The 72,089-nt window shown below is 45.7% G+C and overlaps 1 long non-coding RNA gene across 1 annotated transcript; it reads right to left on the bottom strand.

The window, feature by feature from the left end:
* Window positions 1-48,148: 48,148 nt before the first annotated feature.
* LOC125947322 (uncharacterized) lies at window positions 48,149-66,565 on the bottom strand. Its single transcript, XR_007468183.1, has 3 exons — window positions 66,441-66,565; window positions 57,493-57,534; window positions 48,149-48,529 (listed from the first exon to the last, which is right to left on the bottom strand). It is a non-coding gene; the product is annotated as an uncharacterized LOC125947322 (long non-coding RNA).
* Between the last annotated feature and the right edge of the window lie 5,524 nt (window positions 66,566-72,089).

Here is a 72,089-nt window from a genome sequence, read left to right as displayed (position 1 = left end):
GTAAAGTAAGCACGGCACTGAGCGAAGCCTTTGAAAAACACAAGAAACGTGCGAGTTCCATGAAATGTCGCTGTCTGAACGAAAACCGACGTAATTTACAGATAATGCGTAGTCGACAGAGTCGCAAGAACATTGAATAAATTGCGATTTATGTAATACTATTCCCCCTGTCAGGTGAACTTGCCTTAAGGGGCTTCGAAAGCAGACTAGTTGCTTTATAATACGTTCATGTCGATTAAATTTGTTGCAAAGCAGTCCGTTGCCTTCGCTGCTGATTCTGGCGAAAGAGAAACTGCATGAGAATAATGACTTGCACGATAGAGTAATACTGTATCGTCTGCATACTGAAATATTTTCATGGGGATTGCAAGAGACAGATCGCTAACGTAAATGTTAAATAGGTGGGGGCTTAATTTTGAACTTTGTGGAACACTGGATTCGATTGTCGAAACGCTGCTGTGGAAGTTTTGAACTAAGACATACTGATACCAGTCCCGTAGAAGATTACCGAGGAGTGACAGAAATAAACCATGGAATCCTATCGTCGAAAGTTTCGTTAACAATAAGTCATGACAGACACTATCAAACATTTTGCTTACGTGGAGAAACAATGCGCACACTACCTGGTAACATTCTAAATAGAAATTCAGGAAGTCAGAAAAATAATCCAAAAACACCTGAGTGCCTTTGCCTTTTATAAAATCATATTACTGCGGTGACAATGTGTTGTGAGTGTAACGGAAGCTGTTCATAGTTAGAAGTATAAACAATAAAAAGAAAAATATAAACATAAAATACGAATACATAAATATATATATATATATATATATATATATATATAAACAATAAAAAGAAAAGGACCGGGAACGCTACCTGGGGGAACGCCACTTATTTTATTGCAAACCTATAAATTACCCTCAACAGCGACTGTTAGGTTATATTGATTTATTTACAAGCAAAAATGATCAGTACAAGAGCCACTTATACCATACTTTTTCAACTCATAAATTAAAATGGCGTGATTCAAAGGATTGAGCGCCATTGTAAAATTCATTAATATGAACAGTGTAATTTTTTATTTCATTATTACCTAACATAATTTCTCTTTGTTTTAGCAAGGCAGACTCAGTTGATTTCTTTTTAGGAAACCTGAACTAGGAATTGTTTATGAAAGTGTGTTTATGAAGAACGCTAACTGCTCTGTTCAATATATAACCCCTCTTCAAAATCTCGTGAAAATAGAGGAAGAACAAAAATTGGACGATATTTTCATCAAAAGAAATCTAAATAGATCCCTTATTAAGCTCTTTTTATAGCTAAATTCTAGAACTGGTCAACTTGCTAATTGCTGTAAATGCTTGTACCAGCTTCCATGTAGGCATTAAGCTAGCCTTGCTTTGGGACTTGTTAAAAATTATTGCTGTTCCGCGGACGTGTTTGTGTGTACGAGGTACTCGTCGTCAATTTAAATGATGTTTCAACTTGAAAGAAAGATAGTGGTGAGAACCTACTGTTCATGCATGGGCCTTCCACCCTAAATACACCTAATGCATGGTAACTATTGTACTTGTTTGGTGTCGCCTTCTACACGTGATTCCTTAAACTATATAACTTGCGATATATAAGCAGGCTAACCGCTAAGTACGGAAAGGACGGAGGTTCACCCTCCGCAGCCAAACCATTCACGTTAGGTTGACTATATTAGCAAAACAGTTTACGCTTTATGAAGAGTCTTCATCAGTCTAGAAGTTCAACAATGGTGGGCGAAGGAGCAACAATAACAGTAACACAAAATGGCCGCATATCTGCTTGCTTCGCTGCAGATGACGTCGAAAGACGATAGTCTTCTGCCGCCCCTGATACGTTACATCGTCTCTTCTCTCCTCCCACCCCTCACGCTCTTCCCCTAACCTCTCACTCCCCCCATGATGAATGTAATGGAGGTCTTGCTGAATTCCATTCAAATTTTCCGCATTCGTCCTGCTCTCGTGCCTCCTGTTGGGACAATTTATTACTGTTGGCTTTAAGCCGGCTACAGAGCCGCGACTTCAGTCGGCTTGTTTTTAACGCGTAACGTCTCTTCGACACCATTTCTAACGCGTTGATTTTTCATTTATTAACTTAAATCCAGTACAATGTGTATTCTTGAGTAAATAAACGATGTAGATCACGGTTATGTACATATATTTTGCCTCAAATAGACCTGAGGTTTGCTTTGCGCTGTATAATGTTGACGTTTTGATCACGTGCCCCCAGTGGTTGTAGCTTGGTTGGTTTTGGCCGGGTGCCTGAATCGGTTTTGGCCGCGCGGTTGAATCGAACAGACAGTCAGACTAAGTATTTCGCGTTTACGTAGCCGAAGAAACACTATCGTCTTTAAAAAAAGACTAAACTAAACAAGTAAGTGTAAAATGTCAGGCCTCCTACAACTAGTTTGTGCATTTACCTGTTCTACGTCATCGGGACGGTATGCCCAATCATACTATCCCATTTTCAAATACTGATCCGCGAATACAGCACTGAATCTCTAGCGGTGTACTCTACGTGTCATGTTACTCATTCGAACTCACTTGATGCACATGCCAGGAAAGTTGGCCTCGTTTCGTGCGTTCAGAAATTCTATGACGAAACCGGCAAACGACTGCACCAACGGTGACCGCTCGTCGAGGTCGGCCTGAGTTCCATGGCACTCGCAAAACTGTGCCCTCACAAAGGCGTCGCCGCAGCTCCTTTCGGGAGGTATGCGACCGAGAAGACTGATTCCCCTGTGCGTGGAGAGGGAAGGCTCGAAGGCCACGCCCGGGTATCGAGACAAAGCCAAGAGTGTGGCGTGCAGATCATATGCCGTCACGAGGCGTCGTTGATTCACCTGAAGCCAATGGGACATTGCCATAGAGCCACATTACTTATTTACTCTGTTACCCACGTTCTTCAAGGATTAATGTGAGGGGGGCGGGGGGGGGGGGGAGCATGCCTTCACAGAACAAAGTCAACAAACCTACCATTACATACAAAAGATGGTATACAGAAAAACAATTGAAGTAATACACAGGAATAGTAGCAAACGATTAGACAATCAAGAAATTAACAGAAAGTTAGGAAAGTGCTGCAAACATTCTTAACACCGACAATTGCAACAATACAAGGAAAATACTGAATTACAAAGAGCCGTCTGGTCAAAATACTGGAAGAAAAATATGAGCTGCAGTCAGGACAGACGTTCATTGAAGTTGTAAATTATAATAAACCAACTTGCCCAACCACATGTTTTGTTGATACTTAGACAGTTCTTTGATAACCATTATAGTTACGTTTGAAACGGAGGTCAAGGCAGCTTGTCGGCGTATTACTTACCGTATTGTAAGCCGTGTATACTAAGGTCACACAGCCACTCACCTGTCATCGCTTACGCAACCGTCTTTCAATGTTAGCTGCACTTTGTTAACGAGAATAAATTTGGTGGTATTTACGCAAGATCTCGACGTAGTTGAATCTACACATGCTCTTCACAATAGGGATTCCACCCCTCTTCAGGTGTCACGCGTACGGTTGATGTTGCTCTTGGTTTTAACGCTGCGTCAAAAAATGTTTGGCGAATAATTTTACCTTGTCTATTTTGAAGACGCGAAATATGACATGAATTTGTGCTTCTTCAATTTCACGGTGTTGCGCAGAATGGTAGTTCACATTAGCCTAGTTTGAGTCCTGGTCCGGGTTGTATTGCAATGTCTAAAGAACCAGTTAGCACCTGTAAGGCATGTGTCACTTGTCATTGGTGTAGCCGCATTCAGTTACCCAATTATGCTGACTCTTGAAAGCATACTTTAGACACTTTCCCTGTATATCGAGCATCCTTAAAGACGTATTGCGGCACGACACACTATAATGTGATACTTTTAGGCACTTCCATCGCGTATAACAACTGTGGACTCCACGCAACATCGAGAATTGCTTCAGGCACGAAGGTACAAACCACTCTTTCGCGTCAGAGGTACTTATGCCAAAGGAACAAGCATGTTGACGTCCTCATTCAAGCTATTTATTTTTACTGTATCTCGACCAATTTCGCACACTAAAATGAATGAAACAACTATAATGCATACATTATTAAAATATTTACTCTCACTAAATCAGTTTAACCATAAATGTCCTAAACTATTATGAAATACGTCTAAAACCTTGTGTTTACCATTGTAATTTTCATTTAGAGGCGCAATTTTTGTGCAGCGAGTGAAGTGAGTGGCATGTACTCTGTAGCATATGCGCAGGTGACAAAAGTTGGCGGGAAACAGTTTCACTGAACAGCAGCACACGCCCAGTGTGCCATACCGAGTGACCCAAGTTGCTCCACGGTTGATTTAGAACCAGGGTCTCTCAGCACAGCAGCCGAATGCTCTGCACATAAACGACGGCCCACCCGCTGACCCATGTTGGCAGGAAAACGGTTAGACCCAGACAGACTGGCAGAAAGATAAACACCGGCAAGTGCTTGGTGTATTCTAAGAACGCTAATGAACGCTAATTCTGAGAATGGTAATGAATAGAAAGATCACATAAATTTCGTAAAGCATTCGAAGAATTCTAATCGCACTAAATACGCGCCACCCACCTCGAGGTTCACTGCAACTGCGGGATGCCTCCGCAGAAATCTTTTCGGCAACACAAGAAACCCGAACGGGGTCCTATCCTCGTGCCGGCCAATCTCGGAAACTCGGGACGAGCCGAAGCGGGCACCGTGGTCACTGAGGAGAAGAACCACTGTGTCGTCCAAGGCACCACGCTTCTGCATGTCTTGCAGCAGTGCGTGCACGGGCTTGTCCAATACAAGCAACGCGTGATCATTGCTGTGAGGCACATCCGAGAGCCACACGTAGGAGAACAGCGGATGGCCGTCGAGGGCGTTCAGCTGGAGTACATCGCCGAGGTAGTCTAGAAAAACCTGCGAGCAGTTCTACCTCTGTAACGTGGGAATCTTGGATGCATCAGAGCTTACAAGTGCGCCTTTTGTCGGTTAACTAGACCCCATTGCCTTCTCGCCTATGTCTGAAAATTATTTGATCCGTCTGTCGGCTGGCCTCGCCATCTAACAACGTGCCAGAATAATTTATGTGTGGACACCTTCTACGCGCCGGTAGCATTCGACGTGATCACGACATAATGTTCGCAGTTCAACATTTTAAGCTTTCTTGCTCAGCTGAATACATATGAAGCTTCTTGACAGAGCGCTTCTATTCTACTGGCTTGTCAAACCTTCTGTTCCGGTAACGAGCTCCTCACCCAGAAACGCAAAATCATATAGCATGGACCACTTCCATCATCTGCAATAAAGCATGAGCGCCTCGTTGAAATCACCGCAAAGTCAGGGCAGATACGCTATAGATAAATATGGGTACCCAAGCTTAGGGTAGTCTGTATGCACGGCATATTTCGCAATATTTTGTATGTATCGCCTTGCATGGCCATGCTGGTCACCATTAATAATGCATGTCATGCCTGTGGCAACTTCGAGGACACAGCGAACTGATTCAGGGTTGTTCTAGACGACAAGACGCAGTCACAGCGCTTCATCACAATGCCACAGCTCGTCCAATGTGTGCGCCCTGAACTGTTCTGTTTAAACTATCCAGCATTTACTCATTACACGTACTCTTGCTCACTTTGCTTTTCCATGTGCCAGTCACTACTCCAGCTTTGATGTTCTACAATGTATCGGAGGCACCACAGCCGACCTAAACTTCGTACACATTTGTTACTACTCTCGTTGCCATCTTCGACCTTCTCTAACTTCATCTTCATTTTCCTCTCCACGCATTGTAACCCCCTCTGAAGGCTAACTGTTCCAGTCAGCAAACAGCGTCAATGAAGGCTTGCTGAAACTGTTACCATCAGCCTTGCGTTTCACACTGCTCTTGCTTTTGTGCAGATTTTTCACCTTGATGACTTGCTTCGTAATGTTGTCTTCCTTTAGTACTCGTCTCTTGAGGACCTTTTTTATACAATTAGCCAGTTGTAAGAAATTTCTTCCGGAATCGCCTCCATCGTGAGCCTATAGTTGCGCTACAGCCTGTGCTTTCCAGCGGCTTCGCCCATCTTATCGTCAACAGGCTGGCTAGAGTCGCGGACCTTCAACACCTTCTCGTGCTCTCATAAGTGAAGTGACAGAAAACCTTCTTGCGATTCCGCTGTTCATTGGCTGATGACTGATTTGTTCTCTGGAAGTGGAACTTTGTTAAGTTCCACTGTCTTCCTCTCTGTATTCCTCTCAGCTGGTTTCATGCCCTTTGGCACGAAATTAAAAAAAATATGATGATGACGTCATGTGTGGCTTCTGCTCATGCGGCTTCTCATTCTCTTGACTACACTCAAGCTATTACTGCATATGTGCGCAGCGTGTTAGATTTGAGAGCGGTGGTCTGGAGCAAAAATTACCCTCTGGTAGCCACTGAGGTTGTTCTGCCCCTTGTAGTGCCCCCTCCAGGGCCTTCAACATTTCGTACTTCCGAAGCTCCATCGCGTCCGATTCCACCGCTTACCTCCAAATGGGAACGTATACATCACGCCGACTTGTAGGGCAATTCCGGCGATTTTTAGATAGCCACTGACCTTAATAAAATTGTGAAATAAGCGTTCTCTCTTACACTCTGATTATGTGTGCCGAACAATATGAGTGCAAATAATCTACTTTTCATAAAAATGAAGTTTAATAATTGGTTGCGCGTTCTCGACTCATGCCTAGAACGTATTACTTTTTACTGGCCGCCGTTTGTTTGTGACGTCAACATCTATGTCGCCACTTTGCCCAGAAACGACTAATTTTATTTAGCAGACTCGTGGCATCGTACCGCGTCACTGGGTGGAGCATGTCAGCATTGTGGCGAGGCTTTTTCGAACAAGGCATAGGCACTGCAGGCAACTTTTGTCCTTTGATCGCTCAGAAAAAATGATCGTTGTCATTGTACTAACAATATCGTGTAGGACGCACTTGCGACAACAAGACGTTCGCGAACGTCGCAACCAATACGACTGCGAAACAGGCATGTCTATTTAGATTGTAAGCACAACGTGAATAGTACAGTAACCATTCAGGGTTACGCCAGGACTATTGACTTTGGTATATGTGTGATGACACATGCAGAAATGGCCAACGGATTTGATAAGCGTTAGAATTCCCATTTCAGGATCGCCAACCACTTCCATTCCCATCATCTTTACTAAAATCCGTGCTGGCGAGACACTTCTTGAGTCAATTTAAGGGCAACACCCATTAATCCTTGAAAGAATACTGGAAGGCGACATGTTCCCCTATAAAATTTAATATAATAATTATTTCTACAAGTAATTTTCATCTCGAACAAGCAGCGAGTGAATGCGGCATGAAATTATCACACCTTGGTTTGCTGCGCTCGTGTGACCACTACGGCTGCCATACGAGAACGCAGCCGCAAGAAATGCACGCAATGGTCTCTTTTTTTTTAGTATTTCGCTGAGCCCTCCCAATTTACTACAGCCTAATTGCTACATGACGTGCGAAAATTATGATCCTTGTCATAATGGCCATCTTCCGAGGTCCACCAAGCCAAACTTTAGTATTAACAAAATTCTTATAAGCAGTTTGCTAACCTTGGCATTTGGCTTGCGTCATCCTTTTACCGGAAAAAATCGTCACGCACAGCCTCTACGACACATCGATATTACTTGTCAATATTCCTTTTGCTTTCTGCACACTGCTCATCCGTAAACGTTTCTTATTCGCTTTTTCTAGCAGGGTTTTAGCGTCTTGACTGTCACTATAATGTGACACGAACGTCACTGGTCACCCACCTGCGTCTTAAGGCGCGAGCCGGCGCAGTAGTTGTCGAGTCCTTTTTGAACTCCCATGGCATACACGGCGGGCACTGAGTAGTAGTCGGTAGGCGGATTCCGGAATCCCCGGAAGTCGGGGTACACGAACAAGCCGTAGTCTGGCATTTCTTCCAGAAAGAGCGTAGTGTACCCGTGCTCCCTGTAGACGCTCCAAAGATGCGGCAGCGCGTCAAAAGGTTGGTTGCGAAAGAGCCTCTCCACGTCATCGCCCGCCAGCCCCGTGAGCAGCGGAATCTGGTTGCCGAAAGAACTCTCGCCCACCTGCGACGAGCAGAAGGCATTTACTTTAAATGCGAAAACATTTCGTCGCTGGCATAGATATCGCTGTGCGTTAATAGATGGCTAAGTCGGAGACAGGAGGTCAACGTGCTTGAAGTACGGGAAAAAAATTTAAATCCCACGCACTGTGAACTTCAATGTTATACGAAGCCATTTGTAGATGGTTTTGTGTTAATATAGGTACAAACGTCTTTGTATAATGCAAGAAAATGTATGTGTGTGTGCGACACGAACGCGTGTATAAAGTCAGCAAGGAGGTAACGACGATAGTATGACGAGATACTTCAATTAGTGAGACGAAGGTGACGTGTTCCAGCGAAGAAACGCAACAACGTGTTCAATCACGACGTAGACCGACCCCGAAGTAGTACAATACCGGTAAAAGTGGCGCGCTCTCCCTTTTATGAGCGACTGCCTGCTATGCGACATGATGAACGCAAAAGGCAATGAAAATTGTTGGAAATCATTCGCGCATTCTACTCCTACGTCTCTGCTGCGCGCACTTGCTTTCGTTATTTAAGGAAATAGCTTTCATGTTGCGTAACGCGCTCACCATCAGTTTTAAAGCGTTAATTGACATTGGCACGAAAGCAGTATGCGTATGCATGTGGCGTACGGGTACTGCTACCAAATGCGTATTTATATAAAAAAACACTGCATATCCACGAAGTGAATGATGATGAGTGGGCGAAGCACCAGGGGATCATTCGGGTAACCGTGAATCCCCCGTACATTGTCCACTCGAACATACAAATGAGTGACGACACATGTGCACAGTATATGTATACAATGTTGTTTTATTGGTCGTATATGGTATTGAGGTGCGAACTTCGTTTTCCCTTCATTAAGACTGCCTTGTGATCTGTGCAGCAGCACGGCGACGCCAGCAAGCAGACCCAGAGGCGGCGAGAGTGCGGGAAGCGGCGGCAAAACGCCGGAAGCGTTCTCTACCTGAGGTTGGTGGTATTGCCGCTACCCTTGCGGAGGCTGGAGCATGGCCCCTGTCGCTCCTCTTCCTGCAGCAGGGGCTGAGGCACGTCGACCGCCTCCACCATGCTCCTGATGGCAGAGGCCTGCTGCGTCGCCTCCAGTCCCGGCCTTCCTCAAGGATGGGTCAGCTGTGCCGCCTCTACGAGGAGGTGGTTGGCAACCCACCGCCGAATGCAGTACAGCTGCCCCCACCACAGAGGCCTCCTGTCCCCATCGCCACGGAGCTGCCCGGGATTTCGAAGAGGCGCTCGCCCGCTTGCGCCCTGCAGCAGACGGCCGCCTGCCTCCTGGACGAGACCCTCGGAGACCACCTCCTGGTGTACGTCGACGGTTCGGTGGTACCGGACACCGGCTCTGCCACGGCGGCCTGCACGGCACCAGCCCTGCAGAAGAGCAGGCAGTGTCGACTGCCCAGACACGCCAGCTCGACTGCAGCGGAGGTGGCAGGCCTCCACCTGGCCGTCGACCTACTCTCCGAGGAGCTTCCTGGGGTACCAGCAGCCATCCTCTGCGACTCCAAGGCAGCCCTCCTCGGCCTGCAGAGGCCAGAAAGGGCCAGCCTTGGAGTCGCACTGCTGTCTACCCGGCTGACAGCGCTGCAGGACGCAGGCCACCCGGCGTCCCTGCACTGGATCCCCGCCCACGTAGGGATCCCGGGCAACGAGGCAGCCGACACCCTGGCGAAGGACGCCCACCACACCACTGTGCCCCTCAGTCGGGCCGTGACGGAGGGCGACTTCACAGGACTGAGGCTGAGGCGACACCTGGCGACCCACCACCCAGACAAACGGGTGGCACTGGGATGCCCCCCACGACCACTCCCCCAGCGAGGCCTGGCTCGCAGGGAGACCTCGCTCCTTCTCCGGCTCCGCATCGGCTGCAGCTGGACGGCAGCACACAGCTACCGACTGGGACGAGCGACGTCCCCGGCCTGCAGCTCCTGCGGGGAGACGGAGACGATCGAACATCTCCTGCTGGCCTGCCCGGCGTACCTCCAGCAGCGGGGCCCACTCCTGCAGGAGTTCCGCCGCCTGGGCCTCCCCTCTGGCAAGGAGGAAGATCTCCTCTTCCCCGGCCGACACCACCTTTCTGCACTTCGAGGCGTCGTGGAGTTCCTTGACTCGTCAGGGCTCTCCGCACGCCTCTAAGGACATTTCTACAAGCGGGAAGGCCTCACGGCCTCCCACCCCACCCCGGGCCTGACCGGCCTGGCACAACACCCCTGCAGACTCTGCAGCACACCAAGGCCTTCCATCTCGGCCTGATAAGTGCCGCCTATGCCTGCCGGTTTTGCTTCGCCCAGCCATGGCGACTCCACTCTATCCCTTCTTTCGCTCCCACTTACCCCTCCCCGTAGGCGCTGAGCCGTGCTCCCTCAAGGGCTGCAGAAGATAGCGCCAACCTTTCCCTTTCCCTCAAGAACCACTTATCTTGGTGGTTGTCTGCGACGCCGTGCTGCAGCAGCTTTGCGAGCCCTCGACTCCGCTTGCAGTTGAGCCACCACTCTCGCTTTTTCATCCATAGCGGGCGCACCGTTATCAGAAGCGACCGTTATCATCCATGGCTGAAGAGAGAAAGAGAGCGCGCATCGGGAACGAATGTGATGATGATGATGATGATGATTTATTGGCATCCAGTTTGAAACGGGGCGGCGACAAATAGTCACCTAGCCTGTTTGATTTAATCAGGTATACTATACATGTTCTTTATCTAGCATTTGTGTATACCTCTCATTCTTATTTTTCTTTTTCAAAAATTTACCTTGTACCGCTGCCTATGATTTTAAGAGATCAGGTCGTATCCATCTTTTCCCTACTTTTTTTCCACCAGTACTCCAATCGTCTCTTGCTGATCTCTACGGCTGATCTGTTTATGTTTCCTTCCACTTTGAAACCAAGCGCTTCTGGGAGTTGCATGTTACCTACGGTTCTCGCTGGGTGGATCCCGTCGCATTCCATCAGGATGTGCTGAGTGGTTTCTGGATCTTTACTGCAGCATGCACATGTCTCATCTAGTTCCGAATATTTGTTGCGATTTGTTTTCGTCCTTAGGCAACCGGCTCGAGCCTCAAATAGCAACGCACTGCCTTTTGTGTTACTATACAAATTTTCCCTTCTAATTTCTTTCTTCTCATTCTTGTAAATCTCCATTGTCCTTTTTGTTTCCATTCTTTGCATCCAATTCACGGTCCCTATTTCTCTCACTGTCTTTCTGATGACTCCTGGTTGTCTATTTTCAGTTTCCATTATCCTGTACTTGGTTGCCAACTTCCTTGACCTCTTCCTCCATTCTGTGTCCACGCTTTTCATGTAGAGATACTTGTGCACTTTAGCCGCCCATTTATTTTCATCCATGTTCCTGAGCCTTTCTTCAAAACTAATTTTGCTCTGTGCTTCTGTGACTTCAAAAGAGGCCCAATCCATGTCACCCTGCACTGCCTCATTTGTGGTATCACCGTGGACTCCCAAGGCCAACCGGCCTACTGATCTTTGGTTAACTTCCAAACCAGCCAATATATCTGATTTTAAGCATATAATGGCATTTGCGAATGTTAGCGCTGGCACCATTACTCCTTTCCAGATTCCACGCACCACCTCATACTTATTGTGGCCCCACAGTGCTCTGTGTTTCATTATTTCTGCATTCCGTTTCCCCTTTATTTTCAGATTATCTTGGTGGTTGTTTGAGTAATTCTTTCCTTCGTTTATGTGCACGCCGAGGTACTTGTATTGCTTCACTATGGGTATTACTTGCTGTTGAATTGACACCATGAAGTTACTCGTGTGTTCAGTAAAGATCATAATTCCTGATTTCTCCGTGCTAAACTTAAGGCCTACATTGGTCGCTGCATTCCCACAGACTGTCCTTGTGCACCGCAACGCCCCTAGCGGACTCCATGCAAACCAGAGCTACGGACGACGACGAGGGAGGGACAAGGCTCGGCCCTAAGGTGCTTCGCTCCTAAAACGTTGCGAGGCGAGAAAGTGGTAAACACTTCCGACGCTGCTCGACGAGTGTCCGTTCTGCTCTCGTGGAAAACCTCCGAGTCCCCGCCAGAGGCACCGGCAACAGTCACCAACGCCGCGCGCGTTTGGTGTGAACGCGGGCAAAACGCCGACGGCGTCGACAACAGTTCTGCGCGTCGCTGTGGCTGCTACATGTCCAAGTTTGTACAGCTGATAAAGTTACTATCCTTACTCCGTATAGCTCTCTACTAATTTACTATGGCAATTGATGCTTCGCCTTTCGGGTGACACTGCGACATCTTTTGCGCCACTCTTCAATGAACCTTTTACACATCAACTTGGGTCACTCTTCATATGCCACTGTGATTATGAAAGACTTCTTCAAACTCTTTCATGCCAACTAGTACAACTTAGTATGTCTCAAAGGGTATCTGCCGCCTTCCAAATTATTCATTATTTAAAGCATGTGCACAATTGTGCACCAGTTATAAAATAGATTGCTAAAAGCACTAAAGTCACCAATTATTCCTGTAAATGTTGGATGAACCAAGAATGTTATGTCTCTAAGCGCCTTTCCGCCATTTTGAGTGACTTAGCTTTCCATGTTCTAGTGATTTGAGCATAGGGGTGCTGTTTTCATAAAAAAAAAACATGCTCGAAACCAGCCTTTTAAACAGCCTCAGTTAATGAGCACATGACACTAGGTATGTGACACTCCTCAATTAACCCCTTTGACGCCAACTTGGTTCGCTGGGTATGTGTTGCTCTTCAGTGAAACCGTTTGACGCTGACTTGTGTAAATGGGTAGGTGATGCTCTTGAGTGAACTTTTTTGATGCCAACTTGGCTCACTGGGTACGAGCCGCCGGATATCTGCCACTGATTATGTGACGCTCTTCAACGACAAAAAAGAGTCCTTAAAATTTATCCTGTGGTACGACAATTGAACCAGCATCACATATATTCGGATATCATTGTCGGAAAATATTTTCTGACTCGCGCCACGAGTGGGTTTGCTGGCGGGTACCGTAGATGGCACAGCGTGTACAAAGGGTTGCGCAAGAAAACAGCCTGCATGGCTGCATACATGTCCCATACGTGACACATTTCGGATGTGGCAACATGTGTCGCTTAATTGCTTCAGTGCTAATTGCATTAGCGTCAACATTCATCGTGGGATGGGTTCTGCGGGAATTTCATATCAACATTTTCTGGTTGGGTCGTGCAATCAAACAATAAAGCACTTCAATCGTGTCTGCATCCATTGGTTCTGCTAGAAGATAAGTACTTCTTGAGTGGACCTGCCGTGGTGGCTTGGTTGCTATGGCGCAGCTCCGCTAAGGACGAGGTCGTGGGTTCGATGCCCGGCAGCCGCCGCTGCATTTAAATAGGCGCAAAATGCAAGAACACTTGTGCACTGTGCTTCGGGTGCTCGTTACGGAGCCCCAGCTAGGCGGCCACAATTTATCCACTGTCCCCACCCTACACCATGGCGCATAATAAGATATGACAAGATACATGATAGATACATGATAAGACCTAAAAATGCCTTACATAGTGTTGAATATGTATCGCAATATTTCTTCTCGTTTTGTGAATGAATTTGCATTGGTGCTTCGGGTGGACATTCAGCGCGAACGTCCTTAAGTTGACGTGTTCAGAAAAGCATACTGCCCCGCAAATTGCTTCCTTTAAAACAGTCGGTGGAATTAAATGGCGTACGATAACTTCTTTCTTTTTAATAGCTCAGCCAAGTTATGTATTGAAATACACTTCCTTTTTCGTTCCACTTTTTAAAAAGTCTTTTTCGGTCAGTGTCATTTCTTTGCGAGGAAAACTAGCTTCACATTCTGGTAATTATACGATGAAGTCTAAGAAAAAGTATTTACCTTGCTTTGCCCTTTGGCTATATATGGAAACGTAGCTTATCCCGACAGCAGTCCGCGACGACACGTATGTTCAGCCTAGACTGAAAAAATATACAGAGCTCTATGAGCTGCTCTAGCATTCACAAATAACGCCGAGTCAAGTGATCACATTGCATGTGTCAGACGTGTATGAAAAATATTCTTCACGCAAGGAAAAAGAATGTTAACACAAGGGGACTTCGATTCGCCAGATGAAGGTAAGTCTTTTTGTCTAAACGTTGGCTACATCCTGAGATATCACTTCTTTGACCACGGTTAATCACTTGAAGCACATGCCAATACGGCGGGTCAATATTTTCTCTTTTATGCAGCTACTTTATCACACACAGGCGTAAAGTTTTATTGACGTCATACCTTGTTGTAGCCGAGAAACTCGAATGCAAACAGCTCTTCGGTCAGGAGTTGCCGCGTTCGTTTCATATGGCGGTCGAAGTTCATGCGTGACGTTGAGTCGATTCCAAGAACAAGAACATGCATGGGGCGTTCTCCTCGGATTGTGCGCTTCTTCAGCACCGGACGTTTCCGCTGCGGAAGGAGAAAGTAGTCGGCGAAGAGCGTCGATTTACCCACCGTGCAGGTGACGGCGACAAACTCTTCAGACAATGTCGTCCCGAAAACCAGCGGTCTAATCGGTCCAAACGAGAAGCCCCGGTCATGGCTGACACCAGAGCTCTGGTTTCTCATTACCTCGCGGAAGGTACAGACAACGTTCTTCGCTTTGGTGGCGCCGTAGTAACTGGCCAGGCGAGTGGAATTCATGTAGAGGACGCTGCCTCGGCGATAGATGACCGTGGCTCGGCGGCCTGGACAGCGCCAGTGAAGGCTTGTGTCGGTTTCATTCGCACGCCGAATGGTTCTGTGGAAGGACGGGTAGAGCGGCATTGCGCAGCCAGGCGTTTCCAATAGGCGGCCGATAGGTTGCACCCAGTTCAGGTACGCCCTGATGAATCTTATCTCGAAGAATATGAAGACGCACGTGAAAGCTGGATAGGCTATAAAGAGGATTTTCAAGGTTCGTGTGGACAGGCCTTGAATACAGCGCATGCCGGCTTAGTTTGGTTTGGTGCCTGTAGATATAGCACAACCCACTATGGGGGATTGGCCATGAATCGGGCGGCGGTGGGAAGAAAAATGAAGGATACCTAAGTTGGATTTTCTTACTTAAGAATGAGATAATCAATGAATTATAATCGTTAATATTAATTTTCATGCTATAGCATCTTAAATGCCGGCGCAGTCAAGTATGATGCGCTTATTTGTCTCCAAAAGTGGGTCATACCCACTATGAGGAATGGCCAGGAATCGGGTGAGTTAAGAAAATGATTATGCGATTCCAAAAAGAATCACTATTGAGAAGTTTTGAATAGCTAAAAGAATGAAGTCATAAAGATTTAAGAACTTATCAAGGAAATCGTCCTGATTGAATTATATACCTCACAACTGATGCACGAACATCAATGTGATAATATCCCCAAAAATACGCTGCCAAAGATGGAATATCGTACCACGGAAGTCTTCTTGTTGTCCAACGCTGGCTCATACCCACTACGTCTTTTTAAGAAAGCCCAACACACATAGAGCGACTTTCTTGCAAAAAACTGGCGAACCGCCGCGCGCGGCGTCCGCCCGACGGCCGGCGGCTCTTCGCCGTTGATCAAGATGGGCTAGCCGCCGGTAGCCGCGAATGAAGGCTGTCAGCGCAGACCAATCAGGGCGTCCGAATTCCTGCCGCCGCATTTGACTCGGCTAGCCAGCCAAAGAGCCTAGAGCGAACATGGCGACAAAAGCTGCGCTCCAATATGGTTCAGTGGCAGAATGCTGGTTAAGCTTGAGATGCCAAGCATCTGCAACTGAACTGCTGTTGTAGATGCAGTTTTAGATGATAAGCATCTTATGCTCGGGGCTATGTCATTCCCTCCCTCCGCCGTGCGGCGTCAACTTCCGGTTCCGCTTGCGGTTCTACTTCCGCTTCCACTTCCGTTTCCGTTTCCACTTCCGGTTCCGCTTCCGGTTCCGGAAGCCAGCTACCGGCTCTACTGGCTTCCGGAGAACGCTTCCGGCGTTTTACCCGAATGATCCTCCGGTGCTTCGCCCACTCATCATCATTCACTTCGTCCTCTCCTTCAGCTCCCGCAACGCCGCGATGAGTGCCACAGACAGCGCCAGCGTCAACGCCAGTGTCAGCGCCGTGGTCAGCGCCGCGGAGAAGAGGGCTCGAGCCGCTGCCACGAAATGGCAGCGGCGACAGGCCGATCCCGAACTTCGGGCTCGCGAAGCCGGTAGCTACGTACCTCAACCTAACGGAAACGACGAACTGAAAACTAATGGCAACTTGAGTCGACCCCATGGCTGCTTCGCATACTACTCAGAGTTCCCCTACGAAAAGATGGTGTTTTTTTTAACTGCGTCTTACTGGGAATGGAATCACGCTGTTTCTAGCAACACTGAAATCGTGGCGGCGGCGGCCGCCTGTTTTTCGCCTCATGCGGGTGCAGCACGGCGGCGGCACTCTGGCGTTCCGCCGCGCTGGTGCGGGCCGCGCTAAGTTCGCCGTGAAAGTTGGCGCCATGTGGGCTGGGCTTTAGCTGTCTATGTCGAAGTGCCCTTGGCGGGGACCTTGGCGAAACTGCGCCGTAATGAAAAATGGCTAACGCCGCAAAAACACTCGGATTGACATCACATTTCTCAGTGAGGTTCCTATAAACAAAGTAAACTAGTGGCTTTGAAAAGCAAATTTGGAACATGTGGGTCTGGGTGCGAATCAAACCAGGGCCTGCGAGCTGCGAGACGAGCCTGCTTCCCTGAAGCCACGGCTGCTCCATGGTTCTAGCTTACTAAAGCTGTGTTAAGTGCGTGCGTCATTGCACACATCACGTCGCAGCCATCTCGCTGACTAAAGGTGTGGCCTAGTACTTGCATTAAGCCACTAACATGCTGCACTTTAGGTACTACGTTAAGCGTTCATATGTGGCGTACAGGAGGTCGCCTTAGTGTCACACGTCTATTTCCCATTCGGCTCGTTATGTCTTCCAAGAAGTCTAGCCTCGATTGTATAACTTATTGCACTACCAACATCTCTTTCGAAAAAGTCTAACACCGATTCTATAACGTCATGTATTAATAAATGTGCAGCAGGCTTTCGCCTTGTGTTACAGGACTCGAGTGTAACACCTGCCGAACGTTTCGGTTTACGTAATTGTACTGGTTTCTTTTCCCGGTACTGATGGCGCGTGCCAACTATAGGACGATTGGCCACGTATATTATAGGTTTAGAAAAGGGTTATAAGGATTTATTGTAATATTTATTAATGTCTTTTATTTTACTTTCCCGGTATTATTTGACGCGTATTTCGATGTTTCTCACGTGAAAACAAGTAGCCCACACCGTCCCATTCGAGCCAACACTTTATCGAAACCCTAACGTTGGTTGCCTGCCCATTTCATGAACTTTGAGCATATTTACTAAACCCTCGTTTTCCCCCCGTTTGCATGCAGTTTACGAGCATCGCAGTGCGTTTTTCTGGTGTCATCAGTGAACTAAACGAGGCACCTTGTATATATTTGCGATGTATAGACGAAGCATCAAATTTAGGGATTAACTGTTTGGGGCTTTGCACTTAATTTGGTGTTTAAGCAGGCTTGAGCCCTAAACCCAACCTGAGCTCAACCGAGAACTGAAAAAAACTGGTAGCCCTTCCACTGGGGTGGAGATGGAAGACCAGCGAAGCTGTACCATGGAGAGAATTATGTATTTCCAATTATGACTATTAAGATGTTATGGTGTAATTGGTTATTTTAACCATTAAAGAATGATAAAAAACGCTTAACCTTGCACTCAGCCGCGCAACGCTTAAAACAGCGAAGCTGGGCGATCGTAGCCCAGCATTTTCCGGAAGTGCGCGCGAGCTTTTCATCTTATTACTCATGATGGTGATAATTTCTTTTCGCGCGTCTCGGAGTTACGGCCGTCAGTGCGCGTTGCATAGCGCAGCCTAGTGGTTACGACGCTCGCCTTGGGACTCGCGGACACGCGGGTTTATTTTCTTTTATTTCTTCATAGTTTCTTGATACGAACCACAAATTACGGCTGGCTTAAACAGCTTCGCTGTTAATATATGTGATCCGGTGGTTTTCGTTTATTTAGTGACCACAGGGACCATGGCCTTATGGTCGCTACGGTACACCACCATAGGGTGTACGGCAAAGGTTGCCTCGTTCTTCATAAGCACGTCACCAACGCCCACGCGTTCGGTGCGAACGTGGGCAAAACGCCCCCGCCATCAACAACAGTTCTGCACGTTGCTGGTGCTGCTACACTCTTAGCACGGTAACGTTTATGGTAACCTATAATTGCGAGTAACTTATAACATAAATGTTACTCGGTGACTAAAAAATTTTGATCTTTGTGTTTTCGTGAATTTCCGTCGTGGCTAGAGGTTACATGTGCCGAAGCATATATTTTAAAGGTTACAACAATGCCAAATGTCTTGTAACCTTTAGATTGTAGCCTCTAAACGAGTTGGCATTCGTGGCTTAGGGGACCTACTGTATGGATTGGAAGTTTACTTATTATTGTGTCGTATTGCGATCCTGATGTGGTGTTTTTAGCCGGGATTAACCTATACGATATGTTGTGCGGCCGAGGGAATGAGGCAGCTTGGACAAAATTAATATTTTATTGACACCAGTGGGGATCTTTGGTTTCGCAATGTAAAAAGAAATTTAAATATGGCACGAGCGTATGCTCAAGAGAGATAGCAGCAATTTATTCGTCACTGATCTCTACTGCATACGTGCCATTATATTCTAAAAGGAAGTCAGATAAACAGTGAACATACATCGGAGAATATTGTGGCAAACGATGTTGTGGCATGAATTATCACTACGGTTCAATGTGATGGAAAGCCCCCGCTAACGCTGCGGGCATTTTAGGCTGTGGTATAAAACATAGACTTGTGTACCTGCACAAAAACTAAGAGCGGATGCATTATGGTGATTATTGTATATTTGTACAAAAATTTTTTTATTTACTTGTGTATCAATGCTCCCTATATTCGCGTTTGTTTTATATTCTCCTGAAACGCGACATCCACTAACAGCAGGCGCACACTGAAGGTCGCACGTGGGCGCACGCTAGAGTACTGTAAATTCTCGACGACCGACAGAATGAAAGCGTAGAGCAGGTCGAACAACTAATCTGCAGGGCGAGAAAGGTGCTTCGTAATCAGACTTACTTGTACACTGCAACTGAATGTTTGGCCACCGCGCTTTCTTTTTCTTCTTTTCTTTCTTTTTTGTATTTTTGACGTATTAGAGGGAGTGGTTCCTAAATTACAGCAAATGTTTGGTTCATTAGAGAAGGCCAGACACGCAGCAATTTTGCCCTCTCACTAACACGGGAAAAAGACGCCGTTTCATTGACATGACAGCAGGCGACAGCCGCTCCAGTAAGGTCTCGCAGAGAGATGAACGTGCGCTCACGGTGGGAGGCAACAATGGCGGCCGGCCAAATGAGCAGGGAGAAAACATACAAATACCAACGAACAGCAACATCCTGAAACATTAGAATATTAGCGTCTTGATATATATGGTGCTGTGATACTTTGACGGAACTGTAGTTTGATTATTATCTTTAGTTGCGCTATATGCGGGGCGTAATAAAACGCGCTTCAGCTTCAGCCAAACATGAACGCTGTCATATCTCCTTCGCATTGCGCAGCTCTCGCGATGCATGCCGGGAAGGGTATCTTCGGTGGTGTCGTTTTGAAACGGTCGTGTCGCGCTTTGTGTCATCGCTTTACCCACGTTTTTACGATCTCCGATTTGGTGGCGTGCGCTTACCAAGCGTGTTGTGTGTCTGAGTCACTCGTGACGGGTGGTACAGTTACCAAAAGGACTCCTAAAGGCGCGCGCGCCGCTGCAAAGAAGCCATGAGGCCGGGCGTGGAGCACGGACATGTTGGCGTGCTGCGTGGCCGCTGCGACGAGTGGCATTGTCGATGGCCAATGATAAAAGTTCTTCGCTTACCTGAGAGTGGTGAGCATCGTTTGTGTTGTGACTACTGTAATGAGTGCCGAAGACTGCAATAAATGTGACCTAGGTAAGCAATGCTTTCTGTTCAACTATTTATTTGCTGGTGTCTGTCTGTCGTAAATTTCACCGTCAATGCATGCTCATGCTCGTACTGTTCAGTTTTATTTAGGTGAACTACTTGCTCGCTTCATAAACACTGTTGTTTTAATATTTTTTATCATTATCAGTCACCGTGTTGGTTATTCTTAAATCTCAAGTTTATGTTGCACTTTTGTGCGGACGCACAACATTCACCTCATGCACGCAACTGGTGTATTGTGCTGATATTCAGTTTGTAATCACTTGATATTGCGTTTTGACTGTTGAACTGTCACATTATTGCGGTGTTGTGTTTTGTACTTGTACTGGAGGGGAGCACGAACTGATTTGAGAATTCATTTTTGTTCAGTTTTTTAATCTTTAATTTTTATTGTTACGGACATTTCCTCGACAGACGAGTATATTCACCTTAGGCGTGTTTAATTATTTGTTCTGTGGTAATCTTTCATCTGTTTGTGGTTTATTTATGTCTCTTTCATTACACGTTAATAGCTGTTGTTTGCAGGGCGACGCTAACACGTAACTATGAGATTGTAAGATTACTTTTCTGTGGTTGTAGGCTCCACTACACAGCAAGGAGATCGGATAATTAGCAACTGACATAATAGCACCAAAGAGACATGATTGTGCTTGCAACAGGGATGAGATCGTCCTCCTCGTGGAAGTCTAAAACTTATATGTATTTGTATTTGAACATATTGTACACGAACCTTCAACATTTCTTTTTTTGCCCCATTCCTCGTGATGCTGTAGAAATTTGTGCTGCCAGAGAGTGCTGTACTCAGAGGTTTTTTTTCATTATTGCTTCATGGCCGTGAAGAAGAAAACTGACCAAGGCAAAATAATTTTGCTTGTGAAGGGAAAGCTTTGAGTTACCTTGTCTAGTATATGCAAATAAAGTAATCATGACATTTTCCCTAAATGTTTTGTGTCAGCTTTCCTTATCACAGCTGCTACTCACGTCAGTACCAGAATGTGGGTGCTGCCGTCTCATACCTCTATAAATTTTTTTTCGATACAAGAGATATTGCTTGCAGAAATGCGTATTCATTCTGAAATGTGCCGCCTTTTCAGATGTGCTTTCCACTTGTGCAAAGCATAATTATTAGAAATCTCACTATCCTGTGATGATGACATGGTACTTTTTTGCAAAAAACTTTCAACATGGTCTGCAGCAAATAAATATGTTGTGGGACGAACCTGTATACGATGCATTCACCTATACAAAAGCAACATACTGTGTATTTCATCAATTATTTTGTGTCTTGCACATTTATTCCAAAATTACCAACTATGTGCCAGCTGATTTCAAAATGTACAACTGTCTTGATGCATCGTGCATTCTATACTAATCCCTGCAAGCTGCCTTGTGTAAATGACCTGCGCTATAAAATAGCAAGGTGGCAAAGTTTTACACGTTGTTAGCCAGTCTCTCATTGAATATTAAAAAAGATAATTTGAGACGAAATGTTGATTTCAGCGGAACAAGTTTTATAGTCATCGCAACAAAATTTCAGCAATAATCATTAGTACGAATTGCGCCAATAAACTGGAATAATCATCATTAGTATGAATATTACCAATGTTTGACTGATTAGCATGTAAATAAACAATCGTGGTTAACGGCAGAGCTGGTCAAAAAGCACTCCACATCGGGTTGCTGGAAGCATTATGCCACAGAATAGTCTTTAAAACACATACTGCGAACATGCTATAATATGCATTGCTGTTCCAGTTGAGATATTTACAGAATTTTGCTGCAGGTTGTGCAGAAAGAATAACTGAAGCAGCAACGCTCTTCATTGCAGATTCAATTTCTCTAAATTGGTGCCAGGCACAATTATGCCAAATCGGTATTCTTTCAGTACTGGCTGCCTTCAATATGCAATTACATGTCCCCAAAGAAATGAAAAAAATCTAATTAGTAAAATTTTGTCCCCAAATGTATTGTCTATCGCGCAAATGCTGTCTGTCGCTGCTATGAAGTTTTCACAGCAATAAAATGTCATTTTGTCTTAAGACCTGAATACGTCGTATTTTTTAGTTTTCGACAATGAGCCATGTCCAAGAAATTAGTGCATAACCCCTGCGGCCATTTTTAGGAAACTTTTTTTTTGTAATCTTTCGTATAGGCATCCAGTCTTGCACATTGCCACCTGCACGTCATTCTGCGCATGCAGATGAATTTTGCACATTGCTCTTTCAGCCACCCATTGAACTTCACTGCAGGGCACTAGCGGAACTCACTGAGCAGCGTTTTCAGAAAAATTGTATTTCGGAAGATCAGCCGAAGTTCAACAACTTTCCGTGAGCTACGTCGAAAGGATACCTTTTTTCCATAAACATAAGCTTTTATGAGACTTAGTCGTAATTTCCATGCTGCGTTATAGCAGTGCTTTAACCTTGACCAAAGCGCTAATATAACGCCGCAGAGAAGTTATGACTAAGTGCCAAATGCCTATATTTTCAGAAGCGTGTATCCTCCTGACGTTGGCAACCGAAAGTTGTAGAAATTCGGCCGATCATTTGAAGTAGAATTTTTATGAAGTTCTGCTCAGGTGAGTTACATTAGTGCATTGCGGTGAAGTTTGGTGGTTGGCCGAAGAATCAATGTCCTAAATTCATGGACATGCGCAGAAGAACGCACGTGTGAAGCCTTGCAAGACTGTATGTCTACACGAAAGGTTACATACATAAAGGCTACGTCTACCTATACTAAAGGTTACTATAGAGTAACCTTTAGTATAGGTACAGGTAGTCTTTTATTTTATAGGTGCACAAAATTGTGAGAATATGCCCCTTTATTAAAGGTTACTTAAATAAAGGTTACTATGTAACTTTTCTTTATAGGTGCACAAATTTGTGAGAATATACCCCTTTAGTAAACGTTACCATGCTAAGAGTGCACATGTGCAATTTTATACAGCTCCTCATAATTTTGAGAATGACAGCCCACAAACAAATGTCATGAAACAAGACACCGGCAGCGCATGCCTCTTAGGTTAAGTTTTCTCACACTGAAATACTAAAGTGCGAAACAAGAAATGTTCAAGACAATGAGAGTTTTTATTTTATTTTTTTACACGGGGACAAGACCATCGGAGACTGATCCCTTAACAGCTTAGCTGTAAAAAAGTTACATTTGCTCGAACCGGAACTAAACCAGAACGTTTTTTTCACGGCGGAGTGAAACCAAGGGAAGAAAATAGTTACTTTCGGTGCAGGCTGACCGTATTTTATTGAACTTTTCATCAATACATTGCCTCTACTTGTGGTTCAACCATGCTACCTCATTTGTAAATGCACACCATCTTCCCCGGTTCTTAGAAGTGGCAGGACCATTAGTAGGCTTTCAACGTATCGCGTTGGCGGGGCATACATGTTAGTAATACGCTAGTAACCGTTTGAAACTAGTGACCATGAAATAGTTTTCCCGTTAGTCAGAGACCTATACATGCTTCTGAGACATACGCTACCACAATGTGATTGTTAAATCGAAAATTTTTTGCCTATGTTGCCAAGGTTTTGTTCCGAATTATCTGGCATTACCTGCCCTCGTGCTGGTTAAATTCTGTGGAGAAATTGGAGAAAGAGGAACTAGCCTAGGGCACGTCAAAGTAATATTATTTTATTTATTTATTTATAAATATTGAGATATTAAGCAAGATCTTAGCAGCGTGGTACACGAATAATTTTACATACAAAAGAAATTAAGTACAAAAATTGGGAACTGCACTCAAAAGTTTCTTCACACAAGCGCTTCACATAAGCGCAAAAACAAGCGCAAAAACAAGCGCTTTACACAAGCGAACAGATAAAGGGGGGGGGGGGGGGGGGGAAAGACGGAAAAAAGAAACGTTACTTAAGCGATTTTCTAATCATACAGTGAAACAGTGCTATCACTAACAATTTCAGCAACTGCAAAATGATTTTTATTAAAGATATCTCTCGAAAAGTGATAATGAGTCCTGTGTTACAGTTTTATCGGCCGGCTTATTCCAATCTACTATTGTTCTAGGAAAAAATGAATACTTGAAGCAGTTTACACGTGTTGTAAATGGAGTTACAGATAGTGAGTGTCGCTTTCTTGTAGCATAACCTGTTGTATAGGCGATAATGTGAGACGTGTCGATGTTGTAATGACCATTTATATTTGGAAAAAGAATGTTAAACGACATACACGATTTCTAGCACTTATGGAAGGCAAGCCGCTCCGAGATAAAAGGTTAGTAATAGAACTACGCCCATATGTATTGTAGATGAATCGGACTGCTTTTTTTCTGGAAGCTTTCTAGCTTTCCAATATCGCTTTTAGTGAACGGGTCCCATATAACTACAGCATATTCTAAAACGGGGCGGACGAGTGTTTTGTATGCCAATAGACGTACTGTTGGTGTGGTGGATTTTAATACGCGTCTTAGAAAAAATAACTTGCGGCGACAGTTTGCTATTACTGTGTCAAGGTGCTTTGACCAGGAAAGATCCTTTGTTATGTACAAGCCAAGATACTTATATTGCGTTACCTCTGACAAAAAAGCGTTTTCTGTGCCATAGCGATATAGCAGTGGCTTCTTTTTTAAAGTTGTCCGCATATATACTGTTTTTTCGAAATTAATGCACATTTGCCATTGTTTACACCACTGAACTACCTTATTAAAGTCCCTGTTTAACCTCAGTTTGTCTTCTTCCGTTGTTATTTCATTGTACAGAACACAGTCGTCAGCGTAAAGCCTGATTTTAACAGAGAGGTTAGTGACAATATCATTTATATATAACAAAAAGAAAAGGGGGCCAAGAACGGATCCCTGTGGGACGCCGGAATTGACAGCAGCAATATCAGAGGTTGTTTTATTTACAGTAACAAACTGATGGCGGTTTGTAAGGTAGGCTTTAATCCATGCTAATATTTTATCATTTTTAAACACAGCTCCTAGCTTATGAAGCAATTTAACATGAGACACCCTATAAAACGCCTTGCTGAAATCCATGAATATCGCGTCTGTTTGTTTCCCTTTGTTTACAGTGCTAGCAAAGTCACGTATGATTTCAACTAGTTGAGTAGTCGTCGAAAGGCCACTTCTAAAACCATGCTGCATGTTTGTAAAAACGTTATGTTCGTCTAGAAAACCAGTTATATGTTTATGAATTATATGTTCTAAGAGCTTACAAGATGTTGAAGTCAATGAAATCGGTCTGTAATTTTTGATGCAAGATTTATCCCCTGACTTATGTAAAGGTTTTATTCTAGCAATTTTCCAGTCTTCCGGTAATGATCCTTCGTTGATTGACCTCGCAAATATAATGTACAGGTATTTTGCGCATCATTCAGCATAACGCTTTAGAAAACAGTTCGGAACATCATCTGGCCCTGCAGATTTTTTAATGTCAAGCTTGAACAATAAATTTAGAATGCCCTGTTCCGAAACAACAATTTCGGGAAGGGAAGGCAGCTCAGCAGAAAGGCATGGCAAACAGCCGTCATCACTTGTGAAAGCACTCTTAAAATGGTTATTGAAAGCAGAGCACACTGTTTTCTCATCCTGCACACTTTCGCCGTTTATAAAAAAGGTGTCGGAAGATGAAGAGGCCGGCGTCACAACCCTCCAGAATTTCTCGGGAGATGATCTGATAAAGTCTGGTAGTAATGTACTGTGATAATACTCTTTATTGTTGACAATCTTTTCGTGGAGTTTTTCGGACAAGTTATCAATATCGGCTTTCAGTTCTTCGCCGTCCTTTATTTTGGCGCGTTTCTTTTTTAATCGCTTAAGTTTCCGCCTCATCTGTAACGTCTCCCGCGTAATCCATGGGTTACGGCGCTCGTACTTCTTTTTCAAAGGCCTCATTCTTGATTGTGTGGAACGAAACGTTCCACACAATCAAGAATGAGGCCTTTGAAAAAAAGCCAGAGGTCGTTTACGCCACAAGCAAGGCCCTGAAAGTGATCGTAGTTAAAAGCTAGCACATCTATTATACATTCATCCTGTGCTCTTGAAAAATTTGGAAAATATTGAACCTTATTGGTTCGATTGACTAAAGCACTTTTCAACGTCCGGACAACTGCTTTGTGGTCAGAAATACCGGATGTTACTTTACATGAGATGCAGTCTTTTATGGCGCCACTTACAAAAAACAAATCAAGAATGGACCTTGAATCATTTTGAATTCTTGCGAACTCCTTCACAATTTGTAGTAAATCAAAGGTAAAAGCTATATCAGTCATAACACTTTCCGCACTCTGAATTGGATACGAAGAAAAAGCTTCCCAATTGATATTTGGCAGGTTGAAATCTCCGGTTAGTATTAATTTATCTTCTCGCGTTACATATGAATGCATATAAGTTGACAAGCGCTCCAAGTTATCAACAGTGGAGTTGGGAGGTCTGTACAAAGCTGCAATGATATATCTAAAGTTATTCACGTATAATTTACAAAATATGTTTTCTACATCGGGAACATCAGGCATTGTCTGCAGCATAATGGAAGATTTATACAGTACAGCAATACCTCCCCCTCTTCTATCCCGGTCCCTACGTAACACTTTATAATTCTTTGGTACGAATTCACTGTCAAATATATCATCGCTTAACCAAGTTTCGGTTAGTACGGCCACGTCGGGGTCTAGCGAAAAAAGCATGCTCTCGAGCTGGACAGTCTTATTCACGACACTGCGACAATTCATGTTAAGAATTGTGAAGGGCCTACTGCTTATCTTGTGAATTCATTTCTTTTTAGTAAGTTTAAAGCGCTTATCTTTGGCTTCGTCCCATCCAAACATTACTCCGTCCACGCTTAACTTATCAAAGAACAACTTCACCTTAGCATTATTTTCTTTTTCCTGTTTCGCACTTAGCCATAATTTCTTTCTTATTTGACGCACTCTGAATGAAAAGTCTTCTGTTATGGAAAGCTTTGTTCCTTTTAACTTTGAACAAGATCTGAGAATGGTTAGTTTCTCACGATAATCCAAGAATTTGATTATCACTGGCCTGCTTTTTCCGCTCTTTTTGCCTAGTCTGTGACACCTCTCCATGCCACTAACACTGAGTCCCAGCTTATCCTTGAAAATATCGTTTTCTAGCATATTCGTTAGGCTATCCGATGTTTCGTTGTCATCTTCCTGTATCCCGTAAACGATCACGTTGTTTCGTCTACCTCTATTTTCTTGGTCATCTAACTTATTCTGTAAATATGACACCTGCGTCTGCAAAGTAGCAACCGATGACTTCATATTTTTAAATTCTTCTTCCAAAGATTGCAGAACAGACGAGTTAGCCTCTAAACCGCTTAGTCTTTCCTTCATATCTGTGATATCTAATTCCATTCTATTTTGATTCGATAATAGGCTATTCATAGTGGCCATCATGTTATTCTGCCCATCAAGTAGCTTCATCAAAAGCTCCTTCTCAGTTGGACCTGGGTTTGCCTCAATATCGCCACATGATAAAAGATTCAACACAAAAGGAAGCGTATCAGACAACAGCAGTGGGCACGGCAGCAGCATCAGGAAACGGTTGTCACTACGATAGCACTTCGTAGGTAAGTAAGAACTAACCTGCACCGAGAAGCAGAACGGGTTTTGAAGCATCGTTCCCGAAGCACTGCTGCCAAGCCGACAGGAGGTAATTTGCAGTGCGACTCGTTTTAAAGCCGCTGGAAGTCCCATGTGATGAGACGTCACAGAAGAAGGCGCAAGCGCAGATGTCAGGATGAAAGGCATGATGTTCTCGCTGATCTCGCGAGAACATCACGCACAAAACATCACAAAAATTACATCACAAAATGAAATCCTGGGGTTTTACGTGCCAAAAGAGCCATATGATCATGAGGCACGCTGCTATGGAAGACTCCGGATTTCCCGACCCCATCGTGTTCTTTCTTTTTAATCGCGCGCACAAGAACCTCTCGAAAATGTTGATACGACAGTCCAGAATCCCCTTTCAGTGCTGTGGCTACCGTCTTGACCTCCTCCATTGCAGAGCACTTGCGGGACGGAGAGCTCCTGCTCGTCTGCTTATAACCTTGCATTGGTGCTGGGTAAAAGCTGCGCACTCGTGTACGAGGTGGAAGACGTTGGCTCGCTTTCCGACGCTGCATCTCCAACCGCATACGTAAATGTACCTGGTCTGTCATGACAAGATGCCTGTCCTTTGCAAAGAGTGCTAGCCTCCCAATGTTCAGAGCCGTGCCCGTCATTATTCTCCTGAAGTAAACTTTGGCCGCTCCTCCGTGTCCCTGCCGAATAGAATCCGATGTCCAAATTCACAAAGTATTTTGTTCTTAACTTCTCTTTGCCATAGACAGGCCACCTTCGATAGTAATATGTACACCGTTAGCATTGGCTGCAATTATCTCGTACCTACCATTGTAGCGTGAGTGATTCCTGTGAATGCCATTATTAAGAAGCAGTTTAGCCAAAAAAATAATACTGGGCCCTTGGCCGGACATAATATGAACGAAGAGAAGCATCAAGGCTCTCTCACAAATTTTAGTAGGGCCGCATTCGATTCAAGGCTCCGAATGAGCGATTTAGACAAGAACGCGTGTAAAGTCGTCCTAAGGGCTATCCTCGTCATCCTTCCTGATAACCCTCTTTTTCTCCCTTTTCCCTTCCCTCTGCAGAGAAGAGTAGAACGCTAGAGGACTTCTCAGTGTTTCCGTAAGAAATTTTCCCTTTTCTCTCTCGCTGATGTTACGCTTCAAATAAATTCCAGCATTGTTGTTGGATCTGTTTAATCATTCTGTGCGGCCAGAAGAACAACACGCGCAATTTGATCGCGCAATTTAGCAGCAGCCTCCATCGAGCTATGTCACAAAATAAATTTTCCTCAAGTTATTCTGTAGTTTGCGAGTGAACTTAACAGGTTCGTATCAGTTTGAAACGTTATTTTTTTCGCTCCGGAGTTGAACCGCAACGTAACTGTTTTCGCTGAACCAAACCGAAGAAAATGTTCCCGCTCAACACTAAGTTCTAGAGGGTTGTCTGTATTACAAGCTAACCAGAATTTAGCCAACTGTCCTGAGAGCACTGGAGACATTAAAAATTTACGTTGGGTAAGAATAGGAGGAACAGCATGACCAATAAGCGTGCCAACATAAATTCGTCCGAACAAAGTACAGCCTTTCTTAAATAGTTATGCAGCAAGTTCCTGAAAGCGTCAGTCAACTGTCATTGGCTTAGTTTCCGAATCTCCTAGGTTAGGTGTACGGGACTACTAGTTTCCATTCAAAGGAAATGGGGCCGATTTGAGAGATAAAGCTCGGGAAAAAGATGAGGTGATGACAGTGTTCGCACTGTAACCAGGAAACTCACAAAAGAAGGAAAATTTCGTCAGCCATAACAAACCCGGTTGAGCATATGAGATAACCATCCTACTTCTATTTTACTCTATTTTGGCAAAGAAGTCTTATTGCGAAGAAAACTTTGTTTTCGGCCGCTCTTATGGGTATAAATACCAGGTGTCCCTGTGAAGATATTAAGCTATCTTTAAATATCACTTGTGACAGATAGCACAATTCCAGTAGTTGAGATGGTCTACTCAAAGAAGCGGACATTACTTGCATGAGAAACGAAAGGGTTGGTTAAGTGCCAACACTTCGAGGCAACGAAGACTCAAACAGAAGTAGCAAACGCGTTCAGCTTGGTGAATTCTCACCACTATTAGTATTCAGATCACCTCCAAGGAAAACAGTGTCTTGGCACTCGCATGCAAATTCGAAGATACTGTAGTTATAAGGGGAAAATTCTCCCATACAACCACACGGAGGGTGATAAACAACAAAAACTTGGAGGATGCTAATGCTTCGCCTTTAAGAGGAACGGGATAGCACTCGAAGATCCTTGCCTGCTTCTAACGCTTCCCGGCAACTGCAGCTTATGTAACCGTAATGGTTGCCTGAAAACGCTAGCGGTGAACGCTGCGCACGCAGGTGAGCTTTCTGGGTTTTCCTTTTCTTTTACTCACATGGCTGGATCCCCCGCTGCCGCGGATGTGCGGAGGCGAGCGCCATCTGGATGGTGTTGCAAGGAACCGAGCGGGGCGCGCCGCTCCCACAAAGACAGACCTCAAACGGCAGCTGAAAAATGCTTTGTGTTCGAGTTTCCTCGTAACAGAATTATCTTTTCTCGTATAGTGACATTACATTCCGACGCTATCATGTGTGTAGGTTGTATGTAAGTCGTACTTTACAAAGTTTCTGACGCAATTTACTTTGAGGAATTCAATTAGTTCTGTAACGCCTATGCTCCACGCGGAGGGACTGCATGGTTCAGGGTGCGTGGTTCGGGGTGATTTTTCTCTAACGGACAACGCGTCCGACACCGCATTTACTGTGACAAGAGACGCTTACCGCTCTCGCGGTAACAAAGATTTTCGCATTACGCACAGCTAGAATTGCATAATCATAGCGCTGATACACGCAGTAAGCTGGTGGTACACATTCATCGTCACGTATGGCACTGTGTACCCAGGTTTCAGTAACCGCACAAACATGCCGATGTCATTAAAGCAATAGCCATTCCGATGCACTTGTTTTATGTTCTGTGCTCCTAGCAATAAAATAGAGTGGGCGCAGCTGCCGCGTCTTCAACCGATAGCTCTGAAACGATGGGAGTTCATTTTTTGGCAGAGCTCTGTGCACCACCTTACTTTCGTCTGACAAGTAAAGATAGTCGCTTACACCGAGTGTATCATGCAGTAGGCTGAACCATTTTTTTTTTTGGGGGGGGGGGGGGTAAGGGAGGGAGAGAGAAAAAAAAATAACCACAAAGCTCACCTTCGTGCATAGCATTCGCCGCCAGCATTCCTAGGTAAACATTACGGATACATAAGCTGCAGTGGCCGGGAAGCGTGAGTAGCAGTCAGGGACCATTGAATGCTGTCGCGTTCATCTCTTAAAGACGAAGCTTAAGTGTCCTCCATGTTTTTTACCCATCTTTGTCAATCAATGCAATATATTTGTGTAATGCCAGCAGGAGGTTGCGGGGGTATGCTGATGATAATGATGATGAACCTCCATCATGGCTCATACCCACTAAGGGTGATAGGCCAAGAATCGGGCGAAGCGTGATCACCAGAACACTGATGGTGATGATGATGATGATGCACCTCTATCATGGCTCCTACCCACTGAGGGGGCTTTTATTCTTGGCCTTCCTTCACGTCACCTTTGCGACATAGATCTATGTCTGGGGCATTACATGCTCCCCGCCCTCTGAGAAAAAGTGATGTCGTTTGGAGCGCAGGGTGTCGGAACAAAATGTTTTTCGTTCTGGCTTTAGTTTCGTTTCACTGAAAAAAGTCCTGTTCCGGTTCTGCTCCGGAACGAAAAAAAATGGTCCGTAATGGTTCGTGGCGGTTTTGGTTCACATGAAAAAAATTTCGAAGTCAAGTAACAATAAAAGCATAGTACTAAATTTTTTCTATAAGTGAATTCTGGCATCATGCTCAATGCCTTGAGTCAAGACACTGAGCATGATCCCGGAAGCAGCACTTCATATAGTGTACTCGCCGTGATTCGAGACCGCTGTTCCGATAAAACGAACTTAAACGAACACACGGAAAGGATAAAACTTCAGTAACAAAGCGTTGTAGCCGTAGAAAACGAAACGATAAGCTCTTAGTGCGCAAGGCCTAGGTTTTGCAGCGATGCCGATCTGCTAGTGCACTGAGCGGCAGGCTTAGATTATTGCAGCGCTCGACCGGCTATCGCTCGCACTATCACTGCCTGAGATACGCCCTCATGCGGACCCCTAAAATAAGCGCAAATTCTTATGTTGCCTGACGTTGATTGTTTAGAATTGCTGACTTTTCTCTTGCAACCAAAACCGATCAAGAAACTGTGCGTAAGCTTTGCACTCGGTCGTGCAAAGCTTAGGCACAGCGAAACTGTCAATCCTCAAGTCTTACTGGCTGCTGCTGCTAGGTATTAACTTGGTTGCTGCTAGGTCTTAACTTGGTTTAACTTAACTGTGCATGTAGGAAGGTATTCTCGAGCGATCATTTTCGGAGGTACCTTCCGTTTCGCGACATTTCGCGTGACTGGCGCTGGACGCGTCGGCGCCTACGAGCGACAGCGTTCCTGGCATGCCACAAACGCAGGCAGGCTAACGAAGGTTGCCACAGTGCCAAGAACGCTGGTGCTTGCCGACGCCGAACGCGTTGGAGGTTAGCCGCTCGATATCAATCGGCCAGCTTCGCTGTATCTTGAGCTTTGCGCGGCCTAGTGCATGCTTCTGCTTTTTTTTTTCTCCTGGCCCAGCGCGCCGCGTAGAGAAGAGAGGCGGAGGTCGGGAAGGGAGGGAGCTGGCGAGGTGGAGACCACGTGCGCATGCGATCCGCCACCCTCCTCCACCCTCCTGGTTGCCATGGCTACGGCGCGGCTGTTTCTTTATACGAACCACGAACCACAAATTACGGCTGGCTTAAACAGCTTCGCTGTTAAAACATTTTGGTTTCACTCTGAAACAAAATAATATACAACGTTTCATTTACGTTTTCGTTCCGGTCAAAAATGTCGTTTTGTTTTGTTTTTCGTTTTTGTTTTCGTTCCGTTCCGACACACTGGGAGCGATATAGCGTCGCACTTTGCTCACATGGACGATGCTGGTCACCCTGCCTAAGGAAGCACACAGCGATCAATCTCGTCGTTAACGGAGTCACCTTGCACAGGAAGCAATGGGCACCTTCCATAAAAGAGCTAAATTTGCTGTTCTTTGGGTGTCATGGAGTTTCACACTATGCTGACTTTCTGATTTCAAAGACGACGAGAATACTCTTGGGTAGAAGATGATTCTGTTTTTATTGGGGTAAATTTATCATTTTTTGACTGCCGTCTTCTTTGCTTCTCTAGCGCTTTCGTTGCTTCTTTGAAGGAGTTGGCGATATGGCCGAATTCCGCACAAAAAAAAAACATTGAAGGTAGTCTTTTACCGGGTGTGTAGATTTTTTGTATTCTTCCATTACGTCAAAAAATGTTGTGGCCATTGTTTTGAGGCTGTTCGTTTGTCTTACACTTAAGGCGGGGGGCTATTGTTTGGTTAGCGCGATCATTTATGCTATTGCCACTGTCGATGTTGGAAAGATATAGAAAGCTGGTGAATCTCATTGTGTTTTTGGAACTGCTTGAACTTCCCGTCTGAGAAGCCTATGCCACAGTCTGAAATAAATCTTCGGCTTCCTGCAGTGAAAATGATTTTCACGCCGGAAATGTACCCGTCGCTGGTGTCATTTTTCTGAGGAGAAGATAACACATCAGTTGCATGATCAATGACCAAATAAATGTTGTTGCTCTGTATCCCGGGAGTCCACCAATTGTATCCATGGCAATTTGGTCAAAAGCTTGCTCAGCGAGCGGTAATGCTTCAGGAGGGCCATACTTCCTTGTTTTAGTTTTCTTGCCCTTTTGACATATGTCGCAATGTCGGATGAAGTTAGCGACCTCAATTATTAGGCCAGGCCAGTAGTGTTGTGGAGAGAGTAAACTCAATGTCATCTTTATTTCGACGTGACCAAAGTGTCTATGCTCTTTCTTGGAAATTGTGAGCAGGAGAGCTTCAGGAATGTACACTTTCCTTATTCCCTTCCTCATAGCAAAGGTCATGCCGTTTTCAGTTGTAATTTTTTCTTGGGAACGATCATGAAGGTATTGCGGAAAATTTTTATTCTGAAGAAGTTTAACCATTAAAGCTCTTGAAAGTCCATCAGCTTCAGTGTTTCTCCGGCCCTTTTGGTGCTTGATAACGATTGCGTACATCTGAAATCGGCCTTGTGGGTTTTAAACACGAAAGCATTTATATGCCTGCTGTCACAACAAAGCGCTAAATCAAAGCGCGCGCCGCGCATCACCGCCCCGGGGCAGCTTCTACAGAGGAAGAGAGCCCATACTCCACAGACAGCCAACGCGATCAACGGAGACTAGAAGCTTCGACAAGATTAGAGATGTAAAATTCCATAAAGTTTGGCGGGGCGTGAAAAAAACTGCTTTCTTTCATGTTTTTTTTTCAGAAAAATACGAAAATTTTAAAAAGGACAATTGCGCACAGAGCTATAACAACCAACACAATGGCTTATTTAATACTGAAAAGAATTTAATTGTTACATTATTGCACCACAAAATCCCAGCAGAGCTTCCAGGTTCAAACTCTAGGCACGATTCCACGTCAAACCATTGATTTTACATCAAAGCTTAAAGACCAACACTTGTATCAATCTGTGTCCGATTCATTGCCACTTGAAGCGTCAACACTTCGCTGTGCAGCGGACGAAACCTTGCGGACATTGAGGTTAGAGTGCACGTGCACACGTTTTTGCACGCGATCCGCTGCGAACCTATTGCGTAGCTTGGTGTGCACAATTCCAAACACGGACGAGTTTCTTTCACATGCCGCAGAAGAAGGGGGAAGCTGCAGCACGCCACAGGCGAAGAGGCTCAAGGGTTGGTTGAAGCAAAGTCTTTGCCACCACGTGGATGGATCCAGGTGCTTCGCAGACTCCTAAACTCCTTCTTTTGACCAAATGCCCTTGCAAAATCCTTTTAAAAAGAAACTTCAGAGGAGATGCTTTGTTCTTTCTTTTTTTTTCAATTTTATCCTCGTTGAAACTAAAAACGAAAAAAAGTTTTTTTTCACAATTTTCAATGTTTTTGTTCAACCGCTTACATCTCTAGACAAAATACGCGAAGGCTACGGTATCGATAGAGAGGAGACAGAGGGCGCGCGCGGAAACACCCTCTCAGACCCAGACAAACGGTGAGCAGCGAAAGAGGGGGGGGGAGGGTACGACAGCCCGAGCGTGCGCCAACGGATGAGTCGCCATCCTCCTCAAAGACTTCAGTGGCCGCGTCCGAAAACGCGAGAAATTTCTAGACGATTCCCAGGCGTTGTTCATGCTATGGGAGCAGGACTCCGTCAGAAGGTTCGAGAAACGCAGGCGAAGGCAATAAAAGCGCTGTGCGGGAATCAGTAGGGGATCAGACCACGCAGGTGAAGAGAAGTGATGTGAAGACTGACCGTCTGCGGATGAAGGGGATTTCCCGGCAAGCTCACCAACAAGTTGCTCGAGCGTTTGCATTTCCGGAAGAAGTTCCTTTTTCGAGATTTGCCTCGAGCTACGCCGAGATTGTCCTGCTCAAGGCCAAAGCAATTGCCCTTTCTTTCTAAGGGTTATTTTCGGAAGCTGATAAGTCAGCTTTGCAATTTGGCCCGGCGTTGGCGCCTCGTTCACGGGATGTTTGACAATATTCCTGGCGCCTGCGACAGGACCTTTTGGGTGCAAATTGTGTATCCATAGTAGACAGAAAGACCCTAGGGTCATTTACATTACCCTCTCAAACGATTTTGAGCGTTGCACCACGTTTCGCTATCTTGTGTGCGGAGAGCAGTTCGATAATTGAAATCAAGGCAGATATCATTTTTTGCACGCGGCTAGATTTTTGAAGGTCATGATAGATCTCGAGAAATTAGTTGCCCTCGGTGAGAAGATGGGTCTTTCCGTAGCTGAAATACGGAAGTGGGCTAGCCAGACGAAAAAAGGAGCTGTAGAAAGAGAGAGAGAGAAGCTAGCGGCCGAAATGGCAAAAGATGACAGTGAAGCAAAGGAGCGACATATAAAGGAAGAAAGAGAAGCGAAGGAGCGACATAGGGAAGCTGAAATAGCTGAGAAAGAAAGACAAGGATAGCACGAGTTATAAGCCTAACGAATTCGTTTGCAGCAGCGCAGAGACGTTCCCGCTCAGACAAAAAGTCGATAGCACTGAAAGGGAAGAAACTAGCTTCCGTCTGAACCCAAGCAAGCTGCTTGTGGCATTCGATGAAAGAAAAGGTAACCTGGATCCTTACTTGCACATGTTTGAGACATTTGCTAAAAGCCAGAGTTGGCCAGAGGATCAATGGCTCACTGCGTTGAGCACGTGTTTGACTGGCGAAGCACCTAGTGTGTACGGTAGGATGACGCCAACCGATACCCCTAATTACGGAAGGGTGAAAGCCGCTCTACTAAAGAGATTTAGGTTCACCGTAGAAGCATTCCGAGATAAGTTTAGGACCGAAAAGCCCGCCGTTGGTGAGACTGCTACGCAATTTGCCGCACGGCTAAGGTCACTATATTATTAGGTAGACCGAACTTTCAGAGACTACACAGGAGTACGGTGCGCTTAGACAGTTTCTTATCAAGGAGTAATTTCTCATCAGTTGCCACCCGAGCCTGTCGCTCTGTCTGAAAGAAGGAAAGGTAAGCCGCTTTAAGATATGCTGGAATTGGCAGACCATTTTTGAAAGCAGGGGAGGTACCAATCGCTCCAAGACCACAAAAGAGGGGCCAGGGGACGCAATGAAACTGGCATCTGATGAAAGGAGAAGCCTAAGAAGCCTATCCCGAGATGTTATCTTTGTAATCGAGTGGGCCACCTTGCTAGCAATTGTCGGAGTAATTTTACGTGCCTCAATGATGGTGCTGGGCGAACGGGGAACAAAGCTTATATATACCGCAACGGAGTGAAGGAAACTCCCCAAGCATCCTGTGTGTATGCCACCGTCAAGACATCAAGAAGAAGACGTAAACGCCAACTTTGTAGAACTCCGAGATGGAAAAAGAATTCCTGTCGTTAATGTTGTGGTGACACAACGCCCAGAATTTCTCGTTAAAGGAACTCCTGTACTTTGCGGGAAAAATGGCAGCAAAACCAATCACGGTGTTAAGAGATACCGGCAGCAGCCCAGTGATCGTGCGAAGGGACTTGGTCAACGACGATGAGCTCACAGGCGGAACCAGTTTAGTTTACCTGGCCGATGGTACGGCTAAGAACCTTCCCGAAGCCAAGATTGAGGTCGAGATCTCCCTATTACAGTGGGAGTGTCACAGCTTTTTGTATCAGCCGCCCACTGTATGACCTAATCCGAGGAAACATCAAGGGAGTTCGAGCCCCAGACGATCCGAAGCACTACCATCGGAAAACCAAGGACAGGAATTTCAAGTTTCTATGTGTTGACGATTAATGTTTGGTGCAAAGTGTTTTTACGAGTGAACCGAGTGTTTATTTGTGCATCATGAACAGAGTGTGGTTTCTTTGTGCTATGCAAACTACCCTGCCACAGTTTTGTATACTTGTTGCACATGCTGTTTCATATTTCTGCCTTGTTAAGCGAGAGATGTTTTGGATGTGTAGTACAAGTGTACTTGTGTGACTTATGTTTGTACCCGATATATCGCGAGTGATGTGCGACTTGTCGTGGATTCATTTAGGGACCTACGGACTCGTGCTTAGTCGACTTTAGTGTGTGCTACTACTGTGTTTTCTTGCAATGTTATTGCACAATATTCTTAAAGTGGTAGGCAGTGTCACAAATATGCACATAATAAAAGCGCATGCCACGCATCACCCAAGGATCAAGTCGGCCCCGCGGCAGCTTCGACAGAGGGAGAGAGCGCATACGCCACAGTCAGCCGACGTGATCGACTGAGACTAGAAGCTTCGACAAAATACGAGAATGTTACGGTATCGAGAGACGAGAGAGAGAGCACCGAAACACGCTCTCAGACCCCGACACACGGCGAACAGAGCGAGAGAGTGAGGACGACAGCCCGAGTGCGCGCCAACGGATGAGTTCCCACCCTCCTCGAAGACTTCGGTGGCCGCGGGCAAAACGCAAGAAATGTCTAGAAGATTCCCAGGTTTTGTTCATGTCATTGGAGCATGACTCCGTCAGAAGGTTCGAGAAACGCTGGTGAAAGCGATAAAAGCGCCGAGCGAGAATCAGGAGAGGGACCATACCGCGCTGGTGAAGAGATGTGATGTCAAGACCGACCGTCTACGGAAGAAGGCGATTCCCTGGTAAGCTAGTTGACGAGATCTTCGAGCGTCTGCATTTCCGGAAGAAGTTCCTTTGTCACTAGCGATTTTCCAGAGTTTCTGTTACCACCCATCGGAATTGCATTGTGATGTGCCTAGCCGAAGTGTACTTGTGTGTATGTAACTGCCTTGTTGAAGAATATATATTCTTGTGTTTTGATAACTCTGGGCTCTGACTCGGTCTTTGGACTACAACTGGCGTTCGCTGGCGCACCAGAGGGTCCCTTATTTATTGTCCTTGCTTTCGTGGGGTTATTTTCGGAATGTGATAAGTCGGCTTTGGAATTTGGCTCGGCGTTGGCGCCTTGTTCACGGGGTGTTTGACAGTGTGTGTGTGTGTGTGTGTGCGTGTGTGTGTGTGTGTGTGTGTGTGTGTGTGCGTGCGTGTGTGTGCGTGCGCGCGCGTGTGCGTGCGTGCGTGCGTGCGTGCGTGTGTGCGTGTGTGTGTGTGTGTGTGTGTGGTGTGTGTGCGTGCGTGCGTGCGTGCGTGCGTGCGTGCGTGCGTGTGTGTGTGTGTGTGTGTGTGTGTGTGTGTGTGTGTGTGTGTGTGTGTGTGTGTGTGTGTGTGTGTGTGTGTGTGTGTGTGTGTGTGTGTGGTGTGTGTGTGTGTGCTGCTTTATGTTCCGAGATGAATGAATCATGACGTTATTACGTATTACATAGGAAAAACAAATTTGGTGAATAATTTTCGTCAAGGTCAACTACGAAGTACCGTTGTCTCATTTTCTTGAGCACTAAAAGAAAGATGTGTGCTATAAAGGAACACAAGTAAACCTCGGAACTGCATTGGAGCCTTTATGATTGGTTGACTCGCCATCGCTGTGACGCGTCTATTTTTTTTATTACCAGCTTATACCTACACAGCAATTTCACATACCACATTATGTGCGCACAAGGCTTCGCACATTTCGTTCGTACCTTTTCTGAATCAGCTCCGTAAGGTACGGTTCCATTTTCTTCAAGACATGATTAGAGAATAGCGTCCAAAGTTTTTCAATGATTTCCCGGTATTTACTAAAGTCTGTGAAATATTCTGGCTCTGGATGAGTTCTTAATTTTAGCACAAAGCTTTTGACAAACACTGCAATATGATCTGAAAAAAAAAGATGAACAGCAATAATTGATGTCTGTACAATAAAAACAAAACATTTCAGTTGCTAAATGAAAATAAATGTAACTAAGCGTATCAATTGTTTTGCTTGATCCCGTGCTCTATTTTGGCGACGGTTGAAACATGCAGCACTGTTTATCTCGACGCGCTTCAAGATATACGAGAATTTCGGAAACTTACACATCTTCCAGAAAGTTTTGATAACGACACTGCTATGATAGACTTTTTCACTTATGCACCAGATCAAAGTTGTTCCTGTGTTGTGCTGACTGACGACATCGATGTACACAACGGGGCAAATGACGTAGGCGCAAAGAATGTGGATGACAGGGCGGGCGCCGTCGTAGTGTGGACAGGTAGCTTGTGGCTTGCCGTGATGTACAATGGAACGGAAGGTGGAACGGGGCTGGAGCAAAGATTCCGCTGTTGCTTCGCATTAGTTGATTAGTGGTTAATCTGCCGAACCACACCACGAGGAAATGTCGAATTGAGGAAAGAATGTAACCCATCGCGAAACCGGGTGGTCGACACCGAGCGAGATCTAAATACGGTTCAAACAGTGCACATTGCGTGAAGGAGAAACTTTACCTGTGTGTAAATCGTACCGAGGCGATCACCACTGGGAGGCCTTGGTCGTGGTTGAAGTCCTCAATCTAGGACGCCATCAGCCGCACCGGCCCAGCACGTTCTCCTGACCAAATTGAGCTAGTCTCCGGAGTCGACGCTGGAGAGCAATGCTTCCCGATGTTGTGAATCGGAGAGCGAGTTTCGCGGAATTTTATTGCGATAGCAATTATATGGACACTCAAAAGCAGATTTCTGCCGTCGCCGTCGCCGTCGCCGTGAGGTTCCGTATGACGTCATTTGGAGAAGAAATCGTCGCCGGTGGTAAGTGGTTCTTGAGGGAAAGGGAAAGGTTGGCGCTATCTTCTGCAGCCCTTGAGAATCGTCGCCGCGCGCCGAACGCTGTATGTGCGAGTGAAAGGGCGCGAGGGGCGCGTCTTTCACGGGGAGTGAACGCACGGCGGAGAACAAACGCGCGTTCTGCGCCGTGCTCGCTTAAGGGCTGCAGAAGTAGGCGTCTCTGTTCTCCTTCACAATCACCATGTATGTAGAGCAAACGCGCCTTCTTCCGACGAGCGAGAGGCCGTGGGGGAGGGGGAGGGAAGGGAGGCGACGTTTAGCTGCGCACGCAGTGCCTATTTATATCAGAGGCTCCGGCAACAGTCACCAACGCCGCACGCATTTTGAGCGAACGCGGGCAAACGCCGATGGCGTCGACAACAGTTCTGCGTGTTGCCGATGCTGCTGCATGTCCAAGTTTATACAGCTGATAAAGCTAATATCATTACTCCGTATAGCACTCTACAAGTTTGCTATCGCAATTGATGCTTCGCCTTTCAGGTGAAACTGCGACAACTTTTTATAGCTGGCTTGCCCATGTGGCGTGGTGAAGCGAGGCCGGTGTGGTGTAATCAGGAGTAGTGTACGGGTATAGAGCGAGATTCATCGCATGATGTAGCGCGTGATGTGGGAATGTGTTCTAAACTGCATCCACGACACCGCCCTGTTGCACGTGAGTGATGCGGGGCGCACGGGATTTCTGTCTTTGAATTCTGAAGTGCTGAAGGATGACGTCAAACTGTTTGGTGGGTTTGGGTTCTGTTCTCTCCTCTTCACCGTGGTCTAGAAGTGTGCGTTTGGGTAGTGATTGACGCAGTTCGCTGAAACACAAATGTTGCGGCAGATGGAGATGTGTAGCTTACTAGCTTCACCCTATAGCCTCACCGCATCAAGCATGTGATATGGCACTACCATTATAGGCAGAGCTAGCACAAAGGTGAGCAGCGCATCAAAAAAAGTCGCAATTTCACCCGAAGGGCAAAGCATCGATTGCGACACCAAATTAGGGGACAGCTATACGAAGTAAGGACAGTAGCTTTATCGGCCGCACAAATTTGTAAACATAGGCATAGTTACTATATTAACAACATGAACGCATCTCACTCGATGACCGCCGAAGCTCGCTGTCAAAATGCTGGCGTGAGTAAGCCCGGCAGCAGCAGCCAGCAAATTGACCTTGTGCTGCCGCTCGCATCAACGCTAACTAAGCCGCGAAAACACAGCGCAGGGCGGACTCTGTCGCGGCCGCAGAAGGTTTTCAATATGCAGCGGCCCGGACGGGCGCGCCCAGCGTAAAACGCCCCCTCTCCTCCCTACCCTGTTCCAGGAGCCTCGTGGCCCGGCGGCGACGTGACTAGAGGACAGCGCACTTCCTTGGCTTCGTTCCCGCTTCCCTCATTTGCGTGCGGGAGATTGAGCCGCGATCGCCGGCTCAGCCTTGCACATACAGCATACGGCAAACTCGCATATACATCATACGGCACGCGGCGACGCTTTTATCGGCCTTGGACTTCATACGGAACCTCATGGCCACGATGACAGCGAGGGCAGAAATGCTCCTGGAGTGTCCATATAATTGCTATCGCAATAAAACTGCTGCTTATGTGACGAGACATAAAGCCACAAAACAGGCGGAAGCATGGCTGTGATATCGATCCAGCGGCGATTTGATGCCACAGAGGTAATACCTGCCTGCTACTTGAGGAGATAGGTAGTCAGACGTGCAGGCCAGAACTGTGGGAACAGTGGTAGCTCAGATACACAGTGCATGGCTTTTCTGTATGCTACAGTGATGTCTGCAGGAGAAAGCACAATGCTGCCGACGTCTGAAATCACCAATGTGGAGACGACCAAGTCAGCTGGATCATCACCATTTATTCAAGGGTTTGCTGGCAGTGCATTTGATTTAAGAAGACCAAGAAGGGGGGGGGGCGGTTCCAGGGTCGAATCCGCGCTGTTTTTGAGCCGGCCTAGTTCCACCACACAGACCGTTCGTTCTTCTAGAGCTCAACAAAGGCTGCAACACGCTAGTTCTCGCGGCTAACAGCCATGCCTGGCAACTTAAAGGCTAAGTTTTTTTAACTCGTTACTCTCCCTACGGCGTGATTGGCAATGTCCGTAGCAACAAAATGCATTTTGTTTACGCTGACCATTGCAGCAAGCCTGAAGGTGCTTTCATTTTTGGAAGCACGCTCAATGATGTTCGTGCCTGCATTAAAGATACAGAACAATTGGATCACGGGCATGATTGATTTATTGAAATTTTTTTAGTACAAACGGTGGCCTGTGGCTTAACAGAGCGGTAAGAAATCAGGGGAAAGGAAGGATACCTGCCTCCTTAGCGAAGGCAAGCATAGCATTAGTTCTAGTGGTGTCTGTCCCCTTGCGGTGCAACGTACTACGCCACCCTTACAGGTCGGATATGCTCGTCCCTGAGGCTGGCTATGGCATCAAATGTTTGAGATTTATGTTGATCGCATCGCCGTGGGCCGTCCCACTTGTGTTCCTCTTCACCTGCTCAGAGGATCCAGTGCAATGGATTCCTTAGCTCTTGCCTTGTGGATGACGGGGACCCATAGGTACTGTCCAGTATTGGTGGGCTCACTTCAAGGCTTCGGTAGTGGTCCTATCGCGTTTTCTCGCCCGCATCATCATGGGTCATCCTGTTACGTGCTCCGCTGACACTGTGGCCTAGTGTCTCAAGTATGAGAATGCGTACACGTCCATTATCATGCTCGTGGTGGCAGCTTGTTTTATGTGGTGCGCTATGGTCGTCATGTGCCATCGGGAGTTAAGTTGCTTGAGGGCCTCTTTACTGTCAGTGTAGATGGGAATCGTGGCTTCTGTGTGCACATCACACAGTTGAATGGTCTCTTCGGTGGCTTGTAGTTCAAGCTATGTGATTGTGGAGTGATCATAGCCACCGTGACTCACGGCGTGTGCTTGCCCGTTTTCTGTGTAGCAAGCGGGAACTCCGCACATTTTGCCCGAGTCTTCATAGTAATGTAGGGCAGCGTCAGTGTATGTTTGTGTTCATTGAAACTTTTCTTGCGTGCCTACTACTCTTTGTTGTCGGGAGCTCCTCTCTTTGCATTTGGTGTTCGTGGGGATTATTCTGGGTTCCGAAACTCTTAATTCATCCCAGGATGGAAGCAGGTGGTGCAGCTCAGGCAAATGCGTGCTCGTGCTGTACAATCGGGTTAGGAGTCACTGACCGTTCCAGGTGTTCCTCAGCTTCGATTCGTCGTTTTTCATGTGGGTATTTAAGACCAGTGCCTCCACCGGTGGAAGGCAAGAATATACGTACAGCTATTGTCACGGTTATGCAAATATTGGTTCGCTGGTTCCCTAGAACATCCCCAGGTGATGTTGCCCTCAGCACACCAAAAACAGCAAAACCCACTAATTGCGCACCGTCTCCGTTCGACATTGACCATTCTTCGTCATTCCATCGTAATTATTCTGTCATCATTAAAGCTTGATAGTGACTAAAAGTGGCTAAGCACCGGGAAACACGAGTCATGTACTCGTAAAAAATATGGGGTTTCACGGGCCAAAACCACGATCTGATTACGAGGCACGCCGCAGTGGGAGACTCCGGAATAATTTCGACCACCTTGGGTTCTTTAACGTGCACCTTAATCTAAGTACACGGGTGTTTTTGCATTTCACCCTCATGAAAATGCCGTCACCGTAGCCAGGATTCGTCCCGCAACTTCGTGTTCAGCAGCACAACACCATCGCCAAAGCAACCACGGCGGCTATGCATTCTTTGTCATACTGTAGTCGTAATGTGGTTGAGGTCCTTCCATCGTCGTCATTCCAGCTTCATCATCCTATTCTCATCATACCTTCATAGTTACGCCGCTTTTGTCATACAGCCGCTGTTGACGCCACTGTTGTCACGGCACTGTCAACATGCCTAATCACGCCATCGTCATTATATTGTCGCAGTCATACAGTGATTGTCACACCATCGTCTTCATACACTCGTTATCATGTCATAGCCTTCACGACATTGCCATCATTCTGTAGCCATTATATCATTGTAAATATTTCATAATTGTCACTGCCATCGTCACATAGTCCCTGTGATGCATTTGCTGCAATACCGTCGTCGTGGTGCCCTCGTAGCTCTCCTATGCCGTAATTTCAGCTTCGCCATCCGATTCTTGTACGCCATTACCGTTACGCCATCGTCGTCATCGAATAGTTGTCACGACATTGTCATCATACACTCGCCATCATTGCATCGTCGTCATGCCGTCATTGTCACAACTACTGCGAGAGATGCCTCTTCCTTTCCCGAACTTGTTGTGAAGGTAACTCTTCCCCTCTCATAACTAAGCCTTGTGTCCCCATCTTGCCCCTCTCCGCCTTGCCAGCAGGAATGACGCACGTGAATTTTTTCTATTTGTTATATGTCTATCATATTTTCTGTAAAATAACCTACTTGTTCAGAATCACAGTGCTTTTAGCAAATTCCGAAACGATATCACAACTTCACAACCTGTGATTCAATGCTTCATAGCTTAGGTTCATCACAAAGGCGATCATTTGCAGAGAATAAAAGAAATGCGTTTTGTCGAGCTGTCAATGTTATCACAGGTAACATTTCATTTGCAATTTCAAGAAAAATATTTTTGAGCTTTGCAATGGAGGCATCTTGTGTCCCCGCTGAAGAACGACATGCCCTGGTAAACCAGGCTACGAACGCGCAGAGATAAAAAAATGATCGCAATTTCACCCGAAAGGCGAAGCATCAATTGCGATAGCAAATTAGTAGAGAGCTATACGGAGTAAGGATAGTAGTTTTATCAGCTGTATAAACTTGGACATGCAGCAGCACCGGCAACGCGCAGAACTGTTGTCGACGCCGTCGGCGTCTTGACCGCGTTCGCACCGCACGCGCGCGGCGTTGGTGACTGTTGCCAGTGCCTCTGGGGGCGGCTCGCCTCGCGACGTATTTATATCAATACGCATTTAGTGCCGCACCTCAACGTCGCCTCCCCTCCCTCCCTTCCCGTCCCCCCACGGCCTTTCGCGCCACGGAAGAAGTCGCGTTTGCTCTCTGTATATGGTGATTGTAAAGGAGGAAAGAGACGCTTAATTCTGCAGCCCTTCAGGGAGCACGGCGCAGAACGCGCGTTTGCTCTCCGACGTGCGTTCGCTCCCCGTGAAAGCGCATGTCCCTCACGCCCTTTCACTCGCACATACAGCGTCCGGAGCGCGGCGACGATTTCATCGTCGTTGACGTCATACGGAACCTCACGGCGACGGCGACGGCCGAAATCCGCTTTGGAGTGTCCATATAGTTGCTATTGCAATTCTATTCGGTGGGAAAACTATTTTTAAAAATTTCTTATAGTGGTTTTCTTGACACTCCGTAGATATATTTTGGCGCTGAGCCGTGCTCCCTCAAGGGCTGCAGAAGATAGCGCCAAAATTTCCCTTTCCCTCAAGAACCACTTATCATGTAGAAAGCCGATACAAAACAAAATACACAGCGCAAAATACTTCCTACATAACTCTCCACAAACTTCTACTAAGAATTTAGAACATTGGAGTAAACACTAGGCTGCCTAGAACATCGACTAATTTACCATGTATGATTGATCGTAGTGTTGGACGTGGAATATAAAGGGAAAGAAAGAAAGGACAAACTATTCATCGCACATGGACATCCACTATACCAAGTCTGCCAGCCCATATCCGCTAAAGGTTCTATCTCGCCTCATATATTTTAAGGTATAGAATCACGCCACAGTAGCAAACATTCTGTGAAATCGCCAGATGTAAGTCCTGGCACAATGAAAGATCTGCCGTGGGCAAAATATTTTTATAGCCACAGTAGCCTAAGAAATCTTAATGCCAGCCGAATTAGAGACACATATTTCACATCTCGCGCCTATTAAACGTTAAAAACAAGCTTTTCTAAGAAGTTACACTCATTTGCATCTTGTAAAATGTTTAGACTAAGACTTCGAGGCATACAAAACGCAATAAGCGTTTGCCTCGCATAGTCGCTGAGTGGCGATTAGCCGGCATGCTTACAAAGAGAACCAGTGGCTCTGGCTTCGGGCGTTTCGGTGATGGCTGAAAAATCCTCAAGCTAAGGACCATTGAGCTCGGCGCTTGGTGCCTTCTTTACCACGTGCCCAGCCTGCTTCATCCTCCATCACCGCTTGAGTGGTGGTGCTGTAGGGGCCCCTGTCTAGCGCAAACAAGTTCGTCCAAATATAAAAACGTGTTTAAAGAATAAGTACCTGGGAGAGTCAAACTAATGTACAAATGGAGAAAGGCGTGACGAAAATGTGCGCAACGATAACCATTTCGAACAGAAACTTCGAATCCAGGCCTCAATGGGTATGATCTAGGTCAAAATGGCAGAAGCTTGGGGTGCACGCGATTCTCTCGGGCGGTCTGGTTGGGAAATAGCGTAGTGGAGGGGCCGGTGCAGTTCACAAACGTTTTCCGTTGGTTGCTATACGGTGAGATGAGCAAGGGCGATCACAGGCACCCTCTGGGCTGCAGTAAGCGCATTCTTCTCGCCTTTGAGCCCCGGTAGAGTCGGCAAGAATATACATTCGGTTTCTACGTTGTGTTTGGCGACAGGGACGGAAGGCTGGTACAGAGTGATGTGGGGGAACTAACCACTCATGATGCCGTAACCTCAATTTGAGCTGGCCAGTGGATGAGGGCCGCGGTGGCATACCTCGGCCCTTGTGAGGCACATGCAAGGAGCGTGTAACCTGGCGTCTGCTAATGTTGCGGCCGGATTGGCGAGCTCAATTGACGTAGGCGTGCCTCGGTCATCTGAAATAAGTAAGAATGGCATGGCATCGCTATAAGGCGCTGGTAAATGAGGGCGTTGTATGGAGTTCCTCGATGAGAATTAGTGGGCCCCCCATTGTGTACTTCGTGAGGCCGACTGCGAAGCCTCAGGGGTGCCTAGTTGTTGTCAGCGAGTAATTCCTTAGCCCTTTATTGGCGAGTGCTGCGTACAGGCAACATACCAGACAATTTTTTTTTCTTGCCTAGTTTCCGCACTGAGTACGAATTTTCTGGCTAAATGTCTTCGGCCAACACACAGCGACAGGCAACAAGCGTCGTTTGTTGGTTTAGAGCAGAAAGACTGGACGAGGATGAGGAAGTTTGGCACGCGAGTCACTGTCCTTGAAAGCAAGGCCAACGGACACAGGCAAGATATCTAGCTGCAGTGCTGTCACACATGGAATGTAAAGCAACTGAAATGCACACCTATCGTCCACATATGATGAGAGCTGTCTATACAAATTGAAAATGACGCCTTCCGTGGCTTGGGGTGAAGCCCACTTCCAGTTTCCTTGCTGCGGTTTTCCCCCTATTGCTGAAAACATTTGCGGAAAATATTTTTTCTTTTGGTTGATTATGCTTATTCTTGATGTGTTTCACACGTTTAGATAGAAAATAAACATCGTTTTTCTGGGTATTTATATGTCTCATCGGTAAAGGGTCAGCTCTCGGTGTGGCTGGAAATCCGGTGTTAATAACGGAACGCTCACGACAGGCCGATGGTGAAGAGGACCATGTAGATTGAAAAGCTAAACGGTTGTTTCAGTTGACAACAATGGCTGAGTTTCGATAGATAAAAGGAGGAAGAAAAGCCGAATATTTGCACTTCACCATCGGTAGCCGCAACTTCCAGAAACGAATACGAGTCAAACTTGTTTTATTTCTGGAAAAAAAAGATTGCTCCTTCGTATCTGCGAGCGCTCACTTCAACAGTCTGTGGCTTACTGCGTAATATATTTATCTAACTATCGTGCCTCTGTTTCGCGTTACGGGACCACCTTGGAATGAAAACGTAAAAATACAATATCCTGTTAAGCGCTCCTCACGCTCTCATTAAATATGATAACGAAAAGGAACATGTCTATTTATGAACAGTAAGGGTAGCTCAATGTAGACGTCAGCACTATTCTGGATACACAAATGATTCCCTGTGGTTTGAAAGGGCTAAGCGCTTAAAGCTCAATTTTCAATAAGCTATGCTGGAACATTTGCAGATTACATGGTTTTGTCTATTGTTTTCATTTATTTATTGCGCAAATTATTTAGGTAAAGACGAATACAGCTTACCGAAAATGGCTTTGTTTGAAATATACACGCTTAAATAAGCAGGTTTCTTCACGTTGTAGTCAGCAAAGAAAAAATATATTTTGAAACTCTGGCTGGTATTGAATTCGTCATGAAGATCAACGTGGTACCTGGCGTATGAACCTGACATATTAAGGTAGCAGATCTGGGCATAAAATTGGCTCTCGCATTTGAAATTGCAGCATACAGTGCTTGCTCCTGTACCATTGGGACATTTTAGAGTCAGTATTCCTTCGGTCATATTAAACTGGAAAAGAATTTTGCTGCTGTTTACGCTAAGGCGCACGTTTACAACAAAGTCTTTAAGCTTCACTTCTTGAGCAGCTGGTACGTAGTCGGCCAACATTTCATGGTAATGACAGTCCGGATTCCCTGCAGATTAAACAAAGATAATATGAAGACGTCAACACCTCGCTGCAGCGCACAAATACAACTGTGCATGTATAATCATCATCATCATCATCATTGTATTTATTTGCCCACTGCAGGACGAAGGCCTCTCCCAGCGATCTCCAATTACCCCGGTCTTTCGCTAGCTGATTCCAATTTCCACCTGCAAATATCCTAATCACCCCACCTAGTTTTTCGCCGTCCTAGATTGCGTTTATCTTCTCTTCTGCAACTCTCATGGTCCACTTGTAATTTCTATACTCTACGCATTACATGACCTGCCCAGCTCCATTTCTCCCTCTTAATGTCAATTATAATATCGGCTATCCCCGTTTGCTCTCTGATCCACACCGCTCTCTTCCTGTCTGTTAACGCTACACCTTACATCATTCGTTCCATAGATCTTTGCGCGGTCCTTAGCTTCTTTTCGAGCTTCTTTGTTAACATCCAAGTTTCTGCTCCGTATGTTAGCACAGACAGAATGCAATTATTGTACCATATTTTGCAACGACGGTGGTAAGCTCCCAGTCTGGATTTGGCAATGCCGTATGCACTCCAACCTATTAGTATTTTTCTGTAAAGTCTCATGATCAGGATCTCCTTTCAGTAATTGACCTGTAGTATGTATCATAATGGTCACCAAACCAAGCGTAAGGTACCAGGAGACAAACTTCGCTCGTTGTGGGTACTTCACAACTAATTTGAGCGCATTTTTGAGACAATCAGCAGAACACCCCGACTAAGTTTTTCAAAGTCTAGAAAAGACACGACTGCCCACCAAACTGCTGAAAAACAACGTCAAATGCCGGAAGAATCACTTCTACATTTGAACCGAACTGTGTAACTGTTTATCTACAATTTTAAGTTTGTACAATTGTGTATAATTTGTGCACAAATTTAAGTTTGATAAATTTATAGATGATAGCGCATATGTGCACTCTCGAGCAAAGATGAGACCACGGCATGAGCAAAATAATTTATTTTCTTCAAGAACAGCCGTGCAACGTGGCACTGTCTCGATGCTTTGCATTGCTCGAATAAATTCCCGTGATCGGTGTTGCTTGATATCAGTTTGCATGGCTTACACGCATCGAAAATACCCTGCCTCTGCGGTCTCCAAATTTTCGCTCGTAACTATATATATAAATGTTGTGTAAAAACAACGAATTTCTACACTAACATCAAGGCCTCTGAATTTATTCATTCCTGTAGTTTTACCGTTGCCGGGGAGGTGAGAGCAATATCAAGCCTCAGTAGTGCAGCTTTTAAATGCGAAAGTCTTCAGTGGTTCATGTCCCCGATGGACTTGAAAAAAAAACGCGTCGTCCGGTCCACTGGTACAAAACTTGTCATTATCAGCAATGGCTCATACCCCCCTAAGCAAGCAAAAATACAATGACTCATCTCTCCCGTAATGCTGATGCTACAAGCACTCAGCAAATAGAAGCTAACAGTGCTTACATTCATTGAAATCACGCATACACCGTACAGAAACATGGCGTGCAGACGAGTGGTACAAAAAACACCTGATCTTCTCAATGGCTCATACCCCCGTAAGGCTGTGGCTACAAGCACTCAGCAAAGTGAAGTGAACAGTGCATACTTTCATTGAAATTACCCATACAAACACAGAACAGCATATGCTTCTATTCTCTGCTGAGAGGATGCGATTCCGTATTGCAGATGCTACAAGCACTCAGCAAATAGAAGCTAACAGTGCTTACATTCATTGAAATCACGCATACACCGTACAGAAACATGGCGTCCAGACGAGTGGTACAAAAAACACCTGATCTTCTCAATAGCCCATACCCCCGTAAGGCTAGGGCTACAAGCACTCAGCAAAGTGAAGTGAACAGTGCATATTTTCATTCAAATTACCCATACAAACACACAAAACAGCATATGTTTCTATTCTCTGCTGAGAGGATGCGATTTCGTATTGCAGATGCTACAAGCACTCAGCAAATAGAAGCTAACAGTGCTTACATTCATTGAAATCACGCATACACCGTACAGAAACATGGCGTGCAGACGAGTGGTACAAAAAACACCTGATCTTCTCAATGGCTCATACCCCCGTAAGGCTGGGGCTACAAGCACTCAGCAAAGTGAAGTGAACAGTGCATACTTTCATTGAAATTACCCTTACAAACACAGAACAGCATATGTTTCTATTCTCTGCTGAGAGGATGCGACTTAAAAAAAAAAAAAAAAAAAAAAAACATCAGCCCTTCCCCTACCAGAAAATGTGGGTAAGCGAAGCTTGTCCTCGGTGCACATTGTGCTTGACGGTTATGATCCTTGTGAGTAACGTTAAAGTGACCAAGGGAAGGTCATGTTATCTGCTCGGCGTTGGTGGAGTGCCGCAGCTTAGCGGTTCGCATCGTAGGACCGGTCCGTCGACGACGCTCCCTTACACGGGCAATCTCCCGTCGGCTGTCGGCGAGAGCTGCCGGTTGTTCGGGAGTGCGCACAATGCGTGACCGTCTTATGGCCTTTCCGAGACTGAACTGAACGGAAACGAAGTGGGCGCAGCGCGCGCGAAACCTTGCCTGTTGCGTTTGGCGTTGGCTGGAGGTTCCATTTCACCGCAGTCAACCATCAGTTGTTTCGATTCGTGTCCGAGCGGTCATAATGAGTTTACGTAGCTGGTGATGTGCCATGGTGCCGGGTCCAAGAGGTCCAAGAGGAGCAAAAAATGGTTTATATACAGCATTTACATTTTGAGAGATTCAAAGTACGAGCACGAAGGAGCACTCTCACAGCACTGAAGGTCCGCTTTTTTAGCGCTTCCTTTTCCCCCTTTCTCTCGTAGGGGAATTCACTGCTGTTGTTCTCATACAATCACAATTGCCGAAACTTTCGCAAATTCCCGCCCCTGTCGTTGCACCATTTCGCCGGTTTACGCCTCGAAGATGGCGCAACCACCCCCACGTTCGGGCAACCGCTTGGTGACTTGGGAACCTTAACTTTGATCTGCTCCCACGGAAAGTCTTGCTGTTCGGCCCTTGCAAGAATGATGGGGCTTTTCATGAAGATTAGCTTGACAGAGAGATGGGCCTACACGCTAAATAGCGCTTCCACGAAGGGTGGAGTTGTCGTCATCTCAAGTCATACCCGTGCCACACGGGCAAAGTAAAGTGCACTTTGAGCGAGTGCACTTCGCGGCTAGTGTCATTCGCAGGCACTACACGGGAACGCTTAGTGACACTCACTGCAGAGTGCACTCGCCGGCGAGTGTGTTCGGCGAACGCACTTCGCGGCGGCGAAGTGTGTAGCCTCGTTACCAATGAGGAAAAAATAAGTAAAGTATTACTGAAAGAAGAGTCAGGAGTAATTTTAATAACCGTGTTTTAAATTGCTAACGTTACAAGATAATAAAATGTGCCACGCCGCAAAAAGAAAATCAAGAACAGCAAGAAACTACTCTCGCTCTTGGGCTGTTCACGACCATGCCGGGTAATGACTACGCAGTTTTTTGGCGGATTGAGTCGTTTTGACTGTGGCTGGTCAAGTTGCCGTCGTTGCCGGCGCTTGTAAAGGTGGATTGTAAATGTCGTTTCTAACAATAATAAACTGTTTTCGTGCACACATTTTTATATTAACAAATATATGCTTTGTTGTCTGACTCCCGATGGCCATGGTCATCAATTTTTAAGAACACTTTTCCTTCTCGTGTAGCAGCGCGCTGCCAAAGTGACACACAGCGCGCTGAAGTACACTCGTTCAAAGTGCACTTTACTTTGCCCGTGTGGCACGGGTATCACTTTGGCGGTGCGCCGCTACACGAGAAAGTGTTCTTTCAAATTGATGGCCATGGCAACCGGGAGTCAGACGGGAAAGCATATATTTACTCACATAAAAATGTGTGCACAAAAACAGTTTATTATTCTTAGAAACAACATTTACAACCCACATTTATAAGCGCCGGCAACGACGGCAACTTGACCAGCAACAGTCAAAACTACTCGATCCGCCAAACAACTGCCCATTGATTATCCGGCGTGGTCGTGAACAGCCCGAGAGCGAGTTTCTTTTTCTTTTTTTTTTTTTTGCTGTTCTTGTTTTTTGCGGTGTGGCACATTTTATTATCTTGTAACGTTAGAAATTTAAAACAATGTCATTAAAATTGCTCCTGACTCTTCTTCCAGTATCACTTTATGTATCTTCTAAGCATTGCCAACGAGGCAACACACTTCGCCGCCGCGAAGTGAGTTCCCCGAACACACTCGCCGGCGAGTGCACTCTGCAGTGAGTGTCACTAAGCGTTCCCGTGTGGCAGCCTGCGAATGACACTAGCCGCGAAGTGCACTCGCTCAAAGTGCACTTTACTTTGCCCGTGTGGCATGGGCATTAGCTCTTTTGTTTGACTCTCACAGTCCCTACCGTGACGGAAAAGAGCGACGATGTCGTTAAACGATGCACGGGACCGATAACCACCGAATTCGTCTCGCCTATCAGCTCTGAGCTGCCGGGCAGCCGGAGATACGAAGCATAATGGCATGTCCATTAGTCTCAGGTGACGCTGGTCTAGTCTCCAGCTTCCCGGCCTTGCAAGGCACCGAAGGGCATAAATGACATTTCATCCCTGCAGGTCTATCGGTGCAGCATTCTTTGTCGAAAGCAGCCGCCGGGGACAACTGTGCTATATGCCAGTCGTAACACTGCTCTTTCCCTCCCCAGGGGTAGCGAAACGGCTCTTATTGGCTGTGCACGTGGCGTGAGCGCGCGCATACGCAGCAAGCACGGTACCTAATGCACCACGCTCCGGCACCGGCGAGCCACCGCTGGAGACGGAGTTTTAGCGTTACATCGCCGGCGCACGCTAGGGTACACAAGCTTCGCTTGAAAAACGTCGTTGGCGCGAGTGTAAGGGCACGGCCACGCTAGCGGCCAAAACGCGCGTTTTTGCCGCTAGCGTGGCCGTACCTTAACGCCCATATACGAGCGCGCGAAGCCGCAGCTAAGCGTCAAAAAAGAGCCGAACAAGCTGAACCAACCCCCTAAAAGCAAGTACTAGTTTTGGTTTCAAGGAACATGCGCACTCCCAACCGTTGCCAGGCATGCCAAGGTATTTTTTTTTAATTTTTGTTTTTGCGAAAGCACGGGAAGTGGTTGTTTTCGTGCGTCCGTCGAGCTTGCCTCCGCTCACCCTTGCCACTCGCTCAGCAATATCACAAGTCGGATCGCGCTCGTCCACCTCCTTCGGTTGACGTGCCAAGTATGAAGATGAGAAAGATAAGACAGATAAGCTTGATCAGGCGTGTAAAGAACGGAAGACGCAGGAAACCATGCCAACCAAGCATTGGACGAAGATGGTTAAATCGGGGCATCGCCTGTTTTGTCCCGCTGTGTGGTGTTTTAACACCGGGATTTTCATTTCTGGGAAGCCTTGCAGGTTTCCTAATGACAGCAGGCAAGCACAAGTATTTCACTCTATTTTCTGAGCAGGTATTCATTTTGTATGGGTAAACCAGTTCTGTGCAGGCCTGGGCCGGTATTTTGTAGCGATGACTTTAAAGTAATAATGCCTTTTCGCGCTTATCGCGCTTTGTCAGTGGTCAGAGCGACGGTCCACTCGCATTATCAACGGGATCAGCCGGCCGTGAACGGTGGATGATAAGACTATTCTAAAATAAGTCATAAGGCATCGCTACAAAATCGCGGCCCTGAGTGGACTGACATAAGAACGGTGTCGCTCGACTGATTGGTCGTGACGGCAACCCATCTACTGCCGGTGAAATACTTGCAATGAAGGGATTGAGTGCGTGTTTATTGGGCTATACATTTTGTTCACACTTTACTTTGTCGACATGCACAGCCAAGGTTAAAGTAAAAAATGAAAAATAAAGAAAGTCACAGCCATGGTGGTTCATAATTTTCGCATTGGTTTGGATCTTCTGGAATCCATGTTCGCTTATTATGTACAAATTCCCGTTGTAAATGAAAATTGCTTGTGTTGATTGACACTCTCGCTTTGGGTGGAGGTCAGTCTTTTTCCAGTGCGAAATGTGTGAATAAAATAAACGTTCGAGTTTTACTTGTCGTGAGTTTTGGCTGACTGCTAAATAGGCCAGCTTTAGTTTATCCACTTCACGACACACAAATAAAATTAACGAATGAAGGTGCCCCGAATTTTTTTATGCTAGCCACCACTGTACCTGCGGACTAGTTGAACCGTAGCCCTAAGCTAAACCGCAAGTTATGAATTTCAAAGCGACTACTTTCACGAAATCACGAAATGTTACGTCTTAACAGCAAATATTGATAGTTAACGACGGCTTGCTATATAAATATTTCTCATTATATTCGCTTGGCGCTGGTGTGTACGAGCGATTTGAAAAAAATATAGAAGCTTGCAAGGTAAACGCGAAAGAAAGAAAGTGCTTCCTAAACACGGTACACATCAGCGCGTTCTGCTCCGCGATTTGGCCATTGTCACCGCACGACCAGCGGATCTGCAAGAGAGCACGATACTTCCCGTTTCCATGCGAAATGCGAAAGGAGGGCTTCCGCGGCAAGCCTCCTCCTCCCGGCTGCGCGCACCCTCCCTCTACCCTTTGACCTCATCAGTGAGGTCATGGAGGCATTGTTCTGTTTGTTAAATATTTCCAGCAGGGTATCCGGCAACAACCAGTGTTTGAAGTGGCGCTACCGCCACGTATCGACATGGGACCGAGTGCCTCAAGGGAGGTAACTGCGAAAGCAGCAAAGGGTCGATGCGAAATGGCGCATTACCATGTGTGCAGCAGGCTTTCTTTCGCCTTCACGTGCTACAGGAGTGTAACATGCTGCCAAACTTTGCTTGCATACGGGGGTATGAGACATTGCTTACGGGGGTATAAGCCATAGAGAAGGTAACGTGTTTTACACCGAATCTGTTAAGGGCTCAGTCTTCTCATTGGCCATATGCTGTATGTACGAGTGACAGCGCCAACGTCACAACAACAACCTGCAACGGCGAATAGCGAAGCTCGAACGGGAGATAGAGACTCACACCTCTACACTGGAACGTCAGCAGTGGGGCCAGATCTGCAACAGCTTCAACGGCCAGCTGGGCTGAAGAAAACATGGAACCTGATGCGACACCTGCTGGATCCCGGCAACACCAAGTCGGCGGCATGCAAGCAACTGACGCAAATAATACACCGATACCCAGGCACCGACGCGTAGCTGCTTGCGGAGCTCACCAGCGGGTACATTAACACCTCGAGAAAGAGCGACACGCACCTGCCTCACAACGTCGGAGCTCCCAACGAACAGCTGGATGCTGACATTTCAGAGGCAGAGGTCTGCGCTGCGCTGCACAACATCCGCACGACGTCAGCGCCCGGCCCCGACGGGGTTACGAACAAAGCGCTGCGCAACCTCTACCCGAAGTCCGTGGGAGCAATAACCGAATACATGAACAAGTGCTGGCATTCCGGCCGTTTACCTCCTGAGTGGAAACACACACGGGTGGCGTTCCTACCAAACCGGGCAAACCTTGCAAAACATTTGTTGTCGTCAGGAAGTACAAAAGAAACGTCCTTGCACGACGCTCCTTCGTTTCACGCGGACATTGTCTATAAAGTCAGGTCACCGGGACTGACAATTCACAACTGCGAGCCGTCCACTGACGCGGCGCTGATGAAAGCCGCCGATCGAGCCCGTAGGCATACTCGCTGGCTGCTGCAGCGGAGGACGCTTACCTATCAAGCCGCGCAGCTCGTCAGTTGAGCGCTTATTTTTTCCAACAACGTTTATGTGTGTACAATGGTGTCGTCAATTAACAACCTTAGCTGTTATTATCGACACCATGGCTGCAAAGAGCAAACGTGCAATCCGGGGGGCCACCTCTCTGAGTCGGTTGGCTTGTGGTGTCTGTCCGCGAGGTGAAATGCCCTCGCATCGCAGCATCCGACCATGCGAGTGTTTTACTACCGCGTGCTGCTTTATAAAACACGTGCACTTTCAACATCGCTTTATTATTCTTTAACGCAGCAGTTATCACGACGTTTATTACGCGTCGGGGAGGCGGTGAACCGACCACGCCCAAAGCACAGATCACCCTCAAGAGAAAACCCCACAAGCGATAATGAAGTAGAACCCCATGTGAACCCCACGTGATGAGGATCGTGTACAAATGACAAAGAATAGCTTAATAAATGTCCACAATAGTATTTACTTCTTCTGTGTCAGAATCAAAGTGTAGTCTATTTTTATGCCTCCTTGAGTGGCGATAGACGCGCTCGCGTGACATGTGTTGTTTGCAAGCTGTACTCGATTTTAATGCATCCGGGAGCGGACGTCAGACGCCTCGAGTGTGGTGATAGACAGGTGAATAACCACCTTGTCACCGGCGCCGGCTCTGGCTGTTCGAGCGAGCTGGTTGTTCGTGCGACGTCTGATCAAACGCCACATCTTATCACAACTTGGAAATCGGTTGGGTGTGGTGATTGGTGCAAGTCGGCGACCGGATCGGTCACCAAAACCTACTATGTATCTCTTGCGAGCAGGCGACCAGCTAGACATAGAAGAAACCCAGCAGCGTCCAGTCATATTCCATACCGTACCTATATGCGACGTGGACCTTATTGTAGCCGAAAAAAATCTTATCATGATCCCGAGCGGCTACTAAGGGCGTCATATTGATGAAAATGTGAGGAAGTGCTTCGAACTCAGATCAATAGCTGCGCTGACCCTAAAACAACATTAATATTTTGTCAAGACAAGTTTCGCCATTAATACTTGGTCTGGTGTACCTGTCTATGCAGCAAAATCTAACAACACAAACATGCAGAGTTGAAATTTAGGTCTCAGTGGTCCTTTAATGTTATCGATAACAAGGGACAATCGACGAAGGCTTGTATTCCTAGTACGTTTCATGCTGTACCGCATAAAACCCAAACGAACAATCGGTGTCGGATGCGGTATATGGTAGAAGGAGCATACAGCCTTACCTGAAACGACCATTAGTATGGCACCAATCAGCAAGTGCATATCTGAAAGCATTGTGTGTTGTTATTGGTACAGGGCAAAAAGCATCGATTAGTTCTAAAACGTTTTTCACAATAGAAACAAGAAGTGCATAACTACACCATTCTAAAACAGCTCGCAGAGCTAACATCGCTAAGATATCAACAGAACATCAAAATAATAATGCCCAGCTGATATTTTAAATCAGCATGTATATGGCATGAACTGTATTCTTCAGGCGGAGACAATTGATTCTTATGATGTAAGGGAGAGGCACACCGCTAAAATTTCTTTATTTATGACAATAGCTGAAATATTGCTCATAAATAAATTTCCTTACGAAAGCTGTTCATAACGACAAGACCTGCTGTGCTTGACTGTGGATAAAAAGAAGTAGGAAAGAAATTCGTATAATACTGTGCTAAGATGTTGGAATGCGACGCAGACAAAGAGCACTTCACATCAATCCAGACATGCAGAAGCAGAGCAATAGTATGCGAAGGGAGTAGGAAGTCGTCTAAACAATTTTACCGGGTTATATATCTCATGGAAAACATTCTTTTAACAATATCTTACTGCCATTATTTCAATTCTCTTGCGCCAGCTGCAATACTCAAATCGACGAAGACTTGTAAGAAAAATTGCGGTGTGGTATTCGCTCAGTGGTATTATGCTCAACTAATAAGTGTTAACCAAGATATCAACACATTTTTTTAGATATATGTGAGACGCATTTCTCAAAACTAATCTTAAACACGAAATGTCTGCTAAACGGACGTTACTTGGTTTCTGCTTGCCTTCGATTTCGCGATGGAGACACGTGCTCTAATATGAACATATACAGGTACTTAGTCAAATATTTAAAAGTTCGCAGGTGTTACACTCTTGCAACACAAGAAGGCGAAGAAATCCTGCTGCACATTTGGTAATGCATAAAGTTAAACATTCGGAACTAGAATTCTTGCAAGACATAACGAGCCGCAATGGGAAGTGCACGTGTGGCACTAAGGCGAGCTCCTGAACGGTCACATATGAACACTTAACGCAGTACGTAAATTACAGCATGTTAGTGCACGCACTAGTCCACACCTTTACTCAGCGAGATGGCTGCGCCGTGACGTGTGCAGTCACGCACGCACTACACGCACCTTTAGTAAGCCGGGGCGCAGCCGGGGCTTCAGCGTCGCGTGCTTGTCTCGCGCATCGGAAATCCGGGTTCGATTCCCACCCCCACCCAAAATGCACCAAATTTCCTTTCAAAGCCACTAATTTACATTGTTTACAGGAAGCTAACTGAGATGTGTGACGTCAATCCGAGCGTTTATTGCGGCCACTTTTTCGCCAAGGTCACTGCCAAGAGCACGCCGAAGGTATCGACAAAATAGAAGGTTTTCTCCTTAAATTTGACTGACAACATTCTTCTATGTCTTACAACTGGTGTGTAGTGCCTCAGATAATCGAACTGATGGGATAGGACAGCGAGATCAACTAAATTTTATATTTAATAAATCTTTATTCATCAAAATCAGTAACCCGGGAAATTTCCAAGCAATGAAATAAAACGTAAACGTTTGACAGTGGTTCAAAGCACTGCGCCCCACTGTTCACAATGAGATCCCTGTGGCTAGCGACGCGATATTGTTGAAAATTTTCATAGTAAAGACAGAAATAAGAAAAAGCGTAATTGATTTCGGACATATTTCGTGGTAATGCTGCTTAAGTCGAGTTCGTAGAAGATCAAAAATGTGGAGCGGAAAAAAAAAAACTTCCCGTAGTCTCTTATATGATACCCCTAAGACGACTTGAAGGCGAAAGCCCAATAGCCGGTGCATTGAAGACGGACAAATGACGTACAGATCTTCCTTGAATCGCTTAGTCTACTTCACTTAGTTATACCCTTTAATTCGCTTAGTGTACTTGACTTATGCATCGCTCTTAATTCCAAAGGTCGCAAGTGCGACTCCCACCTTGGGTTCGAGTGCCTGAATTATCGATCTTAATTAACTATGTCTTAATTAACGTCACCTTCATTATCACCAAAGGTCGTTGGGTTCAACTCACCACTATGGCCGTATGTTTGACTCCCACCCAAAGTCCTGGGTTGGAGTGCCTTAATTAGCTCTACCTTAATTACCTGTGCTTTAATTAACTTCGTCTTAATTAGCACCAAAGGTGGTGGGTTTGACTCCCACCAAAGGTCATTGGTTCAGTTGCCTTAATTCACTCTATCTTAATTATTTGTGCCTTAATTAACTTCGCCTTAATTACTACCAAAGGTCGAGGCTTCGTAGCCTTTTTCTACTTTTCGTGTCGTCAACGCGTTTGCGCTCAAGGGCGACAAACTAATGAGACATATAAGGCTTTCATATTTAAGAGAAACAAGAAGATTAAAGTAGTTTGTAGATGGTATGAGGAAATGTTTCTAAAACCACTGAGTATGCTCTGGTAGCCTATTACGGTATGAGTGCTCATGCAGCGATAAATTTGGATGCGAGTAGCCCACACGAGGTCTTGGATTCTAAAGGCGATGCAGATACACTAGCACGCGATGGCTCAAGGTTTGGTGGCACAAAGCAAGCGCTAGTAATGGGACCAATTGGTTGTTTGTGCATCATTTCCTTTCTCGGAAAGCTCCCGTCGTCATCAACAGTATATTTTATGCTGACTTTAGGATGACGGCCTCTCCAAGACATGCGGTTACCTGGGTCTAGCGCCTGCTAACTTAACCCTATGCCTTGAAACTTTGCATTCTCGTCCCTCAACCTGTTCCTCAGCAGCGGTAATTTAATTTCCCTTGCCTTCCTGCTTACTTTGTTCCTCCAACAAACCACATGTTATCTGCTCTACGCATTGTATGACCTTCCTTCCTCTTAATCTCCACTCGCATATGATCCATACTAGTTTCCTCTCTAATCCCCACAATTTTCCTGTTTCTTAACGTTATGCCTAGTTGTCTTTTTCTTTTTAATAGCAATTTCCACGATGCTTGGTTCTCTAGCTACATTATTACCTTTGAAGTTATAGTAAAATGCATTGTGTATTGACTGTGTATTGTTCCGCACCACAATTTGGCAATGCGTTCCTCATATGCCATCTTACCGATTTTACTGTAAATGCGTAAGGATTTCTATGGTTACCAAACGAGAAAGCTGTCACTGCGTCCGCCCGTCCGTCCATCCTTCGCGTTAGACGATCGCTTTCAATATAGAGCCAGCAGCATTGTTTTCACCAGCTATGGAGGCAGACGACGACGAACGCGCGAGCAGTGGCACGAGCGCGAGGGGCAGTATGGGAACGTTGACGTGATGAGCGGCATCGGCACCTTGCAGCTCTCGAAGAAGAAGACGACAACAAACTAGAGAGCAGTCGCTCAAGCCTGTGTCTATGACCACGTGAAGTGCGCAACCAGGCACGCACTAGGCCCACCTTTAGTAAAGAAGAACCGTGGAGCAGCCGTGGCTTCGGATCGGAACGTCATCAGCGCACCTGGCACCGTCACCTGCAGTAGTTTTCTTGCCTAATAAGTTCACGTTGGGCCGCCTTCCGCAGCAGGTCATGTCGCCGCAGTGCTGTCGAATTTACAGTAATAGAGCCAAGATTACCGAAGCCGCATAGCAGTGCTAGGATTAGCAGCATTGTTGAGTCTGAGCACTCAACACCACATTGTTACTAAGAAATTCTTACGCATCATGCAGATAACTCCCTGAGGAGATTCCACGTAATTTTTTGGTACGTTTTTAACACGATAGTGGGTTATGCTGGGGCCCACCATCAACTTCCTGTAACAGATATGACGATGACGTGAACGCGATAAATATGCTCTCTGTTAATAGGGATGTCGCCGCTATCTAAGAGCGGTGAAGCGAAGTGCTGCATCATGACACTAACCAGCGCCCACAGTGAGCGCTTCGGTAGTCTCAGCGCAGCGGAGCTCCAACGCGGTGCAGACTGGTGAAGGTGGTGTAGGCCTTTTGTTGAGATGACGACGCAGTTTCCGTACATGGTTCGTCTTTCGCGTCCATAAGCCTGTGACGCCTCGTCGCCTACAGAGTGCAGCTTCAACATGCATCAGCGTTGCTGACGCGCCACCTACATCTTCGCTTACGTTGGCACCAACTAAGAAAACTGCGGCGCTCAGCGGCGCAGGAAGGCAACGACGTCGACGGGCGAATCTCGCTTTGGTCCAGCGAGAGACATGCCTGCGTGAAGCAGAACGCCTTCGCGCGTACGCGGCGCACGCTGCGGTCTCTGCCACTCGCATTACTGAAGCTGAGTGCGTCGCAACTTAACCCGCTGCTCAAGACACTACGAAGCTGGATAAAATGCTCGTACCTCCGCCGTAGCGACTCGGCAGCAGGACGCCACGCGCCAAGCAAGCCTGCAACACAGTCGCCGACCCGCAATTCGTGCGCCTGTCGCTGTAGCGGACCCCGAGTTGCGAAGCAAACGTGCAACAACTTCTATGAAGACATGATTCACTTTCGGGATCAACCTATTTCTATGAAAGAGGGATCAACCATTTTTATATCATACACACTCGCTGTAACTACGCCACCTAACTAAACTAACTCGTCCGCTGCTTGAAGAAACTGAATACCAATACAGCCATATAGATGACGAACGAACTTTCGAAGTTATAGAGTGTTATTTTCCTTTTCTGGGATAACTTCACCCGTGCCCGATAAGGTCCTCAATTCCACTATTAAATGAAGGGTTGCTGAACAGCATAATAGTGTTAGCCGCTAGTTCCGGATATATTCTCCACTACTACCTACATATAAACCTCCTTGATGTATAGCATCTCGACGCCATCAAAGCAAGAGGTGAATAATTTTGTGAAGATTCACTGCTTGGCTAGATCCCCTCCCCCCCCCCCCCTCCTTCTTTCTAGACCAATATTTTTTGCATTCATGCCAAGCATTCTGGTAGCTGTAAAACCTTTGCTGATATTTACATGAACGCGTGCCTGATGAAAGCATTCCCTCACGTCTCTATTAAACCTAACACCCCATAATCTATGTAAGCCTTTCACACTGCTTCATTAAAATTTATCCTTTCTCGATAAGAGCACTTATAACAGGTGTGTCACTCATTGACGACCCCTATTTTCAATGCTATCTTGTACTCGGGGATGATTGAAATCAAGCGTTGCCCTGGGTATATAAGAAATTTCCTTTATAAATACTTTCTACAGTGGAGAATAATTAACGCATAAAGTTTCAATTCTTCTTTCGTACAAAATCCTATAATGCAAGCGTAGATGCACTGGGCTAATGCAATGCCACTGTATCGCACACACAAGTACTGTATTTGCGATTGGCAGACATATCTGAGCGCACCGAAAATGTGGCAGCAAGCAGTGTCAAATACTGTCCACATTAATTTTAAGGCACCTCCACCTATTTGCCAGTATATAAATGTTAAATAAAGTATGGCATATGCTATACAAACGTCAGTTAGAGGCTTTCACTTAGCGTTAGATGAAAGATACCACTAATTTCCCTCCTAATGCAACCTACTTACAGTGCCTATTTACAGTTTTAACTGTATAAACCTATTTTTGCATTTATTGTTAGTACTTCGAAACTGATATTTTTTCCTTATGACTAACGTCCAGCGACTTAACCGTTCACAGTACGTTCTAACTTGACGAAGAACATTTTACCTCACACCTTTACTCGTGTTACTTATTGGTTATGCTTTTGATATAAACTTTTTTAACTGAGTCCCAGGCATACGCCGGTTCTTGTCAGTTTTGGTGACGCATGCTTCTGAACAATAATTTTCATTCCATGAATTCAGCGCTGGGGAAAGCTTAGAGATTAGGAAGAAATATTTATGAAAAGAGAGCGTGTCATTTCCTTTAGTGGTGGGGGCTTCAGATTGAATTGTCATTCTCGGGATCTCGGTATCTGGCAACTATCGCCTCATCAAACTAGTACGTTTGAGACCATTAGTACACGTAGAAAAACAATAAAGGGCGTTTCCTCTAAACTCAAGCTTTAAACGAAGAAGACGCACCAAGTGAGCCTAGAGCTACGTACAGCGCAGTAATAATGCGTAATTAGGGCGAAACAGCCAAAATTAAACTCACATTGGTTCGTTCAAACCGCGCACGCCTAAAACCGGAAACGCAAGTGCGGCTTTACTCAGTGAAATATATGGGCATATCGCATATCCTGTAGGAAGTCCAGTCAAGACAACAGACCTCATGGCACGCTAATGCGGCCAATAATGCCTTGTCTTTCTTGTATACCAACCGCTCTTAACTCATGTTTTTATTTTCTCCTTCTAAGGCTTCAGCTTGCGCGCTGATGCCGTGGTAATACGTTAGCGACGGGTTAGTCAATTGGGCGACATGTTAAATCCGCAGGCTTCGTCGTCCATTGTTTTGCATCATGTCGGACATGTTGTCATGTAATCTGTGCGACGTAGCATTACAATACTTTCTTATGCCGCGCATTACAACTAGGCGTCAGTGTTGTGACGCAGAAAACTAAAGGCCCTACATAACAATACGTTTTTACTGACTTACGCCAGTTTTAAAAGGTCTCACATAGCTCACAAACTAATAACCCTGAGCAGTCCTCGAGCCGAACAAGCGAAATTCCAATAGAGCGGAGTTCTTCAAAGCAAACTAAAGAGGCAGCAGCTCCCAACCTGTTTTTTATATATATATATATATATATATATATATATATATATATATATAATCTGAGCCTCAACGCGATTCAGGTTTATGTGGTAATGTTGTTGTTGTTCCGCTGCACACATGGCACATACCCGCCATGGGGGGTCGGTCAAGAATTGTACCATTTGCAGAAAATAGATGATTGATGTTTAGGAAAGAAAAAAATACTAGGGAAACACGTATTCTGCACGGTCTTCAATGTAGAACAGTCCTCATGTTAATGTGAATCTGACTATAGGATAATATGACGTAACTTACTCTTTTAGTAAGGCAGCCGCCTGGTGTCAAGAATGTTTAAACAGAAGCTTCAGCTGCCTCTTATCCAGGGTTTGGCATTTATCATCGTTGACTCAGAAGATGTATTTATCAATATGTTTAGGCCATTTTCACCACTAGGTTTGTGATGACTGTCGCTTTGTCGAGTAGACAAGTAGGGCCACCGCATAGGTGCCGGAAGGCAAAATTAGCTGCTAGCTACTGGCTGGCGCAGTAAACAACGTGGGTCAATTAGCGTGAGCCATATCTGGGCCAACACTTCAGAAATAATGTGCCAATGTGACATAAAGGGCCTCAAGCATTAAAGACGTGTCGTCCATCTCTGTGCACACTACTGTCACCAGCATACTTCTCCTGACGCGCATAAAACATCGCATTTGCCCTCGTAAAGCAGAAAGCTGGCAGGTACAGCTGCACGATGCTCTATTGATACCATCCGCTACTGTTGCTTCTTCACTAACTCGAACGTGATTCACCTCATCTATATTGGAACAGCGCGTTAGATTTGCTTGTCTTTTCGCCAACGTTCGCCTTCATCTTGTGGAAATGGGTTTGCACAAGGGTCACCCTACGAGCGACTGTCAGGAAAGGGCACGACTCTCCTCCACTCCGCAACGCACAAAGTCGCTACGGCAGGGTTCGTCGACTCTCCAACACGGCGCAAAGAAGGGTCTGGAGTCGCTTCGCCAACAGACATGGGTTTATTCACCCAAGATACAGCACAGTGCGACAGTCACAGCGCTTACGGGCAAAGGCTCACCGCAAGACCGATCGAGTACGCGCGCCTGTCACGCTAGGGCTAACCGTGCACCAAGCGTGAGAAGAAGCAGTCGGGAGAGCAAAGGTCCCACGCAACCAACTCGTTGCGGGCCTGCGAGCATCTGCCGTGGCAACCAGGCGCTCAGCCGAAGAGAGCTCGGGTGGAAAGGCCGCCCGGGGGCCGCCACTCGGGAGGCCAATCAGGGCGCGTCCCGGTGACGTATGCTCGCGCGGTAACTCAAATCAGGGAGGGAGAAGCACGGTTTGCGCGGAAAATTAGCTCCGGCGCGCTAGCCGTGTCCGCCATGTTGCCATTACGGCGGCGGCTCCCGGAGACCGAGCTAAGCACAGCGCGCGAGCTGGGGGACGAGGTGCAGAAAGGCAACTCGATACCCACACTCTCGGCTCGAGTGCTCCATACAGAATCACAAATATTCCGCCATCTACGCCCGGCTTGATCCGGCGACCGTTAACAAATCAATATTTACATGAAAGACTTAGCATAGTAAATTTTCGGAATACGCAAGGACATTTTTAAGTAAAGTACTTTAGTTGGTTGCTTACAGCAACAAATCTTCTCGTGCAGGTGTTGCTGATACCCCGATGGCATTTTCAATATGCGGTACTTTCGCTGAATGAAGGCAAGATATCTGAAATTCTGAAGAATCTTTCTCTTCGCGGGTTCTTTATTTCTGCAATGTTTCGTCTAGCAATACTAAGAATATCACAAGGGTAAGTCGTTTGAGTCCGCTGCAGGTGTCGGGAAAAAATGCAATTATTACAAATTTTGCAATTCGCACGGTGCCCTCAATAGAAGTATATTTAAGTTTCGCCAGCATGTTCCTTGAAAGATGGACTAAGTTCGTAGCGCGATTCATGTTGATACTTCTAACATAAAACAACATATTCTTAAAGATAGACCTTCAAAGCGCGCGTAGAATTGTGTATTTAATAGCCAATAAATAACCTACGAACCTTTAGTTTTTGACATGCGTCGCGGGTGACATGCCCAACAGCCCATCCCCATTTCCGTGCACCTGATACTATACTCCTCTCAAACATTTTTCATTGACAATCTCCACGAAAGTTTTGAGCAGATAATATTTACCGCGTGTTGTCTCAATTACACCTTAGTAATGCTCTATAGTTTTGCTATACCCTCGGATTTAGAGATCAGGTAGATAGCTCGAAAATTTGACGACCTACCATGTAAACGCTCGGGACGCAACTTCCAATAAAGCATTCTGTTCCTTCTCATTAACAACAGATTGGTGCCCTGCCTTTGGTTTGTGCTCTGACATTCTCTTTTATGTCGAGCAGTGGAGCCTTAATATATCGTTGGAGGTGGATAACGAATGACTGCTGTTGCCTTGAATAATTCTCGAACTCATGCGTCATTGATAGTGACGTCACAGCAGATACGTGTACGTAGGCGCACTTACGCATATATGTCAACTCTCCGGCTGGTAGCGCAGCGCCCGCAAGAAGGGCAAATGGCGTTTGCTTTGAAATTTCTGCTGTTTCCGCGGCGCGTAGCAACGTAATACTTAGCAGACACGTTCGTTAATGCACATTTTACGCACTGCGCTTGTCATCTCAAAATGGCCAGTCCTGGTGAGGGGCTAAGGTGAGGGGCTAAGCAAAAGGTTTCGCAGAAGCTTAAGAGGCTGCTACTGCCGGCATTGATGGGTCTTTTGTGTGTCTTTGTATGCATCACTTGATATACCTCAAAAATGTCATATGAGGTGTAGTTATCCGCTTTCAATGATATATTAAGGCTCCACTGTTCGACAATATAGAGAACGTCAGAGCACATACCAAAGGCAGGGAACCAATTTGTCAATAATGCGAAAGATCAGAATATTTTATTGCAAGTTGCGTCCTGAGCGTTTACGTGGTACGTCATCGAATTTTCCCCCTATCTACATGACCTCTAAATCAGAGGGTATAGCAAAACTATATATTGCGTTACTATATGGTGTTATTGAGACAACAAGCGGTAAAGATTATCTGCTCAAAACTTCCGTGGAGATTGTCAGTGGAAAATGTTTGACAGGAGCATAGTATCAGGCGCACTGAAATGTGGATGGGCTTCTGGGCATGTCACCAGCGACGCATGTCAAAAACTAAAGGTTCGTAGATTATTTAGTGGCTATTAAATAAATCATCACAATTCTACGCACACTGTGGGGCTCTATCTTAAAGAATGTGTTGTTTTATTTTAGAAGTATCTACATGAATCTCGCTAGAAATTTAGCTGATCTTAAAAGGAGCATGCTGGAGAAACATAAATACACTGCTATTTAGGGCGCCGCCAGAATTGCGAAATTTGTCATAATTGCGTTTTTTTTTTCCAACACCTGCAGTGGACTCAAACGACTTACCTTTGCGATAGTCTTGGTATTGCAAGACGAAACGTTCCAGGAATAAAGATCACGTGAGGAGAAACATTCTTCAGAATTTTAGATATCTTTCCTTCATTCAGCGCACTGAATCTTGTAAATTCCCTCGGGATATCTCAATCACCTGCACGAGAAGATTTGTTGCTGTAAGCAACCCGCTAAACTACTTTATTAGAATGTCCCCGCGTATTCCGAAATTTCAAATATGCGAAGTCTTTCATGGAAAGAATGATTTCTTAACGGTCGCTCGATCAAGCCAGGTGTAGACGGCTGAATCTGTGTGGTTCCATATGGCGCACTAGAGTAAAGAGGAAGGCGCACGTTGGCTAAAAAACAGGCAAAAAACTCGACGCTAATGCAATGGTAAACTCAGCGGCACTCAACGTGAAAGCTGGGGAAGTGTGGAGCAGTGATTCGCCGGTGTTTATCTTGTGGTTTCCTTGTGTTCACATTGTTTTATCCTGTCGTTATCTTGTGTTTAGCAATCCACCATCCGTTTTCACACCTGTGTTAAAGCACAACTAGTGGGAAACCACCACGCACAGGGAGCGGACAGCCTTTGCTGATGATAGAATAGATTTTAACGAATTTCTGCTAATTAATGCGCTTAATCCATGATCATTCCTGTCTTTTAAATTATTCTGAATCATGTCAGTTTATTTTGAACCGGTTTTGATCAATTGGGCATTGTTTGGACCCTGTTTTGAGCACTTGTTTTTGAGCGTGACCACGCGACAGACGCCGACGCCCACAGCCCGGGCACCTAAAGTGCTTCGCACTTAATATAACGCTATGTTGCAACCTAAATGAGGCGAAGCATGTTCGAGTTAGTGAGGTAGCAACAATAGCGAAGGGTATCAAAATAGCACCACGCAGCTGTATCTGCTAGCTTTCACCTTTACGAGGGCAAATGCGATGTTTTATGCACGTTATGCATGGTGATGACAGTAGTGTGCACCGAGATGGAGGACACATATTTAAGGCTTGATGCCCTTTATGTTACATCGGCACATCAATTCTGAAGGGTTCGCCCAGATATAGCACATGCTCATTCACCAACGTTGTCTACTGCACCAAACCGCAGCCAGCCGCTCTTTTTGCATTCCGGCACCTATGCGGTGGCCCTAGTTGTCTACTTGACAAAACAACAGTCATAAGATACCTAGGGGCAAAAATTGTCTACACACATTCATAAATACATCTAGTGAGTTGACGACGACAAATCTCAAACCCAAGGTAAGAGGCATCGAAAGGTTAGGTTTAAGCATACTTGACACGAATCGGCTACCTTCCTAAAACAGTAAGTTATGTTAATTTACCTATATTTTGCTTCACTTTAGCATGAGGACTGTTCGACTTTGAACACCGCGCACAATAGGTCTTTCCCTAGTTTTTTTTTCTAAACTTCTGTTATTGATTTCCTGTGAACCGTCCGATTCTTGGCCTATCCCCCATGGTGGGTATGTGCCATTTGTACCGAGGAACAACAACAAGAGTATTACCACGGGAACCTGAATAGTGTTGAGGCTTGCATAATATAAAAAACGCGCTAGGAGCTACGGCCTCTTTAGTTTGTTTTGGAGAATTCCGCTCTGTTGGAGTTTGGCTTAATTGCTCGTCTTGAAGGAAGCTCAGTTATTCTTTACTGAGCTATGTCAAACCTTCTTAAACTGCCGTAAGTCAGTCAAAACTGTATTGATCTGTACGGGCGTTACTTTTAAGCCTAGCAACACGGATGCGTAGTGTAATCTGCGGCTTAAGAAAGATTTATAAGGCTTCGTCGCATACAATAGATGACATTATAGTGCAGCATGATGCAAAAAAAAGCCTGCTGATTTAACATGTCACTCACTTGACTAAACCGTCGCTAACCAGTTACCACGGCATCATCGCGCAAGCTGAAGCCTTTAAATAGCACGTAATGTACGAGAAGAAAGAGAACCGAGGTACCCGACTTTATCAATCATATCATAAGAAGCCAACAAACATAGACACCAAGGATAACACAGGGGAAATTACCTGTACTTACTAAGTTAATTCTTGTACTTAGTAAGCACAGGTAATTACCTCGCGGTTCCCTTTCTTTTCATTCATTACATAACGAGGGTCTCCAATCTGCCAGCATTGATGTCTTCAGGTAACATGTGTGGGTTTATTGACAAGTTGCGTTCACCCAAAAAGATCACGTACTCGTGACGCCTGCGGCAGAAAGGATGTTCCACATCCGCTGCCAAGATTTGTAAGTGGTGGCGCTGGCTAACACTCCCAGGGTCAGTTCTAGTACTCAGACATAAATATCAAAGAAAGTGGATGGGAAACGGCGCCGCGGTAGCTCAATTGGCAAGAGCATCGCACGCAACCCCAGCAATTCCGGACATCGCCTTTAGTTCACAGCTTTTACACCACGTGGCGTACGGACCTTTAAGATTCGAAATTCGCACGATGACGCACGAAGTGTACTGGACGATAACAGAATACACGTTTTAAGAATAAAAAAAAATAAAGAAAGGACCACGCCAACAGCTTTCACCGTCGAGCATGGACGAGCGCGAATCAGGAATAATTGATCTGATAACCGCCGCGCGTATAAGACGAGCGGCCAGCTAGTCTACTGTGAATCAGCAGTTTTGCTGCTATTGATAGTCGTTTAGAAGCTCAGGCCCGCTTCGAGGAAGCGGGTGCAGAATCTTGAAAGAGCGGCCTCCGCCCCCCCCTTCCGTCCATCTTTTCCTCGTCCAACTTTTTGTCCGATCGAATCAAAAAAAGCAAAAATGCCTTTTGTCGTTTCATTTGTCGAAAGCTGATTCTAAAATAATAATGTAAGCTTGCTAAATGGTCGCGATGGGCGCAAGTTTCAGGATATGCATTCGCATGATTGACACCCTTAATCTCGGTCGGCCTCAGTTTACGAGTCCATTTGCGCATTTGCGTGCAGGTGCCTGATCGAGTTATGTTCACTGCCACGGAATTTCTGTTTTTCGAAGGCGAAAGCCTTAGGTGCATGGCTATATTTTCGGTGCCATTGGCAGTCACCTTGGCGAAACCGCGCCATAACGAAAATGGCCGACACCGCAAAGAGTAAAATCACGTCAACAAAAGCTCGGATCGACGTCAGTTTTCTCAGGGAGGTTCCTGTGAACAAGGTAAATTAGTGGCTTTGTACAGAAAATTTGCTACATTTCAGCCGAACACCTTTTCTAAGTTCTTGGTAAGCGACGGGTGTAAATGCAGAAAATCATCTGTAACTGGTCAGTGTTCGAAGACCTGCTTCACTGCACAGTGGCATAGCCAGAAATTTTGTTCGGAGAGGGGGGGCTCACGTTGCAGCGCGGCCTCCTCCTTATAGAATTTGTCGAGGGTTCAAATACACCAATAATAACTGCATTGTCATTGCCAATGTCATTGTATATTAGAGGCTGCAAACAAACTACCGAATGCTACCCACTGTCAAGTAAAATATGTATTTTTTCATAAAAGAATATATTCGTATGTCCCAAAAATTGTGGCAGAAATAACTGATATCAATGCTTTCGCGTTTTTTTGTCTATTTAATTAGTAAAGAAAATATCACACAAACTTTAGAACATCAGAATATCATATAATTCCAAACCAGCAAAGCAGTGCACACAGCTGGTGCGAAAAACGTAAAGGACATGAAAAGAACAAGTTGGGCACAAATATTTTGATAAATCTTTGTCATTAAAGAACCTTGTTTACTTTTTTGTACAGTCGCGAGCAGAAGTTTGGAGACCATGGCATCAGCAAAAAATTTTATTATATTCAAGCGCAGCTGCACGGCCCCGAATTGGCTTAATACGTTGTATTGGTCCATCACGCGCAAGTAGGCTTGTGCTCTTGATTTCAGCCGGAATGACCAGGCTGCGAAGGAAAAAAAGTAAAATCGTGGCAGCAGAGAGGCTCGGCCTTTCTGTACCGACGTGGGAGCGGCCCGCTACGTGCTGACGCGCGTTCCGAGGGACCGTAATAAAGCTTTATCATACCATCATACCATACCTTTGGTCCACAAACTTTTGCTCGTTACTGTACATATGCAACGGCCAGGGAAATACCTCAATCGCGTTGTCCTTCGTTGCAATAGATTGCGCATGAGCAGTTGTTACCGGTCGTGTATTGTAATTACACCGATAATATAGTCGCAGCAGTGAGTACATATAAGAAGCAGGAGTTCTGCAAGATGTAGATTAGAATTGCGAAAATAGAACGGAATATACAAATGCGAAGATACAAGTTGATAAAGTGCACAAAAATGTCCCTGGTAACAAAATGCACTGTTTGTATACACAAAGCCTCGCAACAAGATGTTTAAATATAAGTATAAGTATCCAATAAATCCACGTATTTAAGCAAACGTCACTGTATGTAATGCCTCAAACAAGACAAATAGACATGTTGCGCAGTCACACATAGTAGTAGCTTTACGCATAGAAAGACA

The sequence above is a fragment of the Dermacentor silvarum genome, chromosome 8 (genome assembly GCF_013339745.2).
Source record: "Dermacentor silvarum isolate Dsil-2018 chromosome 8, BIME_Dsil_1.4, whole genome shotgun sequence".
Classification (NCBI taxonomy): domain Eukaryota; kingdom Metazoa; phylum Arthropoda; class Arachnida; order Ixodida; family Ixodidae; genus Dermacentor; species Dermacentor silvarum.
This window is presented reverse-complemented; position numbering and strand designations above follow the sequence as displayed.